Here is a 72089-nt window from a genome sequence, read left to right as displayed (position 1 = left end):
GCCATCTTACCTCCCCTGTGGAGTAGAGGGGCACTTGTATGAGTTCTAGAGACACTGTTGGTCACCCCATGATTACAAAGTTACTTGTGCAAATTCAACTAATTCTGGAGAAGCACTCATTTACTCAAGAGTTGTGAGACAGTGGCTATGGAAACTCTTGGTTTTGCTTTATACACAGTCCTTGCTTTGCGTTGTTCTGATATGCAAAACTTTCAGATACCACAGTTCAGGTAAAAATACCAGTTCCCCAACAATGTGACTCAAATTTCAGTTACTATGGTATATTAAAGCTCAGTAATTGCATGAAGTATAAACTTTGCAGATAGTTTTTCAGTCCACGATTTGCTATGTAAATAACAGATGCATATTACAATCAGTGACCAGTTGCATCATGCCTTTCAAAGTCTGTTTGTAATTGGTGTATGTAAATCTGTTATTCAGTTCACACTGTGACAGCAAAGCCTGTACTTGTGTTGTCTGCTTGTTATCCAGTGATAAAACCATATGACATTTTACAAGAATGAATAATTGAAAGAAATTGGTGAACCAAGAAATGAAAAATGGCAATCCTGGAAGTTAAATTTGAATCAAGCATAAACGAAGTTGTCGGAAAAAATAGCTTACTGTGAGAATGTCTACCTTGCCCTCAAGAGATTCTAGTTATGCAGTCAGAAGAACTTCATGAAGAAGAACTCAACAGATTTATAAATGAAGAAAATGGTTGTGATGAAAAGAATGTAGATGTTCCAGAGGAAGTGACACTGGCAAAAACTTCACATTAAAGGAATTCTCAGAGATATTTTACAAAATTGAAAGTACAAAGGACAAAATATTGGAAGTTTAGAAAGGAGACCGGGAGCTGACTGTGGCTCAGATCATGAACACCTTATTGCCAAATTCAGACTTAAATTGAAGAAAGTGGGGAAAACAACTAGACCATTCAGATATGACCTAAATCAAATCCCTTATGATTATACAGTGGAAGTGAGAAATAGATTTAAGGGACTAGATCTGATAGATAGAGTGCCTGATGAACTATGAATGGAGGTTCATGACATTGTACAGGAGACAGAGATCAAGACCATCCCCAAGGGAAAATAAATGCAAAAAAACAAAATAGCTGTCTGAGGAGGCCTTACAAATAGCTGTGAAAAGACGAGAAATGAAAAGCAAAGGAGAAAAGGAAAGATATACCCATTTGAATGCAGAGTTCCAAAGAATAGCAAGGAGAGATAAGAAAGCCTTCCTCAGCGATCAGTGCAAAGAAATAGAGGAAAACAATAGAATGGGAAAGACTAGAGATCTCTTCAAGAAAATTAGAGATACCAAGGGAACATTTCATGCAAATATGGGCTCAATAAAGGACAGAAATGGTATGGATCTAACAGAAGCAGAAGATATTAAGAAGAGGTGGCAAGAATACATGGAAGAACTGTACAAAAAAGATCTTCACCACCCGGATAACCACGATGGTGTGATCACTCACCTAGAGCCAGATATCTTGGAATGTGAAGTCAAGTGGGCCTTAGGAAGCATCACTATGAACAAAGCTAGTGGAGGTGATGGAATTCCAGTTGCTGCTGCTGCTGCTAAGTCACTTCAGTCGTGTCCAGCTCTGTGCGACCCCATAGATGTCAGCCCATCAGGCTCCACTGTCTCTGGGATTCTCCAGGCAAGAACACTGGAGCGGGTTGCCATTTCCTTCTCCAATGCATGAAAGTGAAAAGTGAAAGTGAAGTCACTCAGTCATGTCTGACTCTTCGTGACCCCACGGACTGCAGCCTACCAGGCTCCTCCGTCCATGGGATTTCCCAGGCAAGTGTACTGGAGTTGGGTGCCATTGCCTTCTCCAGAATTCTAGTTGAATACAGATTTCTCAGGAGGCAGGTCAGGTGTTCTGGGATTCCCATCTCTTTCAGAATTTTCCACAGTTTATTGTGATCCACACAGTCTATTGTGATCCACACAGTCAAAGGCTTTGGCATAGTCAATAAAGCAGAAAGAGATGTTTTTCTGGAATTCTCTTGCTTTTTTGATGATCCAGCAGATGTTGGCACTTTGATCTCTGGTTCCTCTGTCTTTCCTAAAACCAGCTTGAACATCTGAAAGTTCTGGCTTGGAGAATTTTGAGCATTACTTTACTAGCGTGTGAGATGAGTGCAATTGTGTGGTAGTTTGAGCTTTCTTTGGCATTGTCTTTCTTTGGGATTGTAATGAAAACTGACCTTTTCCAGTCCTGTGGCCACTGCTGAGTTTTCCAAATTGCTGGCATATTGAGTGCAGCACTTTCACAGCATCATCTTTTAGGATCTGAAGTAGCTTCCAGCTTCCTCACAATTGCACTTATGACAAATAGATGGGGAAACAGGGGAAACAGTGGCTGACTTTATTTTTGGGGGCTCCAAAATCACTGCAGATGGTGACTGCAGCCATGAAATTAAAAGATGCTTACTCCTTGGAAGAAAAGTTATGACCAACTTAGATAGCATATTCAAAATCAGAGATATTACTTTGTCAACAAAGGTCTGTCTAGCCAAGGCTCTGGTTTTTCCAGTAGTCACGTATGGATGTGAGAGTTGGACTATAAAAAAAGCTGAGCACCGAAGAACTGATGCTTTTGAACTGTGGTGTTGGAGAAGACTCTTGAGTGTCCCTTGGACTGCAAGGAGACCCAATCAGTCTATCCTAAAGGAGATCAGTCCTGGGTGTTTATTGGAAGGACTGATGCTGAAGCTGAAACTCCAATACTTTGGCCACCTGATGTGAAGAGCTGACTCATTTGAAAAGACCCTGATGCTGGGAAAGATTGAGGGCAGGAGGAGAGGCTGGCATCACCGACTCAATGGAGATGAGTTTGGGTAAACTCAGGGAGTTGGTGATGGACAGGGAGGCCTGGTGTGCTGTGGTTCATGGGTAGCAAAGAGTCAGACATGACTGAGCGACTGAAGTGAACTGAACACCTAGAAAAGAGTATGACCATTTGCCATGGCATAGAAAAACGTGCTAGCTTTGTATCCAAGGTTATACAACAAGAAGAAGGCAGCAAACACTGCTCAAACTACCTTGATGAAATTTATGCAAGGAAAACCACTTTAATTTTCAATGTGTCTAATGGTTTAAATTGCAGTGTACTAAATATTACTTTTGCCATTTTTGTTTTCCTATACATTTATAACCAACAGTTACAGAAATTTTAAAGAAATTGTGTCTTTGACAACAATTTTTAAAAGTCACAGAACACCTGTAATTTTTCCTGTTGTTTAAGATCACTTTGCCCAGTTTGCAAAATGAAAACTAACTATAATTTGTGCAGTAGAATATGTCCAGATATTTTGACAAGCTCATTCGTAATATGACAGTATTAACAAAATAAAACTTATATGAAGGCAAGTATTCACATTCTGATAGTGGTGGTGGTGGTGGTTTAGTTGCTAAATCGTGTCTGACTCTTGCGACCCCGTGGACTGTAGTCCATCAGGCTCCTCTGTGCACAGGAGTTTCCAGGCAAGAATACTGCAGTGGATTGCCATTTCCTTCTCCAGGGTATCTTCCTGACCCAGGAATTGAACCTGGATCTCCTGCCTTGCAGGCAGATTTTTTACTGACTGAGCTATGAGGGAAGCCCATACTGATAGTGGGACAGAATAATTAAATTTGAGGCTCTCTGGAAAAATAAAGTTCTTAAAAAATGATAATAGCGTATGAAGTATCTGGAGACTGTAGCTACATCATCTTAACTTTAAAAATTTTTATTTTATTTATATTTATTTATTTTTAATTGATATATAGTTGCTGTGCAATAATATATGTTACAGCTGTATAATATAGTGATTCACAATATATAAAGTTTATACTCCAATTATAGTTATTATAAAATATTGACCATATTCCCCATATTGTACAATATATCCTTGTAGCTTATTTTATACCTAATAATTTGTACCTCTTTCTCCCCTACCCATATTTTGCCCCTCCCCACTTCCCTTTTCCCAACAGTGATCACTAGCTTGTTCTCTATATCTGTGAGTCTGATTCCTTTTTGTTGATCACTAGCTTGTTCTCTATATCTGTGAGTCTGATTCTTTTTCATTGATCACTAGCTTGTTCTCTATATCTGTGAGTCTGATTCTTTTTCGTAATCTTTACTAGTTTGCTGTATTTTTTAGATTCCACATATAAGTGATATCATATAGTATTTGTCTTTCTCTGAATTTTTACTCTCCAGGTCTATTCAAGTTGCTACAAATGGTAAAATTCAATTCTTTTCATGGTTGAGTAGTATTTCATTGTGTGTGTGTGTGTATACCTTCCTTGTTTATCCATTCATCTGTTGATGGACACTTAGGTTGCTTCCATATCTTGGCGATTGCAAATAATGCTGCTATGAACATTGGAGTGCATGTATCTTTTAGAACTAATGGCTTTGTTTTCTTTGGATATATACCCAGAAGTGGAATTGCATTGTCTCGATTTTTAATGCCACTAAATCAGGCTATCCCCAGAATCTCTGTTTTTCGATTCAGTGTAGGGAAGCTTAAATTCCATCTCTTGATCCACTACTGTATAAAAGGGTCTCTTGAACACATTTCATTACCTTCGTATATGTCAAACCTTCCTATTGTGTGACTAAACATACTTGTAGGTATGCTGCAGGGCTTCCCTGGTGGCTCAGTGATAAAGAATCTGCTTGCTAATGCAGGAGATGCTGGTTACCTGGGTTTGATCCTTGGGTTGGGAAGATCCCCTAAGAAGGATGTGGCCCACCCACTCCAGGATTCTTGCCTGGCAAACTCCATGGACAGAGGAGCCTGGTGGGCTACAGTCAATGGGGTTGCAAAGAGTCAGACACTACTGAGCGACTGAACAAAAGCAACATAGGGTATTTCATACAGTATTCACACACATGCTGCAAGGACTGACAATATTTTTAGATAGCTTTGAATGGCATATGATGCTAATAAATTGAGTATTAAAATATATTTTATGAGTAATGCTTGAAGATCTTATGGTCAGAAGCATTCTCCCTATTGCAATAGTTCCCTCTACCTTGCAACAATCTTCTCTAATAAAATCTCTCTTTGCCAAATCTGTAAAAAAAAAATATGTGTTCTATGCAATATCACCATCTTCAGTCACTCAGTCATGTCCAACTCTTCTGTGAACCTGCGGACTGTAGTTTGCCAGGCTTCTCTGTCCATGGGATTCTCCAGGCAAGAATACTGGAGTAGGTTGCCATTTCCTTCTCCAGTTTTATGCATATTTATCACCTAATGCAATATTTCCAGCATCCCACAGGGCAACCTGCAGTCTTCTCACAGGATGGCATGAGGTCTTCCCCTTTGGCTCAATTGAGAGCCCAAGAAAGCAGAAACAATTCCCACTCTTCCCCAACCCCATCCCCTGCCAAGATTTGAGTTACCTCAGAGAACACTTTAGTTTCCTGTTTTATGTGTAATCACTCACTGTTCAATATATATTCATGGTTTGACCAAAGAGTATGATTTGATACTTTTAGGGATGGAGTTGTAGGGCTCTGAGGAGAGAGAAGACAGAGGGGCCCATAACAATGGCCCTTAGCCCTTGGTTATGATGAGACTACATAAGCTGGGTTGTTAAAATGGTTTATATATTGCTTAAAATAATCACAGTAACTTTATTCTGGGATACTGTGGACTTAGTGGTCATAGGGGAGCCAATGAGCCTACCCAGATGGCTCGTTGTGAACAAAGTGATGTGAAAGGGACTGCAGAGGATGGGAAACAGAGAGATGGTTCCAGAAATGAACACATTGGGGTACCCCTTGGGCAGTAAGAAGATTAGACCAATCAATCCTAAAGGAAATCAATCTTGAATACTCATTGAAAGGACTGATGCTGAAACTGAAGCTCCAATACTTTGGCCACTTGATGCAAAGAGCTGACTCATTGGAAAAGACCCTGATGCTGGGAAAGATTGAGGGCAGGAGGAGAAGGGGACCACAGAGGATGAGATGACTGGATGGTATCACTGACTCAATAGACATGAGTTTGATCAAACTCTGGGAGATAGTGAAAGACAAGGAAGCATGGCATACTGCAGTCCATGGGGTCACAAAGGGTCGGACATGACTGAGTGACTGAGCAACAACAACATAGGGTATTTCATACAGTACTCACCTTTCAATGGTGCTCCAAATTATGTTTCTTGTATATTGCTGGAAATTTGTAAACAGATAAAAGTGTACCAGATAAAATGTATCATTTGAATAGAACTACTATTTCAGTGGTACTCCTGCAACACAACTACTGTTTTCATTTTGTATCCTTCCACTATATTCTTTGAGTCTTCTTTAATTTTCATGTTGATTTATTTATTTGTAGAAAATGTGCTAAAATACATGAAACATAAAATTTACCTTCTTAACAAGGTTTAGTGCACAGATCAGTAGTGCTTAGTACATTCACATTGTTGGGCAGCCAATCTCCAGAACTCTTTACATCTTTCAAAACTGAAAGTCTGTATCTAGTAAACAACTTCCTATTCCCCACTGCTCACATCCCCTGGCAACCACCCTCCCAAGTATTTTTTTCCTCAGATGTAAAATAGGGACAATATTCCAAAAGGATTGTTATGAGAATTTAATGAGATAATGTATGCAAATTACTTGCTATGGTGCTTGATATACAGTTAAGTGTTCAACAAATATTGGATATTATTATTCTTTATGATTTTGTCTTATGATTTGTTTTGAAAACATCATGAATCAACTTGGGTGAAATTGGGTTTACATAAACACAAATACAGCCTATAAATAGAGAAAGATGAACAAAAAGGATGCAGGCAACAAGAGACCTTATGTGGAAGAGGAAAGAGATGGATACCCTTATCTTGGAGATAGGGGTTGGGGTGGGGGCTCTGATCTACCTTGGCTTAATTGGCAGCTATGTATGAGCCTCAGTTTCCTTTTGGCATCTGTTGGCTAACAGCTCATAACACCTGGGCTATTTTCTATTTGTTCTAATGCAGAAGTGACACATAGCAGCAGGCTTTTGTTTTGCTGTTTGTGTGAGGTATATTGGATTTCATTTGTTCATTAAGCAAATATTTATTGCACCCTTAGGATGAGATGTGCTGGGCCCTGGAAATACAGACTTGAGAAAGACCCACTCTTTCTCTTCAAGGCACTGTGAGTCAGGCAAGTAAATCACCTGTTACAGTACAGTGTATCAAGTGTCAACATGGGCAAAGGAGGGGTAATCGGTCTGAGATGGTGGAGGGAGGGCTTCCAGGAGGACTTACTTCAGCAGGACCCTGAAAGAGGAGTAAGAGGGAATGAGAAATGAAGAGGACCAGCCCAAAATATCAGGCAGAAAAGGGGGAGGGTGAGAAAAATGAATGAAAAGCATAAGGGGGGAGATCATGAATTTATGGATCATGATGAGAAATTTGGACATACTTCATGGGAAATAGATGGGGAAACAGTAGAAACAGTGTCAGACTTTATTTTGGGGGGCTCCAAAATCACTGCAGATGGCGATTGCAACCATGAAATTAAAAGACGCTTACTCCTTGGAAGGAAAGTTATGACCAGCCTAGATAGCCTATTCAAAAGCAGAGACATTACTTTGCCAACAAAGGTCAGTCTAGTCAAGGCTCTGGTTTTTCCATTGGTCATGTATGGATGTGAAAGTTGGACTGTGAAGAAAGCTGAGCACCGAAGAATTGATGCTTTTCAACTGTGGTGTTGGAGAGGACTCTTGAGAGTCCCTTGGACTGCAAGGAGATCCAATCAGTCCATTCTAAAGGAGATTGGTCCTGGGTGTTCTTTGGAAGGAATTATACTAAAGCTGAAACTCCAGTACTTTGGCCACCTCATGCGAAGAGTTGACTCACTGGAAAAGACCCTGATGCTGGGACAGATTTGGGTCAGGAGGAGAAGGGGACGACAGAAGATGGGATGGCTGGATGGCATGACCAACTCGATGGATGTGAGTTTCAGTGAACTCCAGGAGTTGGTGATGGACAGGGAGGCCTGGCGTGCTGCAATTCATGGGGTCGCAAAGAGTTGGTCACAACTGAGAGACTGAATTGAACTGAACTGAGGGGCCATGTGGGAATAACCTCAGAGCTACAGAGACCATTTAAGAGGCTTTTTCAAGAATTTGTGCACAAGATGGTACAGGCATGCGTGTTCAGTCGCTTTAGTCCTGTCTGACTCTTTCGGCCCTATGGACTGTAGCCCGCCAGGCTCGCTGTCCATGGGATTCTCCAGGCGAGAATACTGAAGTGGGTTGCCATGCCCTCCTCCAGGGGATCTTCCCAGGCACAAGATGGTGCTGGCTTGAAATAGAGTGTTGAGATGGAGGAAAAAAGACACAGCTGGTTGATTCTAAGGTAATAGAAATCAACAGACTTGGTGATGAACTTTGATGAGGCGGTGAAGGGACAGAGAGGAATCTAAGATTGCGCCCAGTTTTTGGCTTGGGCAACTTGGTGATTGGTGGTGGCATTAACTGAGAGAAGAGAGGAGAAGCAAGCTCTGGGTGAATGTAAAGAGTTCTCAGTTGGACATAATGAGTTCAAGGTACCCATGATCTGAGTGGAGATACTCAGTTGGTAGATAGAAAGATATACCATATAAATGCAAAACATTGTTTTTATTGCAAGTATTATATTAGTGCTGTTCATAATTTACAGTTAATGATTTCAACATATTAATTCATTTGCAAATCAATAATATCATACAAATATATAATAGGAAGCATATAATAGCTCATAAATAATAGAGAAAAGCACAGCTAAAAATACTATGGGAATATACATATTAGGCAGGCAACTCACAGGCCTGAATATAAATCCAAGGTACTTAATAGTGAGGTCTCTATGTATTGAAATAAATCTTTTAAGGAAAGGAGATAGCATCTCATTTTAAGTCAAGGTGTCATTTTCATTGTAATTCCAATTGAAATATTGCTAATGCATCATTTGACAATTTTTGATTAAAAAAAAAATAGTTCACTATATCACAGTTCATGATTACTAGAGCTTTCTTTGTGTACATACACTTTTTAAAAGCTTACAGCTACCATCCAAAAGCCGTGATGAAATAGCTAATTTTTCCTATGATGTTGTCATTGTATTATCACCAGAATAAACTTCAAATTGTTGATGAACTGACTGCACTTTAATTTCTACAGGGAACTGGTAAAAATGAAACATTCCTCTTTAAATATTGCATATTTATTTAATGATTTAAACAAAAGACATGTTTTCAAGCAAATCCTACAGTATGTATTTGTCACAATCAGTGAAAACAGAAATGAATAGGACCAAGCGTAATCGAATATCAATTGTCCTTTTATCCATTACTAATGTTTCCAGTCTGTTAAAGTCATATTTGCCTTTTTCTGGGCCATACTGGTTCATATTTCCCACAGACTCATCATGGAAGCATTAACCAATAGTGAACTACTTGCCACATCTTTGTCCTTCTTTAGTTACAGGGGAAAGGAACACTGTGTTATCTTGCTGAAATAGCAAGACAAATAATTCAAATTTGGCAAATGCAAGTTGTAGTTAAGTCAGACAGCCACTTCTCAGGCTTTTACTTCTTATTTATAGGGCTTTTCTTTCACTCATATTTCAGCTTAGTAGGAAGTGAAAGTCACTCAGTTGTGTCTGACTGTTCGCAATCCCATGGACTATACAGTCCACAGAATTCTCCAGGCCAGCATACTGGAGTGCGTAGCCAGCTGTAGTAGGACATGTCTGCATTATTTCCATTATGGTTTCTTTAAAGCCAAAAGCCACCACTAGAGGAAAATTTGGGGATGTTAAATGTTTGTTGAAATCATAGATGGCAGATTTTCTCCTCCTGAATACCTGTTAGCTATATTTCTTTAAATTTTTTCTCTTCATTTTCCCAGAAAACATAAAAAAACAAGTTGAACAAGTAAATTAGAACAAGCTCCTTGAAATGCACTATGATTGAAGGAAAGGGGTGGGAAATGGACAATTTTCTTGCACATGTTACTGGATAACACAGGATCATTGGTTGAAACTGATTTTCATTTCAGAACCAACCGACCATTGCATTCTTTGATTTTTCTACATCTCCTCACTGAAGTTGAACGATTCTATGAAGGTGAGCATTTGGATACCTGATTTGTTGTTTCAATAAGAGCCAGCAATAATTCTGGGGTTCATTCCATACAGAGCCTGGCAGGGTCAGAGTAAAGCTTCCACATCAAAACCATTGTTGTCCCTTTTATGTTTGGAGAAATTGACTCCTGTTAGGCCCCCAGATTCCAGAGGCTTAGTTGTGATTATTGTTCTGGTTTCATTTGAGAGCTGCTTAAGTCTGAGGTGCCCCAGGATCTTCATGTCTTGGGTTTAATAGGTATTGGTTATTAGAACAGATTCCAGCAACACAGTGCAAAAACAGAAGAAAATTGGGAACAGCAGAGCAGAATTTAAAGGTAACATCATCATGCCAGATCTTGAGGTTCAATGCAGAATGCTAAAGTGTATTTCCAAGAGACAGTAAGTCAGTGTAGTATAAAATATTTTCTTCTTCTTCAGGTGGCATGATAGATGTGTGGGGGGTGGGGGAGGGGATTGGCAATTTCAGGTATTTCTCCTTTCTTTACCTAGCCATTGCTGCGGATTCCATGCCCCTCTGGTACCTCCATCTCCATGAGTGGTGCTGCTCCCTCGCTTTTGTTTGTTTCCTGGCACCAACAGGATTAGCAGAGAGCTTCTGCTCCATGTTGGGTGACCCATAAAGAAGGTCAATGATGTGGAAATTCAGAGGGTGATGATTGCAGGGTAGAGCAAGGTTGATCTAGAAGAGCCAGGTGCTTGGAAGTCAATATGTAGGCAGTCTGAAGACAGACCCTCTGGCCTTGAATCTGGATTGCCACTTCCTGACTAGGACTCATAGAGCAAATTGTTGACCTCTTTACAACTCAGTTTCCTCATCTGTGAAATGGAGATGATAAGAATACCTATCTAATAGAATTGTCATGAAAATTTAAATGGGTTCATAATGATCAAGCATTTGCGCCAGGCACGTAGTAAGTTCTATCATGTGTGTGTTTATTAGCTGCTCAGTGGTGGCTGACTCTTTGCAGTCCCTTGATGGACTGTAGCCCACCAGACTCCTAGGCCCATGGGATTCTGTGGAAAGAATACTGGAGTGGGTTGCCATCCTCTTCTCCAGGGGATCTTCCCGATCCAGGGATTAAACCCAGGTATCTCACACTGAGGGCAAATACGTTACCATCTGAGCCACCAGGGAAACCCAAGTGCTATCCTAGTGTTAAATAAGAAAACTCTTTAAATACAACCGTGTTGAGTTCTCAGGATGAAATTCTTGACATATGATGTAGTTGGGCATAGAATGGATGCATTTTTATGCTGGTTTCAGTTCTCGTATAGGAAGGTATAATCATCTTAGGATGTTAGGGGAATGTGAGGGAGCCTATAGATACAGTAGCACAAAGGTGTAATCAGAAAAAAAGTCATAAAGAGGTAAACAAGTGAGGCTACCGTATGTTCCAGAATCCACATTGATCCTCACGGTAGCCACTAGCCCCATGTGGCTATAGCAATTTAAGAAAAATAAACTAAAATTTGGTCACATTTCAAGTGCTTGACAACCATATTGAATGGCACAGATCTAGAAATTTCAATCATAACAGAAAGTTCTACAGGACAGTACTGATTTAGATTTTTTATGATAGACTCATTTCATGTATTTCAATTTTTATTTCAACCAAGGCAACTTCTAAATGCATGATCTGTCAGACTTCCTATATAAAGAGGCTCACAAATTGAAAAACATTCTTATATAAGGCTTCGTGCCCTGGCTTGGGTTTCCATAACCGGCAGACCCATGAGACTCAAAGCTGAGGAGAAAACTGAGTCCTGCCAGCAGAGGAGGCACCCAATGTCAGCCCCTCATTCTGCACCGGCAGGGGGCATGCAGTGATTGCGCCTTTGGAAGGGTGAGTATTTCGGGGATGGTTAGAGGTGTCCCTGGGAAAGTAAATTTGGCCTGATCCCTCTGGGCCAGTGAACAAAGACCTTTTCTGTTGGGAGAAGAAGGCAGAAGTAGGGGTATGACTCAAGTTTCCTTTGATATTTGTATAGCTCTTGATTATTACAATGGAAGTAGATATAATAGAGAACTATAAATAGGAACCAAATATCAACTGGACAGTTTGTGAACTGAGTTGGTTTTGTTCTGTCAGCAGACACCATATTTACTAGCCTCTTTAGTGGATTTTCTTATAGACTCAGCTATGTCTTTCTGAACTAATTCTTTTATTGACTTCAGAAAGTTCAGACCTGGGAATTACCTGGATGTCCAGTGGCAAGGACTTGGCGCTTCCATTGCTGAGAGTCTAGGTTCAATCCCTGGTCGGGGAACTAAGATCCCACAAGTTACATGGTGTAGCCTGAAAAAGAAAAAGAAAAAGAAAGTTGAGAGCTAAAGAAACCCTCCAGGAAAAGTTATATATACTTACCTGGACTGGACTGATGCCATTCGACTCTTATAGTCATGATTTTGGTGCTCACACCTGGAAAAATCCAATCACCAGCTCCCTCTACCCTCTAATAAGCTGCATATTACATTAGTAAGACTGACGTCTGCCTAGAACTTGTATTAGTATGAAGGAAGTAGCACTAGGAAGGCCAAAACCAATCATCATTGAATGTGTTTGAGTTATACAATCTCTTTTATTTGCATAGAGTCTATGTATTGCCCAGTATTTTTACCTACATCATTTTACTTAATCCTTATCAGAGTCTTATGATTAAGATAATTATCTACATTTTTATAAATGAGGAAACTGAGGTTTTGCAAGAGAGAGAGTATGAGTATAATTCACTTGCTTAAGGTCACTGATGACGGCAGTAAACCTGAGACCAGTACTTTATCACTGCAATTGACACTCGGTCACCTGAGGACATCTGGCTTCATTTTTATTTTAATTAATCAGCTAAATTTTAAACATTGAAGAATAGTTGATTTGAAATGTGTTAGTTTCAGGTATACAGAAAAGTGATTCAGATTATATCTCTATCTATCTATCTATATTATTTTTCAGATTTTTTCCCTTATAGATTATTACACAATATTGAGTATAGTTTCCTGTGCTGAGTGCTAACCAAGAGTAGGTCCTTGTTGGTTACCTATTTTATATATAGTAGTGTGTATATGTGAATCCAGTGTCCACTTATATCCTTAGGAGGGTTAGCACAACTAACTTTCATAAGCCATTTACACCATAGTATAAATTGGAGAATCACCTTGATTTTCTCAGTGACTCAAAGTTTAGAAACAAAAAAATCTCAGTGTGGGATTTTAGAGGCCATTTCTGCCAATGCAGGCCCTCAAGGAATGGATGTGTTGCTGATGAGTTGAAGGGTGAGTCTGAAACTCAAGGGAAGGGTCCAAGTTCAATGCTGCTTGTGACTGGGGGCTTCGGGGAGTCAGGGCAGAAGAATGTTGCAGAGACACCCACAAAGAGAGAGGGAGAAGACAAGAAGGAAAGGAAAAAAGAGCATATCAAACATGTTTGCCTGCTTGGCAGTATTTGTCTGCTTCAGCTGATAGCTGCTGGAACATTTTGTGGTGCTTCATGGTTTTAAATATTGAGTGACCCGAGTTTTGGGTTGTGAGCAGAGTTTTACCAGGCAATGGGGCATGTTTATTTTTTCTCAAGATGTCCCTACATTTCTCTCATGTTTCATTTTTCTGCAGTTGCTCCAAAGTTACTCTGGGCTCTGTACCCAAGTTTTCTGTCACTTAAGAAAAGCTAAACTATGCTACACTGCTATGCCACTTAAAGGCAGAATGAAATTGCAGCCCCACACAGATGCTAAGTACTCAAATGGGCCTGAGTGAAATAATAAGGAACACTCTCTGGCATTTCCTCAGACATTACCAGATTCACTCCAGTCTAGAACATTAAGCAATCCATTTCAGCCGTGCCTTCCTCCTGAGACAAAGCATGTGTCTATAAAAGGCCCTGCTGCTGAGTGGGGGGAGGGCGACCTCACAGTGTGCAGAAACCAATAAAGCACTTTGAGTCTGGCAAAAACCCCAGCCCATCATGGCTCCACAGATGTTAGTTTTAGTAAAAACAAATTCAGATGCATTTGCCCAGGAAACTGCAATGGAGGGTCATGGTATTTCATGTTTATTTTGATGTACGTTGGTTGCTTAGTCCTTGTACCCCTCTGGGCCTGCCAGGTCTTCTCACAGTTGTGCCCCCCTCTTTCTCCATGTTGTCACCCCCTGCCTGGGCTTCCTCTCCTGGCCAGCTTCAGCTCACCCTTCTACCCCTCTCTTGCTCTCTCTCTGCTTCTTCTACCTGAAGAGCTTAGGCTCACAGAAGCTTTCCCAGGAAAAGGCAGTGAATATTTTTCTTACAGAGGCAAAACCAGTCTACAGTAGGAGCAGGATGGTGGTGCTAAAGGGATACAGGGAATCTGGGTCTAGTCCCAGATTGGCAGGGAGACTTGGGACAAGCCACTTCCCTTAGGGGCTCAGATTGCCTTGTCTGTAAAACAAAGAAGTTTTTAATTTGTGAAAACTCAGGAATATTGTTTAGAATCAAGAAATGAGGCTGGGGGTTGGAGGCATAAATCATCTCTGAAAATTAAATACTGCAATTAAAAAAATTATATAACTATTTGCTATTGTCCAGAAAATCTTTTTGTGAACCTTGAAATAAAATAGTGCAATTCAAAAAAGTATAAAACTATTTGCTCATTGAAAAAAAAATGAAATCAGCACACACACATACACACAGGAAAAGCTCAGAATTAGTGAAAATCTCCTCGATCAGAATGAGATTATTCTTAAGAGATCTATCAGATAAACCATCCTTCTGAAGACCATTACAACCGAGAGGGTTTCAGGATCCCATAGTCACAGGTAAAACTTGACTTCCCTAAATATTGATCCCACTCTATGCAATAATCAGAAGCAAAGATAGAAGTGTCATATTATCTCATGTCTAATCTACCTGGTGAAGCAGAAAAAGACTTGAGATCTGAAATTAGAACATCAGGGTGCTAGTCCTGATTTTATTGGCCATATGAGTCGAACTGGTTGCTCTCCGTTTATTTTCTCCTTCTCCAACACACACACACACACACACACACACACACACACACACACACACACCCCTCCCTTTTTTCCTTTGCACTGGCTGTGCCCCTGGAGACTGACCCCTATGGATCACATCACGCATTGTCCATCATCCCTGGCTTTCAGTTAGGTTTGATTACTGAGAGGCACGAGCAGGAGATAGAAGATGAAAGGAGATAAAGGTATATTTATTCTCTTCCCTCCCTCACCATCAAGGTGTGATTTGAGCAGTTCCTATACCTATAAAGTGAAGTGAAAGTCACTCAGTTATGTCTGACTATTTGCCACTCCATGGACTATACAGTCCATGGAATTCTCCAGGTCAAAATATTGGAGTGGGTAGCCTTTCCCTTCTCCAGAGGATCTTCCCAACCCAGGGATCAAACCCAGGCCTCCCACATTGCAGGCAGATTCTTCACCAGCTGAACCATAAGGGAAGCCCCCTATACCTATGGCCACAGCTCATATCAGGAGGAGCAGGCGTCTTCTGAGTCAGTAGCCCTTATCTGATTCTGGCAATACAACCGCCTCCGCTTGCCCTAGCTGGTCCAGGGTAAGTGAGTTCCTAGCAATTCCCCACCATGCCCTGTCAGTTCCCATCAACCTGCCTACATCAGTGTAAACAGCCTCTTCATTCAACTCTGTTCGGTTCCCCTGTTGAGTGCACCATCTGGTTCCTGCCAGGACCTGCCTGATAGAGAGTCTCACTGGTAAACAGAACTCTTGAGTGTTTAATGCAGAGCACTTTAATGCAGGGAGCTGGTTACTCAGGTAAAGGAATCACTGAGAAGACAAACAAGCCACCTGGCAACTCCAAGATGAACAACAGCAGGAACACACAAAAGCAGAGGGGAAGGGACCAAGCTATGACACAGGCAGGCACTGAGGGATGGGAGGCAGCCAGCCAAAGCTGGCATCAGGACAAATCTGACCAACAAGGAAAAAGACACTGTCTGTGCAGGAGAAACCACCAGAGGCAGTGTAGGGGACTAGGTTCTTCCTCCCTCTGCCATGTCTCCCACCCTTCCTTCCATCAGCTGCACCTGATGCAAGGAGCCTCCTCCACAGTGTGCCCTGAGGTGGTCGAGCTCCCTGCCCTGCAAGGCAGAATAAGAAAGGCAAGGAAAATAGACCAAGAACAGATAGGTCCAGAATGTGCACAATGGCTGTGACATCTTGGATCAGTTACTAAGCCACTTTGAGCTTTTGCATCCTTATATATAAAGGGTTGAAAGTGTTAGTTGCTCAGTCATGTCCGACTCTTTGAGTCCCCATGGACTGTAGCCTGCCAGGCTCCTCTGTCCATGGAATTCTCCAGGCAAAAATACTGGAGTGAGTAACCATTTCCTTCTCCAGGTGAGCTTCCCAACCCAGGGATTGAACCCAGGTCTCCCACATTGCAGGCAGATTCTTTACCATCTGAGCCACCAAGGAGATGGTTAATGCTTTACCTGCCTCCTGGGGATGCTCTGAACTGAACCTAAAAGTGTCTGTTGGAGTGTTTGGGAAGCTGTAAGGTGTTATATAAACTAAGGGATCTGTCTGAGTGCTCTGGGGTTTATAGGCCTGTCAGTTTTTAATGCTGTCGCTTTTGTTCTCAGGCGACTGTTTTTAGTATAATACCTCACTCAACCAAAGAAATAACTTTGCCAGATTGATTCTCTTCAGCTACCTAGGAGCCTGTTTTGCAAAGAAAGGCAGTTAAAGCCCAGACTCGGAAGTGCAGTCATTTGTGTGTGATATAGGTCTATATTGGTTTCCCAAACAAGGGGTCTGAAGGGGGACCCGGCTCCTGTCTTTCGCAGTCTGGCTGCGTCCTTGAGCACATGCGCCAAGCCCAGTGTGGCACACGGAGAAAGTGTGCCCACTTAGCAGTCCCCACACAAGGCAGTGTTTAGGGAGGCAGAGCAGAGAGCCAGATGGAAAACAGACACATCTCTGCATGGGATTAACTTTCATGTCCCCTGGGCTCTCATGAAGCCAAAACCAAGCTGGGGAGTCAGCTGCCTGCAAAGAACCGCTGCCCCACCAGCACGATGTGTTTGTTCAGCCCCTAATTTCTGAGGATGGTGGAGACTGTCTTCAGTACTTGCCTAATCCTTCCTCCTTCAGCCATTCATTTCTCCTCTGGTCCTCTTCCATGGCCATTTCTTTTCTTCCTCATTTCTTTTACTGTCCAACTTCAAGAGGGACCTGAGGCCAGCCTTTTAAATCACGATACAGCATCGCCTCCACAGTGGTCCTGGAATCTAGCTGCATTTGGGACCATCTGGGAATCTTTTGAAAATCCCAGTGACTTGGCCATACCCAGGCCAATATCAGAAGCCCTGAGGGTAGGACCTAGATATTGTTACTTTTAAGAGTTCCTCAGGTGATGTGAAAGTGCAGTCAAGGTTGAGAACCACTGTGTTAGAAGAATTTAACCTCATCACGTTGGGAAATTAAAACCATGCTCCTCCTGCCTGGAGGAAAGTCAATAGGAAAGCCATACCCTAGGGCAAGAGTCTTCCTAAATCATAGGTGGGCTGCCTGAGAGGGGGGTTATATGGCAATGAATGGTGAGGTTCTTCCAGGGCAGGAGGCAATCCTAGGCCACTGTGCTCCTGGAGCAATGACACCATCCATTCCAGTGCCAAAGCTGTGTTCACCTTACAGTTGACCAAGTCTTGGAATGGGGCAAGGAGAAGGGATCCAACTCTCTCTGTGTAGAGGCTTTGAGTCATGGGGGTTCACTGGACTTTAGACATTATCTAAAATGAGAAGAAGAGGATATATGGGCCTAAGAGGCTAAGTGACTTTTACAAGGTGCCACAATGGATTTCAGCCAGAGCTCCATTCCATTCTTCTCCCATCCTCACACTTCCCCTGGAATTCTGAGCTTCTTTAGTGAAATTTTGGAAGGCTTTTAAAAATGATGTTTTTTTGTACTAGGAGCCAGACAAATATGGGGAGACAGTTATAATGATTAGGAAATATTTGTATCTTTTGCCCATGGGGCCTCACATGCTGATTTGTTTACTTGGCAAATAAACTAGTGATGTCACTACACACGGATGAGGAAAAGTTTAAACATTCATCTATGCAAACAAGGGAAAGAAAACTTGTATTTGTGAGAAACAAGTAGGAGTACATTCATTTTAATAAGGCTCCCCATTAAACTGTAGCATGTTCCTTTGGATTCTTTTTTACCACTTGGGGAAGAAAGAGAACTTTCACTCACTTGGTTGAAAATGATTATGGAAATGTTTTCATCAAGATTATATATTTAAGAGTAAAGTAAGTCTAAAAGAGAAAAAACAAATATGTATATTCATATATATATGTGGAATCTAGAAAAATGGAATAGATGATTTTATTTGCAAAACAGAAGTAGAGACACGGACATAGAGAACAAATGGATGGGTAAGGAGGTTGAAAAGGAGGGGTGGAATGAATTGGAAGATTGGGATTGATACATATAAACTATTGATACTATGTATAAAATAGACAACTAATGACAACATACAGTATAGCACAGGGAACTCTACTCAGTCCTCTGTGATGACCTAAACTGGAAGAAAATCAAACAAAGAAGCAATATATGTATATATGTAGCTGATTCACTTTGCTGTACAGTAGAAACTAACATGGGCTTCCCTGGTGGCTCAGACAGTAAAGAATCCACCTGCAATGCAGAAGACCTGGGTTCAGTCCCTGGGTTGGGAAGATTCTCTAGAGGAAGGAATGGCAACCCACTCCAGTATTCTTGCCTGGAGAATTCCATGGATGGAGGAGCCTACAGACGACAGTCTATGGAGTTGCAGAGTTGGACACAACTAAGAGACTAAGCACAGCACACAGAAACTAACACAGCATTGCAAAACAACTATACTTCAATAAAAATTGAATTAAAACAAATAAAATGAGAAAAAGATTATATATATATATTTATATTTATAGTGTTTTAGTCTGTTTCTGACAAGTAACAAGAGATGATATCATAAAGATGTCTTAAAACTTCCACATTTTAAGAAGGTTTCAGGAAATTCCCTGGCAGTCCAGTGGTTAAGACTCCATTGAACCCAGGGCCTGGGTTCAATCTTTTGTCAGGGAACTAAGATCCTGCAAGCCAGCCAGCATTGCCAAAAAAGTTTCAGTTTGAGGAAAAGACTCATTTTATTTGTGAGAGAGAAACGAGCAGATAAAGGCATACAGATATTGGCAATTTGGACACTGATCTAGAATTTTCAAACTTGATTTCTCCACAGCACTGTGCCCTTTAGCCCCAGTGACTAGTGGCTCCTGTGGACCTGGGGCTAGGATTTGGGTGCAGCAAGGGGGAGCTAGGACACAAATGTTAGGAGATGTCACTCTTAAGGCTGTGCCTGCACTTGTGCAATCCTGAGATGATGATGATGAGTTTTGCTTTCAAAGAGTGAAATTGATACCTTAGGAGGGTGACTTTAGTAACCAGGAAATAATGCCAGTGTTACATAGATAGCTTCTTGAAGGAAAGTGTTGGTGCCCCCAAAAGGTGCAGGAGTAAAAAGGGACAGGAGAATGAAAAGAGAACCTAGGAATTCAAGTAAGAAAAAGATGTCATCTATATGCCACAAAAAAGAAAACTAGAGGCCAATATCACTGATGAATATAGATGCAAAAATCTTTAACAAAAACAGAATCCAACAACATATTAAAAAGATCATACATCATGACCAAGTGAGCTTTATCCCAGGGATGCAACGATTCTTTAATATCTGCAAATCAATCAATGTGATACACCACATTTACAAATTGATAGATAAAAACCATATGATTATCTCAATAGATGCAGAGAAAGCCTTTGACAAAATTCAGCATCCATTTATGATAATAACCCTCCAGAAAGCAGGAATAGAAGGAACATACCTCAATATAATAAAAGCTATATATGACAAACCCACAGCAAACATTATCCTCAGTGGTGAAAAATTGAAAGCATTTACCATAAAATCAGGAACAAGGCAAGGGTGCTCACTCTCACCACTACCATTCAACATAGTTTTGGAAGTTTTAGCCACAGCAGTTAGAGAAGTAAAAGAAATAAAAGGAATCCAGATTGGAAAAGAAGAAGTAAAACTCTCAGATGACGTGATCCTCTACATAGAAAACCCTAAAGACTCCACCAGAAAATTACTAGAGCTAATCATTGCAAGGAGATCCAACCGGTCCATTCTGAAGGAGATCAGCCCTGGGATTTCTTTGGAAGAAATGATGCTAAAGCTGAAACTCCAGTACTTTGGCTACCTCATGCGAAGAGTTGTCTCATTGGAAAAGACTTCGATGCTGGGAGGGATTGGGGGCAGGAGGAGAAGGGGACGACAGAGGATGAGATGGCTGGATGGCATCACTGACTCGATGGACGTGAGTCTGAGTGAACTCTGGGAGTTGGTGATGGACAGGGAGGCCTGGCGTGCTGCAGTTCATGGGGTCACAAAGAGTCAGACACGACTGAGTGACTGAACTGAACTGAACTGAATCATTGAATATAGTAAAGTTGCAGGATACAAAATTAACACACAGAAATCCCTTGCATTCCTATACACTAACAATGAGAAACAGAAAGAGAAATTAAGGAAACAATTCCATTCACCATTGCAATGAAAAGAATAGAATACTTAGAAATAAATCTACCTAAAGAAACAATCATGGCATCTAGTCCCACCACTCCACGGGAAATAGATGGAGAAACAGTGGAAACAGTGTCAGACTTTATTTTCTGGGGCTCCAAAATCACTGCAGATGGTGACTGCAGCCATGAAATTAAAAGACGCTTACTCCTTGGAAGAAAAGTTATGACCAACTTAGACAGCATATTCAAAAGCAGAGACATTACTTTCCCGACTAAGGTCCATCTAGTCAAGGCTATGGTTTTTCCAGTGGTCATGTATGGATGTGAGAGTTGCACTGTGAAGAAGGCTGAGGGCCGAAGAACTGATGCTTTTGAACTGTGGTGTTGGAGAAGACTTTTTTTTTTCCCCTCAGAAAAACTTCTTTTTTTTTTAATTATTTATTTATTTATTTATTTATTTTTTTAAATCTTAAAATCTTTAATTCTTACAGAGTCCCTTGGACTGCAAGGAGATCCAACCAGTCCATTCTGAAGGAGATCAGTCCTGGGATTTCTTTGGAGGGAATGATGCTAAAGCTGAAACTCCAGTACTTTGGCCACCTCATGCGAAGAGTTGACTCATTGGAAAAGACTTTGATGCTGGGAGGGCTTGGGGGCAGGAGGAGAAGGGGACGACAGAGGATGAGATGGCTGGATGGCATCACTGACTCGATGGACGCGAGTCTGAGTGAACTCTGGGAGTTGGTGATGGACAGGGAGGCCTGGCGTGCTGCAATTCATGGGGTCGCAAAGAGTCAGACACAACTGAGCGACTGAACTGAACTGAACTGAACTGAACTGAAAGAAACAAAAAACCTAGATATAGGAAACTATAAAACACTGATAAAAAAATAAAAAATGACACAAATAGATGGAGAAATATACCATGTTCATGGATCAGAAGAATCAATATTATACTACCCAAAGCAATCTGTAGATTCTGTGCAATTCCTCTCAAGCTACCAAAGATATTTTTCAGAGAATTAGAACAAATAATTTCACAACTTGTATGGAAATACAAAAAACCTCGAATAGCCAAAGTAATCTTGAGAAGGAAGAATGGAACTGGAAGAATCAACCTGCCTGACTTTAGGCTATACTACAAAGCTACAGTCATCAAGAGAGTATGGTACTGGCACAAAGACAGAAATATAGATCAATGGAACAAAATTGAAAGTCCAGAGATAAATTCACCTATGGACACCTTATCTTTGACAAAGGAGGCAAGAATATACAATGGAGAAAAGACAATCTCTTTAACAAATGGTGCTGGGAAAACTGGTCAACCACTTGTAAAAGAATAAAACAAACACTTTCCAACACCATACACAAAAATAAACTCAAAATGGATTAAAGATCTAAATGTAAGACCAGAAATTATAAAATTCCTAGAGGAAAACATAGGCAAATCACTCTCTGACATAAATCACAGCAGGATCCTCTATGATCCATCTCCCAGAGTAATGGAAATAAAAGCAAAAATAACCAAATGGGACCTAATTAAACTTAAAAGCTTTTGCACAATGAAGGAAACTATAAGCAAGGTGAAAAGACAGCCTTCAGAATGGGAGAAAATAGTAGCAAATGAAGCACCCGACAAAGAATTAATCTCAAAAATATACAAACAGCTCATGCAGGTCAATTCCAGAAAAATAAATTACCCAATCAAAAAATGGGCCAAAGAACTAAGCAAACATCTCTCCAAAGAAGACATACAGATGGCTAACAAACACATGAAAAGACGCTCAACATCACTCATTACCAGAGAAATGCAAATCAAAACCACGATGAGGTACCATCTCACACTAGTCAGAATGGCTGCGATCCAAAAGTCTACAAAACAATAAATGCTGGAAAGGGTGTGGAGAAAAGGGAATCCTCTTACACTGTTGGTGGAAATGCACACTAGTACAGCCACTATGGAGAACAGTGTGGAGATTCCTTAAAAAAGTGGAAGTAGAACTGCCATATGACCCAGCAATCCCACTGCTGGGCATACACACCGAGGAAACCAGAATTGAAAGAGACAACGTGTACCCCAATGTTCGTTGCAGCACTGTTTATAATAGCCAGGACACAGAAGCAACCTAGATGTCCATCGGCAGATGAATGGATAAGAAAGCTGTGGTATATATACATAGTGGAATATTACGCAGCCATTAAAAAGAATGCATTTGAATCAGTTCTAATGAGGTGGATGAAACTGGAGCCCATTATACAGAGTGAAGTAAGTCAGAAATAAAAACACCATTACAGTATACTAACACATATAAATGGAATTTAGAAAGATGGTAACAATGACCCTATATGTGAGACAGCAAAAGAGACACAGATGTAAAGAACAGTCTTTTGGACTCTGTGGGAGAAGGCAAGGGTAGGATGATTTGTGAGAATAGATCTGAAACATATATATTATCATATGTGAAACAGATATCCAGTCCAGGTTTGATGCATGAGACAGGGTGCTCAGGGCTGGTGCACTGGGAGGACCCTGAGGGATGGGATGGGGAGGGAGGGGGGAGGGGGGTTCAGGATGGGGAACACATGTACACCCATGGCTGATTCATGTGAATGTATGGCAAAAACCACTACAATATTGTAAAGTAATTAGCAAAAACCACTACAATATTGTAAAGTAATTTGTAATTACTAATTAATTATGAATTAATTAAAATAAATTAATTGATTAAAAAAAGAAAAAGGTGTCATCTATAGAGAATAGTGGAGAAGGAAATGGCAATTCACTCCAGTATTCTTGCCAGGAAAACCCCATGGACAGAGGAGCTTGGCAGGTTACAGTCCATTGTGTTGCAAAGAGTAGGACAGAACTGAAGTGACTTAGCATGCATGCCTGCATAGAGAACAGACTGGTGGTTGCCCAAGGGGAAGGGGTTGGGGGATGGATGGAGTGGGAGGTGGGGGTTAGCAGATGTAGCCTATTACCTATAGAATGGAGAAAAAACAAGGTTCTACTGTATAGCACAAGGGACTATATTTAATAGCTTATGATAAACCATAATGGAAAAGAATATTTAAAAAATAATGCATATATCACTTTACTGTACAACAGAAATTAACACAACATTGTAAATCAACTATACTGCAATTAAAAATATTAAAACTGGAAAAAAAGAGGAGAAAAGGGTGTTATCTATTAACAACTATGCTCTCACACAGTATTGCCATGAGCCTCTAGAGAGTAGGGTTTCTCTAGCTGGAGGGTATGTCAGAACAGTCTAGATCCCCTTCCCAGAGTTTCTGAGGCAGGAAGTCTGAAGGGACTCTGAGAATTTGCATCTCTAACAAGCTGATGCATCTCTAACAAGGTGATGCTGCTGATTCAGACCGCACACTTTGAGAACTGCTGCTCTTTAGCCATGTCTCTCAAACTGAGAGTCCTGACTGTCTGAGAATCTAAGAGTGTCTTGAAAAGGGACCCTGGAGTTGTTTTAATCAATATGGTAAGGTGACAGACTCAGAGACAACTGCCTATGAAAGAAGAGATTTTTACTCACGGTTTCCAAGTGGAAAGAACATGGTACATCATGTCTGGCCAAACAGGAAATACTAGGACACAGAAGGAGTGAAGGGAGACCATGTGGCAAAGCCTTTTTATGGTTTTCACAAGAAAGGACGGATGAGCTTTGGGATTGGCTATTTTAAATAATTTTAGTGGGCTCTGGGTTATAGGGGTGGTCCTCACTTTTCTGGTACCTGTCCTTGGGGAGATTTAGGGCAGGGAGAATATTGACATGGTGTGTGAGAGTTTGAGAAAGCAGTTGGTTGGGGGTAGGCATTTGCATATGAAGGGTGTACTTGAAGGTAAATTGTTTATTATCTTCAGGAATTAGTCAGCCCCAGAAGTGGCAGTCTGTCAAGGATTAGCAAGGCCCCAAGATGTCAAAGGACTTCCCAGGTGGCACAGTGGTAGAGAATCTGCATGCCAATGCAGGAGACACAGGAGATGCAGTTTTGATTCCAAGGGCAGGAAGATCACTTGTAGAAGGAAATGGCAACCCACATCAGTATTCTTGCTTGGAAAATTTCATGGACAAAGGAGTCTGGTGTGCTACAGTTCGTGAAGTCACAAAAAGTTACATATGACTGAGCACACAAGATGTCCAAGCATCATAAAATACAGACAATAAAAATATAATTTATACAAAGAAGAATTTTTTATTTTGTCTTTATTGTAATAATGCTCTTCTTTGAGGGGGTAGTGGGAACTTGTTGTAAAACCAAATCTTTTTCAGGTGATAATTCCCTTTCTAAAGATAGTTTCATAAAATGAGACTTGAGCTTATGAAATCATTGTCTCTGAAACAGGGGACAAAGGACCCTTGGAAATCCAAAAATATATTCTTAAGGGTTAAAGATAACTTTTTCTTAACCATTTGAAGGGCTCCTTACTTAACTGTGAGCAACATGGTGAAATGGCATCTCGCTTTCCTCTACCCCAATACCCTCTTCAGCTGATGAACAGCAATTGTTACTTTTAAAAACTGCTTTCTATTTCATTTTTTCTGGAAAAATAGAAAAATACGTATCTTTTTATAAAACCATGCCATACTTTAAAATGGATTAAAATAGAAACTGGCATGGAATGAAGAAAACCAAGCTCTAAGTATAAAATTAAATATTTCAAACCAATTTGGTGTGCTTTCTTAAGAAAAGTTATAATAGGCTGAATATATCATCAAGGCACTTGAAATTACACTTATTGATACTATCCAAATCATAAGAACTTAACCCACCAAAAGTAGCAAGCAGCATGTGTCATTTCAAACATTTAAATAGTTTTGTAAAAGCTAATCTCTTAAAGACAACAGATAGGGGATCAACAACATAAAACAGTCATCAACTTATTCTCCCTACCAAGTCATTCCTCTCTCTTTTTATTTACTCACAAAACTTTTTATATACACGCAAGTGTGTGTGTGCATGTGTGTGCGCATGCGTGAGTGCATGCACACGGTCATACTTGCACAATGATTTGACTAAGGTACTCTGAAATATTACTTTCAGGAATGCTTACGTAGGTGACTCAACTGATTTAAGTATCAAGTAATTTCTTCTGTGTGACCAGGGTAGAGATATCTTTCATTGTGTCTCTGTACCAAGACAAATAGGAGAGAAATTCACTTTTCTCAGGGCAGAATCCAGTGTACTATGTGGTTAAAAGCAGCGTCATTTTTGTCAGTCTGCTACACACTGTTACTGCTCAATGAGCAGGCAGCTATTTATAAAGTGCCATTCTGCCCTAGCTGCATAGCACTGGAAGAGTTTTCTGGGAAAAAAAAAAAAAAAATTACAGTTCCTTCCCAACTTTTTTCGGGTCATTGAAGCTGAGGTTTCAGTGATACTTGAAATCATTTCTGGGATGAAAAGTATAGAGAATTCCCCCAACAGAACTATCATAAAGTCTGGAAATGACTTCTGGCTGGGCTAGAGTTTTCACGAGGGATATAAAAAGCCTTTAGGGTGTGCTTAGTCGGCTGTAAGGGAAGCCATGCGCACCCCAGCAAAACAGAGCAGTACACAATGAAACATTTCATGGCCCACAAACTATCCAGTACTAATTTGGATAACTGGGGCACTGAGTTTATTTTTCCTTATTTTATTTATTTTTCTTTTGCTAAAACTCAACGACCTGCTGAGGCACTTCTACCCTACCTTTAGCATTCTTTCTCAAGGTTTTCTCACATATCTTTCTCCTGAAACCCTTTTTTTCTCTGACCCTTTGCCCACATGACTGCCATTTCTTTCTTCTTCTCTTCTCCTATTATCAATCAGTAATTAGACAGATATTTAACTCTGTTGACTAAGTATTTCTTAATACTTGCTAGTTTACATGAGTAAGAAATAAAGAAACAGGACATACAGTTCCTGGCCTAAAGGAATCTATAAATTAAAATCTTCTACTACTAGGAATAGACTCTCCTCTTTCAATACCCATGAAGCCTGCCTTTCTGAAGACTAGAGTTATTAGCAAAAGCATCAGCCAGTAGCTTGCCTGGGGCAACCCTGCAAGGTAGAAAAGCTGCAAAGGTTGCCTCTGGTGACAGAAAGTTGAGAAGGATACAGAGGGTCACAAAAGCCAGAGGGCTGCATTCCCAGGAGGTAGTTGTGCCATCAGGAGCAGAAACACAGAAAGTCATTTGGAAATGAAGGAAATATTTTCCCTTGCTCAAACGAAGGTGGAATAGAAAACCAGAGAGAATTTTCAGATTAGAGTCAGCTACTGTCTAAGTAGGATCAGGGTAAAGTAGAGGAAAGGAACTTAAATTTATTGAAATCATACAATGAATCAGGCATTTATTAGGTGCTTTACAAACATAAAGGACTTTCCTGGTGGCTCAGATGGTAAAGAATCTGCCTGCAATGCGGGAGACCTGGGTTCAGTCCCTGAGTGGGGAAGATCCCTTGGAGAAGGGAATGGCTACCCGCTCTAGTATTCTTGCCTGGAGAATCCCATGGACAAAGGAGCCTGTTGGGACTACAATCCATGAGGTCACAAAGAGTTGGACAAGACTGAGCGAGTAACACTTTCACTTTACATGCATGATCTCATTTACTCCTTTTAACAATCCTGTGGGCTAGCTATTACTAGTGCTATTCTGATTTGAAGAAATCGCCCAAGGTCATATCGTTAGAAAATGGTGGATTCAGGATTTGCATCAAGGTATTTCTGAGCACGGAGTCTGAGTGCTTTCCATCATGTCTTGCTGATGACCTAGTTTGAGACTGATCGGGATGTGCTGCAGGTATTTATGTCTGTCTTTCAAGCCAGACACTGTACACTTACATCAACTTGCATATCATCTTTCAGGGAAGTTTTGTGTGCACATGAATGTTTTATTGCTATTATTGTTATGATTCTAGAGGGCTCTGTAATTAGATGTGAAGCTGTACAAGTCTTCTTGTGCATATGAGGAGAATCTTGAATTTTGTATTTCAGGATCATGCATGGATAACATGGGCATGATTTCACTGAGTAGGCAGAGCTATCTTTGGAATCAGATGTAGTGATTTACAAAAAAATGGCATACACATGTTACCACCCAATCAAGCTGGGCCTATGGCAGATACCCCAGAAGGAGACCAACACTTTCTTTCAAGCTCAGAAGAAGTCTTAGTCCTTCTTCAGGCTGAGCACTTGTTGATTGGAGTGGTCTTTAGGTGAATGAATGAAACTGAAATCCATTTGCTGTCTGTGATCTAAAAATAACTTTTCTGGAAAAAAAAAATCACGTGGACATGATTCAAATGTACGCTCCTACTGTCTTTTAGAATGGGCTTCCCAGATGGCTCAGAGGTAAAGAATCCTCCTGCCAACACAGCAGATACTCGTTACGTGGGTTGGATCCTTGGGTCAGGAAGCTCCCCTGGGGGAAGGAAATGGCAATCCACTCCAGTATTCTTGCCTGGAAAATCCCATGGACAGAGGAGCCTGGCAGGCTACAGTCCATGGGGTTGCAAAGAGTTGGACATGACTGAGCACATACAGCATACACACTGTTTTTTAGAACTATGTCAAGCCTGTCTGGTTGATGAAACCTTCCTTTACAACCTCAACTATTCTAGACCTCCTACAGTGTATACGGTTTGAAACTTAGATTGGCATTTTACCAGAAATTGTTTTCTTATAGATATATGATTGATTGTAAACCCTTCACCACATCACCTCATAGCTCTCTGTTATGCTCTCATGTAGTGATGTGCTTTGTTTTTTTTAATTTAATTTTATTTATTTATTTATTTTAAAAACATTTTTTATTTTTACTTTATTTTACTTTACAATACTGTATTGGCTTTGCCATACATTGACATGAATCCACCACGGGTGTACATGCGTTCCCAAACATGAACCCCCCTCCCACCTCTCTCCCCATAACATCCCTCTGGGTCATCCCCGTGCACCAGCCCCAAGCATGCTGTATCCTGCATCGGAGATAGACTGGTGATTCGATTCTTACATGATAGTATACATGTTTCAATGCCATTCTCCCAAATCATCCCACCCTCTCCCTCCCCCTCTGAGTCCAAAAGTCCGCTATACACATCTGTGTCTTTTTTGCTGTCTTGCATACAGGGTCATCATTGCCATCTTTCTAAATTCCATATATATGTGTTAGTATACTGTATTGGTGTTTTTCTTTCTGGCTTACTTCACTCTGTATAATCGGCTCCAGTTTTGGAAGATGCTCAAAACCATGCATGATGATGTTAAGATAATGCTGGTAGTGAGAATTTGGAAGTAGAAGTCATGGAACGACTAAGATGATGTCAATGGCCCAGCATCAGTTTAGTTCACCATTTACTGGAGAACAACTCAGTGTCTACTCTTATTGCTCATGGGTGAGATCATTGCTTTGCACAGGAAAGGCAAAGTGTTTTTACAGAATGTATAGCTTTATTCTAAGCAAACAACAGTTTTATCCAGAGGAAGAAAGAGGGAGATGGGCATAGACTCTTTCTATTGGTTGCTCTGTGTTGGAGAATAATGTCAACCATGTGTGACAGGACCTCTCCCAGACAGCTAGGCTCATAGGGATCATCCACTGATTTCTCGGGTGGAAAGAGATTTGTGAAGCTCCTCCTTCTTGATGGCTTGTTTCAAGCTGTCCTTTGTTCTATCGAGTGTAACCAGAAGCCTGAACTAGAGGTCTTAACTGTTGAACCCTCTGTCCAGGGGGTGGTATCTTATTCTGTTGATCTTCCACGAGTCCTCCTAATTATGCTGTATTGTCTGGGCTCTCTGTCTTGACATATGGATCCTACATAGTAGTATAGAGAGTTTTCCTTTGGTTACTTCCTTAGTTCTTAGCCTGTAATTAGCAGTTTTAGTTCTGCCAGTATCTTGGGCAATAAAATGAGGCATAATTATCACATACACAGCATATATATCACATATCATATATGTGTATCTGTGTGTATTTATTCAAAGAACATTCTACTGTATAGTCTTTATACACAGCAATCTTTACTCAAACAATATCCCCACAGCAATTCTATACCAGCTGTATGGTCATTTCAAAGTTCTATGAGGGAGAAGTGCCTCTAATAAGTATGAATAATTGTGGTTCTCTGAAACCTTGTGCACCTCATGTAACATCTTTATTGCATTATTGAAATAAATATCTAAGCACAGGCAAAGTACAGAGAACAATATAACCAACAAACAAGTATGTAGAACACATAATTGAATTTTGCCATTTGCTTCAGATTTTTTTTAAATAAAAGAACAAAATTATAGCAGAGTTGAAAGCATCTATGTATTCTTTCTCCAGTGCCGTTTACTTTTTTCAGTCAGTTCACTTCAGTTCAATTGCTCAGTCATGTCCTACTCTTTGCAACCCCATGAACTGCAGCACGCCAGGCTTCCATGTCCATGACTAACTCCCAGAGCTTACCCAAACTCATGTCCATTGAGTCAGTGATGCCATCTAACCATCTCGTCCTCTGTCGTCCCTTTCTCCTCTCACCCTCAATCTTTCCCAGCATCAGGGTCTTTTCAAATGAGTCAGCTCCTCACATCAGGTCGCCAAAGTATTGGAGTTTCAGCTTCAACATCAGTCCTTCCAGTGAACACCCAGGACTGATCTCCTTTAGGATGGACTGGTTGGATCTCCTTGCAGTCCAAGGGACTCTCAAGAGTCTTCTCCAACACCACAGTTCAAAAGCATCAGTTCTTTGGCACTCAGCTTTCTTTACAGTCCAACTCTCACATCTATACATGACTACTAGAAAAGCCATAGCTTTGACGAGACAGACCTTTGTTGACAAAGTAATGTCTCTGCTTTTTAATATGCTGTCTAGGTTGGTCATAACTTTCCTTCCAAGGAGTAAGCGTCTTTTAATTTCATGGCTGCAGTCACCATCTGCAGTGATTTTGGAGCCTAGAAAAATAAAGTCAGCCACTGTTTCCACATCTATTTGCCATGAAGTGATGGGACCAGATGCCGTGATGTTAGTTTTCTGAATGTTGAGCTTTAAGCCAACTTTTTCACTGTCCTCTTTCACTTTCATCAAGAGGCTCTTTAGTTCTTCTTCACTTTCTGCCATAAGGGTGGTGTCATCTGCATATCTGAGGTTATTGATATTTCTCCCAGCAATCTTGATTCCAGCTTGTGCTTCATCTAGCCCAGGGTTTCTCGTGATGTACTCTGCATAGAAGTTAAATAAGCAGGATGACAATATACAGCCTTGACATACTCCTTTCCCTATTTGGAATCAGTCTGTTATTTTATGTCCAGTTCTAAATGTTGCTTCCTGATCTGCATACAGATTTCTCAGGAGGCAGGTCAGGTTACTTTTTTAATGGCATTCAATTAAATGCCATCTTAGCTGGATTCAATTTTGTATCCTACTATCTTTCCAGTCTGTGTTCTTATAACTCCATCACATATATATTCATGGTATATTTCATGTATATTCATATGTGAAAAGTGAAAGTTTTAGTTGCTCAGTTGTGTCCAACTCTTTGCTACCCCATGGACTGTAGCCTGCCAGGCTCCTCTGTCCATTGGATTTCCCAGGCAAGAATACTGGAGTGAGTAGCCAGTCCTTCTCCAGGGGATCTTCCCGACCCAGTGATTGAACCCAGGTTTCCTGCATTGCAGACAGATTCTTTACCGTCTGAGCCACCAGGGAAGCCCATATTCATATGTATGTTTAGATAAATGATATCATACTATTCACATAATTGTGCAATTTACTCTTTTATTTCAACATATCTCAGTATATTTTTGGTGAAGAATCAGTTCTTTTATGGGGCTTCCAAGGTGGTGCTAGTAGTAAAGAACCTGTCTGACAATTCAGGAGACATGAGAGACGTGGATTCGATCCCTGGGTTGAGAATATCCCCTGGATGAGGGCATGGCAATTCATTCCAGCATTCTTACCTGGAGAATCCCATGGACAGAGGAGCCTGGCAGGCTACTGTCCATAGGGTTGCAGAATTGGACACTACTGAAGCGACTTAGCATGCATGCTTGCATAGTTCATTTATAATGGCTATGTAGTACTTCATTATATGACTATATCCAAACTTGATAAACATTGACTTGTTACTAGCTTTTCCTATTATAACAATCCTACTACACACAACACATGTCTACTGGAACATAAGTGAAAGATGTTCTGGGATATATACTTAAAGTGGAATGCTAGGTATGTATATTTTCAACTTTGATATTAGTGCCAAATGCACTTGCTCCAATTTGTACTCTCATTAACAGTGTTTGAGTGTTCTCAGCTCACTGGAGATCCATCAACACTTGATATTTTCTGACTATTTATTTTTATTGCTCTGATGGTGTGAAATAGAAGCTAATATTTGTTTTCAGCTGCATGTTCCTCATTACTTAAAAGATTGAATCTCTTTTTATGTGTTTATTAAACATATAGTAAACTTTGTGTTCTCTTCCATGAACTGCCTTTTTAATATCACTTCCTCCCATTTGTCTATTTCTAATTGATGTATTGATCTTCATGTATTCTGGATACCCATCATTTGATAGTTACACACATTGCAAATATAATCTCTCAAGCAGTTGTTTAAGTTTTAGTGTCATTTATAGCATGATTTTTATATAGAAGCTTTACATTTTAATATAGTCTTGTTCATCAATATTTCCCTTTGTGATTTGTGCTTTTTGTAATCTATGCTAAGGACATGAAACTATTCTTTTACATTTTTCTTCCATAGTTTTAAAGTTTTGATTTCTGCATTCAGGCACATGGCAAATAAATGGGGAAACAGTGCAGACTTTATTTTGCGGGGCTCTAAAATCACTGCAGATGGTGACTGCAGCCATGAAATTAAAAGACGCTTACTCCTTGGAAGGAAAGTTATGACCAACCTAGACAGCATATTAAAAAGCAGAGACATTACTTTGTCAACAAAGGTCCATCTCATCAAAGTTATGGCTTTTCTAGTAGTCATGTGTGGATGTGAGATTTGGACTATAAAGAAGGCTGAGTGCCAAAGAATTGATGATTTTGAACTGTGATGTTAGAAAAGACTCTTGAGAGTCCCTTGGACTGCAAGGAGACCCAACCAGTCCATCCTAAAGGAGATCAGTCCTGGGTGTTCATTGGAAGAACTGATGTTGAAGCTGAAACTCCAATACTTTGGCGACCTGATGTGAGGAGCTGACTCATTTGAAAAGACCCTGATGCTGGGAAAGATTGAGGGCGAGAGGAGAAAGGGATGACAGAGGATGAGATGGTTAGATGGCATCACTGATTCAATGGACATGAGTTTGGGTAAACTCTGGGAGTGAGTGATGGACGAGGAGACCTGGTGTGCTTCAGTACATGGTGCTGCAAAGAGTTGGACGCAACTGAGTGACTGAACTGAACTGACCTAAACTGAACGGACATAAAAGGAGAAATTGACAGTAACACAATAATAGTAGGGGACCTTAACACCCTAGTGACACCAATGGACAGATCATCAAAATAGAAAATTAATTTTGAAACACGTCTTAAATGATACATTATATGAGAGGGATCTTATTGATATATCCTTATACATTATATGGATCTTATTGATATCTTTAGGACGTTCCATCCAAATGCAGAAAAATACACCTTCTTCTCAAGTGCACATGGAACATTCTCCAGGATAGACCACATTTTGGGTCACAAATCAAATCTCAATAAATTTAAGAAAATTGAAATTGTATCAAGCATCTTCTCCGACCACAACGCTATGAAACTAAGATATCAATTACAAGGAAAAAACTGTAAGAAGCACAAACACATGGAGATTAAACAATACATTTCTAAATAACCAACAGGTTACTGAAGACATCAAAAGGGAAATCAAAAAATTTCTAAAAACAAATGGCAATGAAAACATGACAATTCAAAACCTATGGGATGCATCAAAAGCAGTTCTAAGAGGGAAGTTTATAGCAATACAATCCTACCTTAAGAAATAAGAAAATCATCAAATAGGGAACCTAAGTTTACACCTAAAACAACTGGAAAAAGATGAACAAAAAAACTCCAAAATTAGTAGAAGGAAATCAATCATAAAGATCCTAGCAGAAATTAATGCAAAAGAAATGAAAGAAACAATAGTAAAGATTAATAAAACTAAAAGCTGGTTCTTTGAGAAGATAAACAAAATTGACAAACCTTTGGCCAGACTCTTCAAGAAAAAAAGAGAAGAATCAAACCAACAAAATTAAAAATGAGAAAGGAGAGGTTACAAAAGACAATGCAGAAATACAAAGGAGTATAAGAGACTATTGTGAACAACTATATGGCAATAAAGTGGGTAACCTGGAAGAAACGGGCAGATTCTTAGAGAAGGTCAATCTTCCAAGACTGAACCCGAAAGAAAAATAAATTATGAACAATTCAATTACAAACATTGAAATTGAAGCTGTGATCAAAAATCTCCCCCAAAACAAAACCCTAGGACTGTATGGCTTCACAGGAGAATTCTATTCAACATTTAGAGAAGAGCTAATGCCTATCCTTCTAAAACTCTTTCAACAAATTGCAGAGGAAGGAACACTTCTAAACTCATTTTGTGAGGCCACCATCACCCTGATACCAAAACCAGACAAAGACAACACAAAAAAAGAAAACTACAGGCCAATATCATTGATTAACATGGATGCAAAAATCCTCAACAAAATTTCAGCAAATAGAATTCAGCAACACATCAAAAAGCTCATACACCATGATCAAGTTGGGTTTATTCCAGGAATGCAAAGATTCTTCAGTATATGCAAATTGATCAATGTGATACACCATATGAACAAATTGAAAGATAAAACATATGATAATCTCAATAAATGCAGAAAAAACCTTTGACAAAATTCAGCACCCAAAAAATGAGCATAGAAGAACCCTACCTCAACATAGTAAAGGCCATATATGATAAGCCTACAGCAAACATTATTCTCAATGGTAAAAAACTGAAAGTATCCCCCCATAAGATCAGGAAAAAGAGGAGTGTCCACTTTCCCCACTATTATTTAACACAGCTTTGGAAGTCCTAGCTACAGTAATCAGAGAAGAAATAAAAGGAATAACAAAAGAAATAAAAGGAATCCAGATTGGAAAAGAAGAAGTAAAGCTCTCACTGTTTGCAGATGACATGATACTGTACATAGAAAACCCTAATGATAATATCAGAAAATTACTAGAGCTAATCAGTGAATTTAGCAAAGTTGCAAGATACAAAATCAATACACAGAAATTGCTTGCATGTCTATATACTAACAACGAAAAATCAGAAAGTGAAATTAAGGAGTCAATCCCATTCACCATTGCAACAAAAAGAATTAAATATCTAGGAATAAACTTACCTAAGGAGACAATAGAATTCTACACAGAAAATTATAAGACACTAATGAAATAAATCAAAGATGACATAAACAGATGGAGAGATATTCCATGTTCCTGGGTAGGAAGAATCAATATTGTGAAAATGACTATACTACCAAAAGCAATCTACAGATTCAGTGCAATCCCTATCAAATTACCAATGACATTTTTCTCAGAACTAGAACAAAAAATTTCACAATTCATATGGAAACACAAAAGACCTTGAATAGCCAAAGCAGTCTTGAGAAAGGAGAATGGAACTGGAGGAATCAACTTTCCTGGCTTCAGACTATACTACAAAGCTATATTCATCAAGACAGTATGGTAGTGGCACAAAAATAGAAATATAGACCAATGGAACAAGACAGAAAGCCCAGAAATAATAGGTACCCGTGCACCTATGGGTACCTTATTTTTGACAAAGGAAGCAAGAATATACAATGGGGCAAAGACAGCCTCTTCAATAAATGGTGCTGGGGAAACTCATCAGCTACATGTAAAACAATGAAATTAGAACACTTCCTAACACCATACACAAAGATAAACTCAAAATGGATTAAAGACCTAAATGTAAGACCAGAAACTATAAAACTCTTAGAGGACAACATAGGCAGAACACTCAATGACATAAATCAAAGCAAGATCCTCTATGACCCACCTCTGAGAGTAACAGAAATAAAAACAAAACTAAACAAGTGGGACCTGATTAAACTTAAAAGCTTTTGCACAGCAAAGGAAACTATAAGCAAGGTGAAAAGACAACCCCCAGAATGGGAGAAAATAATAGCAAATGAAACAACTGACAAAGGATTAATTTCTAAAATATGCAAGCAGCTCATACAACTCAATACCAGAAAAACAAACAACCCAATCAGAAAGTGGGAAAAAGACCTAAACAGACATTTCTCCAAAGAAGACATACAGAAGGCTAACAAACACATGAAAAGATGCTCAACATCACTCATTACCAGAGAAATGCAAATCAAAACCACAGTGAGGTACCATTTCACGCCAGTCAGAATGGCCATCATCAAAAAGTCTACAAACAATAAATGCTGGAGAGGGTGTGGAGGAAAGGGAATGCTTTTGTACTGTTGGTGGGAATCTAAATTGAAGACAGTATGGAGATTCCTTAAAATACTAGGAATAAAACCACCATATGTCCCAGCAATCCGACTCCTAGACATATACCCCGAGGAAACCAAAATTGAAAAAACACACGTATCCCATTGTTCATTTCAGCTCTATTTATGATAGCTAGAACATGGAAGCAACCTAGATGTCCATCAAGAGATGAATGGATAAAGAATTTTTTGGTACATATACACAATGAAATATTACTCAGCTATAAAAAGGAACACATTTGAGTCAGTTCTGATGAGGCGGATGAACCTAGAACCTATTACAGAGAGAAGTGAGTCAGAAAGAGAATGTTAAATATCATATTCTAACACATATGTACAGAATCTAGAAAAATGATTCTGAAGAATTTATTTACAGGGCAGAAATGGAGAAACAGACATGGAGAATAGACTTATGGACATGGGGAGAGGGGAGGAGAGGGTGAGATGTATGGAAAAAGCAACATGGAAACTTGTATTACCATATGTACAATAGATAGCCAACGAGAATTTGCTGTATGGCTAAGGAAACTCAAACAGTGTCTCTGTATCAACCTATAGGGGTGGGATGGGGAGGGAGATGGGAGGGAAGTTCAAAACGGAGGAGATATATATATACCTACGGCTGATTCATGTTGAAGTTTGAATGAAAACAAAAAATTCTGTAAAGCAATTACCTTTCAATAAAAACAATAAATAAAAAATTTAAAAAGGAATAAAAAATAAAATGTTAATTCTTGCAGGTCTGGTCTGTTTGGGAGTTCTCCATTCTATTCCAATGATCTATTTATCTGTTCTCATACTAACATTACTCTTAGTCACTATGTGCTGTGCTGTGTTTAGTCGCTCAGTTGTATCTGATTCTTTGCGACCCCAGGGACTGTAACCTGTCAGCCTCCTCTGTCCATGGGGATTCTCCAGGCAAGAATACTGGAGTGGGTTGCCATGCTCTCCTCCAGAGGATCTTCTCAATCCAGGGATCAAACCCAGGTCTCCTGCACTGCAGGCAGATTCATTACTGTCTGGACCACCAGGAAAGCCTAAGAATACTGGTCTGCATAGTCTATCCCTTCTCCAGGAGATCTTCTAAACCCAGGAATTGAATCGGGGTCTCCTGCATTGCAGGCAGATTCTTTTCCACTATAATTTTATAATTCTTTATATCTAGCAGAGCAAATGTCATTTCCCTGTGTTTTTTCCCAGAAATTTCTTGAGTTTCTGTTAGAGTTTTACTCTTTTATATGAAATTCAGAATCAGTTTGTTAAATTCCATAAAATATTCTGGTAAATTTTAATTGAAATTCCATCTGCTTAGAGACTAAGTTGGTGATGATTGACAATCTTAAAATATTGAATCTTCCCATTAATCTCCATTAATCTAAGTCTTTGTTTTTCAACATTTTGCAAAAGCATTTGATATATTTCCCCATGAAAGTCTGTACATCATTTGTTATGGTTATTTCTAGTTAGTGGATAGTTTTTTTTTTTTGTGGCTGTAAATGAGATTTTTGGGAAGTTTGGGATTGACATATACACACTGCTATATTTAAAATGGAATACCAAACAAGGGCCTACTGTATAGCCAGGGAACACTGCCCAATACTGTGTAATAACTTAAGTGGGAAAAAGAGTTTGAAAAATAATGTGTATTCATGCTCAGTTGTGTCCAGCTCTTTGGGGCCCCATGGACTGTAGCCTGCCAGGCTCCTCTGTCCATGGGATTTCCCAGGCAAGAATACTGGAGTGGGTTGCCATTTCCCAGCAAAAGCATAGATACATGTATGTTTATAACTGAATCATTTTGCTGTACACCTGAAACTAACACAACATTGTTAATCAACTATGCTGCAATATAAACTCAAAAAATATGTTAAAACTTAAAAAAATGAGATTTTTTTCTATTATCTAATTTGTTATTACTGATATATAGGAATTTCATTATTATTTTTATGTTGACCTTATGACCAGCAATTTTTGACTGTGTTGTATACATAATCATGCTGTTTGCAAATAACAACAAAATTTGCTCCTTTATTTCCAATATAGTTTTATTGCATCATCTAGAAATATCAAGTATAATATGAATATTAGAGATAATAGGTCACATCCTTCTCTAATTCTCACTAATAGGTAAGAGTACAAAGTTAAGTCATGAAGAATGACTCCATATCTTTAGTTGATGACTCTCTAAATCTCCATATCTTTAGTTAGAGTAAGGGAATTTCCTTCTTTATCTAGTTGTCTGAAGGTTATCCGCCTCTTAGGACACACTGTGTTGCAGGTAGTACAGTACCCTGGCCCATTCTTCTCAATTAAGGACCAACTCATTGCCCAATTCACACTGTCTTCATTCCAAACTTTTGCAGATTTGACATAGACAATTATTTTTGCTGATTTCCATAATGTTCTCAAGTCTCTCTGTTTAACAACTTTATTGAGGTATGACCTCCACACATAAAATCCACCTGCCATAGGTATATGACTTTATGATTTATAGTAAATTTATTCAGTGGAAGAAACATTTTTATAATCCAATCTTAGAACAATTCCATTATCTCCCAAAGTTCCAGCCTATGGATATACAAATGCAAACTACCTGGAATTAGGCTTAGTCAGGGTCATCAAGATTTTTAGTGTTTTCAGTTTTAGCTCTAACATTAAAATTTTTGATCTATTTTGAGTTAATTCTTGTTTATTGTAGGGGCAAGGATTTAAGTTCTTTTTAAAATTGAAATATGGATATCTAATAGTAATATTTGTTGAAAGACTATCCTTTCCTATTGGGGAGCTTTGGCATCTTAGATGAAAATCAACTTATTATAAATGTTTGGGTCTATTTCTAGACCCTCTATTTTTTTTAAATCAATTTATATGTCTATCCTTAAGCCAATACCACATAGTAACATATAGTAAGGCTTGAGAGCTGGTAGGTAGTCTTTCAACTTGATTCTTCCATTTCAAAATTGTTTTGGCTGTTCCAGATTATTTGCATTTGCATACACACTTTATCACCAGCTTGTCAATTTCTACCAAACTAAAAAACCTGCTGGAATTTTGTTGAGTTGGTAGATCCATTTGAGGGTAATTTCTGTCTTGACAACATTGAATTTTTCAATCAAAGGATATGGTACCACTCTCCATTTCAGTTCAGTTCAGTTCAGTTCATTTCAGTTGCTCAGTCGTGTCCGACTCTTTGCGACCCCATGAATTGCAGCATGCCAGGCCTCCCTGTCCATCACCAACTCCCAGAGTTCACTCAGACTCGCGTCCATCAAGTCGGTGATGCCATCCAGCCATCTCATCCTCGGTCGTCCCCTTCTCCTCCTGCCCCCAATCCCTCCCAGCATCAGAGCCTTTTCCAATGAGTCAACTCTTTGCATGAGGTGGCCAAAGTACTGGAGTTTCAGCTTTAGCATCATTCCTTCCAAAGAACACCCAGGACTGATCTCCTTTAGAATGGACTGGTTGGATCTCCTTGCAGTCCAAGGGACTCTCAAGAGTTCTCCAACACCACAGTTCAAAAGCATCAATTCTTCGGCACTCAGCCTTCTTCACAGTCCAACTCTCACATCCATACATGACTACTGGAAAAACCATAGCCTTGACTAGACGGACCTTTGTTGGCAAACTAATGTCTCTGCTTTTGAATTTGCTATCTAGGTCGTTTAGGCCTTCTTTAAATTTTTCCTTTTATTGAGATATTATTGACATATAACATATTTAAATTTAAGGTATACAATGTGATGATTTCCTATAAATATATATTACACAGGGCTGTCCTGGTGGCTCAGACCATAAAGAATCTGCCTTTAATACAGGAGACCCAATTTCAATCCCTGGGTCTGGAAGCTCCCCTGAAGAAGGGAAATGGCTACCCACTCCAGTATTCTTGCCTGGAGAATTCCATGGACAGAGGAGCCTGGTGGGCTACAGTCCAAGGGATCAGACACAGCTGAGGGACTAACACTTTCACTTCATGTATTACACAATGATTACCACAATAGTTAACTCCTCTATCTCCTCACACAATTGCCTCTGTGTGTGTGTTTGTGTGTGTGTGTGTGTGTGGGGGGGTGATAATATTTAAGATCTACTCTCAATAACCTTCAAGTATAAAATATACGAATTTAAATTAGTGTCCCAATGCTGTGCATTAAATCCCCAGAACTTATTCATCTTATAGCTGGGAGTTTGTATCCTTTGATCAGCATCTCCCTAGTTTCCCCACCCCCTAGTCCCTGGCAACCAACATTTACCTCTCTATTTCTATGAGTTCAGCATTTTTAGATTCTGTGTATTAGTGAGAACATACAGTATTTGTTTTTCTCTGTCTGACTTATTTCACTTAGCATAATGCCCTCAAGCTTCATCTGTTATTGCTAAAGGCAGGATTTCCTTCTTTTAATGTCTGAATAATATTACATTGTGTATATACCATATTTCTTTATCTATTTGTTTGTTGTCAGACACCTAAATTGTTTCCATGTTTTGCCTATTGTGAATGATGTTCCAATGAAGATGGACGTTCAGATATCTATTTATGATAGTGATTTCATTTTCTCCATATATATACCCAGAAGTAAGATTGCTGGATATAAGGTAGCTCTATTTTTATTGTTTGAGGAAAAACCACATTCTTTTCTGTAGTGGCTGTAACAATTTACATTCCAACCAATAGTGTACAAGGGCTCCTTTTTCTTCATGTGCTTGCCAATATTTGTTTTCTCTTGTCTTTTGATAATAGTCATTCTAGCAGATGTCAGGTGATACCTCATTGCGATTTTGATTTACATTTCTGTAATAATTAGAGATGTCAAACATCTTTTCATGTACCTGTTTAGGCCTTTTAAAATTAATATCAGCAGTTTTATAATTTTTAGTGTAAAGATTTTGTGGAATGCTTATGTCCTTCACCCCAAGATTCATATGCTGAAATCTTAATCCCCAAGGTGCCTTTGGGAGGTGATGAAGTCTTGAGGGTGAGCTCTCATGAATGAGATTTGTGTCTTTATAAAAGAGCAAAGAGATCACTTGCCCCTTCTTTCACGTGAGGACACAGCCCAAAAGATGGCCCTCTGTGAATCAGGAAGTGGGCCCTCACCAGACGCTAAATCTGCCAGTGTCTTGATCTTGGACTTCCCAACCTCCAAAAAATATTTCTGGTGTTTATAAGCCACCCAATATATAGTGCTTTGTTAGAGCAGCCAAAACAAAGATATACCTTTTTTTTGTTATATTTAGTTATTTTTAATACTATTGCAAGTGGAACTAGTTTTAAAATTTATCTGTGAATAATTCTTTGCTATAATACAAAAATGCAATGATTTAATGGGCTTCCTGGGTGGTTCTGTGGTAAAGAATCTGCCTGCAATGCAGGAGATGCCAGTTACACGGGTTTGATCCTTGGGTCAGGAAGATTCTCTGGAGAAGAGAATGGCTACCTACTCCAATATTCTTGCCTAGAGAATTCCATGGAAAGAGGAGCCTGGTGGCCTACAGTCCATGAGGTCACAAAGAGTTGGACACAACTGAATGACTGAGTATGCACACATACAATGATATAATGCTGTATCCTGTGACTCTGCTAAAGTTTCTTACTAGTTCTAGTAGTTTTTTTGGTTCCTTAGGATTCTCTACATACATGATTATTTCATCTGTGAATAAGAATAATTTTCCTTTCTCTTTTCTTCCCTATATGTTTTTATTATCTATACTCAGGCTTAATTGCATTGGCTAGAATCTCCAGTGTAATGTAGAGTAGAAGTAGGGACATATTTATATTTGCCTTATATTTGATTTTGAGGTGAAAGCATTAAATCTTTCACCATTAGTATGATTTTAGTGTTAAGTGTTTCATTGATGTCTTTTATCAGGATGAGGACATTTCCTTTTATTTCTAGTTTATTGGGTTCTTTGTAATCATGATAGGTTTTAAATTCTATCAAATATTTTTTCTCATTCCTTGAGACGATAACATTTTTGTTCCTCCATCTATTAAGATGGTGTCTTATATTAACTGTTTTTCAGGCTTTGTGTCAACCTTGCATTCCATAAACCCCACTCAGTCAAGGCATATAATGCTTTTAATATGTTGCTACATTCAATTTCTTAATATATTCCTATATATCTTATGTATTCCTAAATATAGATTTGTGAGAAATATTTGGCATAAATATTTGCAGTTTTTTTTTCTTGTGGTATATATTACTGGCAATAAGCGGTTCATGATCTGAGCCACAGTCAGCTCCTGGTCTTGTTTTTGTTGACTGTATAGAGCTTTTCCATCTTTGGCTGCAAAGAATATAATCAATCTGATTTTGGTGTTGACCATCTGGTGATGTCCATGTGTAGAGTCTTCTCTTGTGTTGTTGGAAGAAGGTGTTTGCTATGACCAGTGCATTTTCTTGGCAAAACTCTATTATTCTTTGCCCTGCTTCATTCCGCATTCCAAGGCCAAATTTGCCTGTTACTCCAGGTGTTTCTTGACTTGCTACTTTTGCATTCCAGTCCCCTACAATGAAAAAGGACATCTTTTTTTGGTGTTAGTTCTAAAAGGTCTTGTAGGTCTTCATAGAACCATTCAACTTCATCTTCTTCAGCATTATTTGTTGGGGCATAGACTTGGATTACCGTGATATTGAATGGTTTGCCTTGGAAAAGAACAGAGATCATTCTGTCATTTTTGAGATTGCATCCAAGTACTGCATTTCACACTCTTTTGTTGACCACGATGGCTACTTCATTTCTTCTAAGGGATTCCTGCCTGCAGTAGTAGATATAATGGTCATCTGAGTTAAATTCACCCATTCCAGTCCATTTTAGTTTGCTGATTCCTAGAATGTCGACATTCACTCTTTCCATCTCTTGTTTGACCACTTCCAATTTGCCTTGATTCATGGACCTATCATTCCAGGTTCCTATGCAAGGCTATGGTTTTTCCAGTGGTCATGTATGGATGTGAGTGTTGGACTGTGAAGAAAGCTGAGTGCCGAAGAATTGATGCTTTTGAACTGTGGTGTTGGAGAAGACTCTTGAGCGTTCCTTGGACTGCAAGGAGATCCAACCAGTCCATTCTAAAGGAGATCAGTCCTGGGTGTTCATTGGAAGGAATGATGCTAAAGCTGAAACTCCAGTACTTTGGCCACCTCATGTGAAGAGTTGACTCATTGGACAAGACTCTGATGCTGGGAGGGATTGGGGGCAGGAGGAGAAGGGGATGACAGAGGATGAGATGGCTGGATGGCATCACTGACTTGATGGACATGAGTTTGAGTGAACTCCGGGAATTGTTGATGGACAGGGAGGCCTGGTGTGCTGTGATTCATGGGATCGCAGAGTCAGACATGACTGAGTGATTGAACTGAACTGAAGTGAGTGTAGCGATAATTTTTGTCTTCAAGGACCCAATTCTTGGTTTCAATGATTTTCTGTATTGTTTTTCAGTTTTCTCTTTTTACTGATTTCTGCTCTTTCCTTTATTATCATCTACTTACTTTGGATTTGAGTTCTAGGGGTCATTTCTGTTTCTGTGTAGCTTAGTGGCTAGTCACTGATTTGGCCAAATGTTATGCTGAAACATCTCAAGCCTGTGAGATTCCTACCTTCTGCTAATTGATTTGTGTGTGGGTTAGGTTATGCACTCAAATTTGCTACTAATTTTCAATTCTTCCTTGGCTTTTACCCTTTGCTCCATTCTTTTGGGTTTCCTCTGTTCATGTGTGTAGTTCTTCAGATAGCCATATATGCGGCAATCTTATCTCAGCCCTTTATGGCTCTTTTACCTAGATCTCCCTGTTAAATTTTTGGCTTATTTGTTACTCACTCCAACCAGGATTTCAACCTCATGCCAAAAATGCTGCAAATTCTCATTTGTTTTCTATCAAATTTGTTGGTGGTAGCTTATTTTTTAAATTAATATATTTATTTTAATTGGAGGCTAATTACTTTACAATATTGTAGTGTTTTTGCCATACATTGACATGAATTAGCCATGGGTGTACATGTGTTCCCCATCCTGAAACCCCCTCCCACCTACCTCCCCATCCCATCCCTCAGGGTCATCCCAGTGCACCAGCCCTGAGCACCCAGTCTCATGCATCGAGCCTGGACTGGTGATCTGTTTCTCATATGATAATATACATGTTTCAGTGCTATTCTCACAAATTATCCCACCCTCGCCTTCTTCCACAGAGTCCAAAAGACTGCTCTTTACATCTGTGGTAGCTTATTGAACCATGATTAAACTCATCCCAAATTGAGTCTTTACCCTCTAGCAGCAGAACCATTGGTTTTCATGGCCAGCTGCATGCTGGCAAAATTAAGCTCTTACCAATGAAGCTGGGAGCAGTGTATGTAAGCAGACCCAGGAATGAAAACCACAGACATCTGCTGTTCATTTTTAAAATTTTATTTATTTATTTTAATTGGAGGATAATTACAATATTGTCATTGTTTTTGCCATCATCAACATGAATTGGCCATAGGTATACATGTGTCCCTCCATCCTGAACCCCACTTCCACCAGCCTCCCCATCCTGACTTCTGCAATTCTTACTTAAAGCTCAAGCAATTTCTGAAGAATAAACGCTTCTCAAGTTGTTTTCTGCCTTTGGACGATTCCAAAGCTCCAAAATGCTTGTTTCCGACACATCTGCTCAGTTTTATGCTTGTTCTTTGTTGAAAGGATTCACCAAATGTCTTGATACCTTCACACCATAACCTGAAGTGTCTGCCTTGTTTTCTTCTTAGTGACATTCTTAAGGTTGCTTATAGTCTTTCCTATGCTTTCTGGTGCCAGAAATATCAGAAAAATCTGGATCTCACCTCTTGGTTTAACTGGACTTCTGGTGCTCTTAGCCCAGCAATTCATTGTCTTGAACAGACCTTCCATCTGACTATCCTCATCCTCATCATGGAGCCTGGAAGCTCAGTTCTAACAGAATGAAATTTTCCCTGCATAGAATGAGTTTTCACACAAATCTTCTGTATGATAATAAGATAATTTACATATCCAATTAGTTAAAAAATTTATTTTATTTGAAGTAATCTAAAATTTAAAACAACCTAAAATTTGGAACAATTGCATTAAGACTGGAAATCTGGCAATCCTAGATATAAATAGGAGACAGATTGTTTACTTGGATTATAAAGAGAACATAAAATTTGGGGTTGAGTAATTTACAAGAAGCTTTAAACAATGAGTGCTAATCAGCACAGGTCTATAAAGTTGTTTATACAAATCTCAATTCACAAGGCAAAAAGGTCTCCACTGTGTCTGCCAAGGGTGTGCCATGAATCCCAAGCAGTCCAGGCAGATAATATTTACTATTACCCTTAAGCAAGTTAGAAAAGAAATGAGACCAGAAAAGTTATTTCGAAGGTGGTTACTGTAGAATAGGAGAGGGCTTTGAAACCAATTGTAAGTTGTTGTATCATGCTGGGTTTTACCAGTGAACAATTATCTTAATTTGAGAGAGGCAATATTGTATGCTATCAATGCATTTTACAGCATATTCTTTAGAATCAAACACATTTAAATATAGTAGGGAACAAAAAAATTTCCCTGCCTAGATTTTCCTGCTAACATCATCTTTAGACAACTGATATTTTTGTGCAGGGCATCTTGTAACCCCACTCACAGAGATCTATATTTACCTGCAATTCACAACTAAGGGGAACTTTAGGTCTGACAAAGTTTAAAATTCCAAGGATCACAACAGGCCAAGAATTCCCTTTTTCAAGGGGTGGTGGGATAGCGTCCTGGCAGTAACAAGACTATAGGTAATCACCTCTCAGTTCCCACAGTCTTGTGGATCCCACCAGGATGCTACTGAAATCAGAAGCAAGGTTTGTCTGGGCTAGCTTGGGGTTGTAGACCAGGTCAGAGGTAGTTAAAGTCTATCAGCATAGATGAGTGATATAGAAATGGAGAGTTGGGGAAGTTTCCAAGACTGGGGAGAAGAGCTATTTTAAAATGTTTCTTGAAGGCAGTAGCTGAGGACAAAAGACAAACTCAGATCAGAAAATGTGTTTTTTTAATAACTGGTACTATAAAATTTTAGTATCTAATTACAGAAATCAGAATAAAAGTGACTCAGCACTCCTTAAAAGAAGGGACTTTGATTCATAGGAATAACATAGATTCTAGGGTCAGATAAGGGTTCAAATCCTGATTCTATCACTTACTAGCTATGTAACCTTGGGAAAGTTATCTGACTTTCCTGAGCCTCCATTTTCTTGGGGATAGAATGGAGGCAACAATATCTATGCTACAGGGTCGCTATGGGAAGTAAGTATAAGTTCACAGTCTCTATCTGGCACTTGATAGGTAGTTGGTGATTATGTGATGCATCTTTGTTTCCTCCACAGCATAGCACCTAACTCAGCAAGCTATACAGAAATACGTAACAGCAAATGTTTCTTGAACTGAAAAATTGATATTTGTTCTGTATTTCTTCTTCAGGCTGTTTTATTCACTGCTGTAATATGTAGCCTCATGATGATCATCCAGGTGATGTAAATTGGTGGACAATTTGTGGGCTGTTATATTTTCAGAACCTATCTATGATCTGGAAAAGATTCATGAATTCAAATTAAGTGAAAGGTCATTGTCTTTACCATCTCACTGATGAATATTCTAGCAGTCAATTCTATCAGGAAATGGTATAAATTTCCTCCCTGATATTTACCTTACTGTGTGCTATATCGTACAGGCAAATGTATAGCTCTCCAAGTTAGATTTCCAATTTGTTCTTGAGAAAAACAGCGAATTACAAAGTGACTCAGTCAGTTTTCCCATTAAAGAAGTTATTTTCTGGTTACCTTGTCAATGGAACATTTGCTTAATCAAAATAAGTAAATAAATAAAAGCCTCCCTATGACCTAAAAAGTATCGTAGGCTTAATCTTGCACTAATTACAGCTGGATTTTCTGAAGTCATTTCAAAAATACATGTAAACTCTCACAGTGTGCAAAGAATTGTGGTGGGGGCTACAGGGAAAAAAACATACATAAGAGGCATTCTCTACTTTCAAAGGGCCTTGTATCAGAGAGAGGTATAAAAACAACTGTCACATGAGACAAAATATTATTAGGTGGCTTAAGAGAGGCACAGTGTACTTTAGGAACATGAAAGACGGGGTGATTGATTTAGGAACTATGAAAACTCCAGGAGGAAATGGGACCTAACTTCAATTCCTGAAACAATCTGAGACCTTCCTAAGCTTTGTCGGCTACAGAAACTAGTGCATTTTATGTAAATCTTACATCCATCTTGGATGGAATTACTTGTAATTTTGTGACTTTGCAAACAAGCCTGATCCCCAGCTTTGACATATAACTTCAACAAACACCCACTTTCTTTCTTAAGCTTCGCCTATCCCTCCCTTCCATAAGCTGGCACCTTTCAGGAGACCAATCCTAAATGTCCCAGCCTCTCGGCTCCTGATTCAAGTCAAAATCTATTATATGGAGTTTGTATTTTCTAAGGGTATCAAGTTACAAATTGGATCTCTATTCTTCACAACCTATTTTGCCTCATAAAATATCAAATTTATTGATAAAACAAATTTTGAAAAGAAAACACAAATATATGTGACTTTGAAATATAAATATTTATAAGTTATGTAAAATGAAACACTTATAAAAGCTCTATTTTAAATGCTCTTTTGGAGGATTTTTCTGGGAAGTAAGTTAAATCTTCTTAAAATAAATATGTAATGAAGTTTGGATTGAAGACCCCTTCTTTTTTATTTCTTGGTAAATCTCCTTCTAGTAAGCCTAGACATTCATAATTGGGGTCATCTGTCTCAAATTTTTTTTCTTGCTGATTTGTTGTGGATAAATGCTTCTAAAAATCTCTGAAAGGCAAATGCTAGTGGGAGGCAGTTTCCATGGTGACTTCAGAGTTTGTATTGTTGTTTTTAGACATCAGAATGTCGGAGTTGCTTTTGCTTGTTACTGTGCACATCTGACTCATGGTAAGAAACGGTACAAGGTGAGGAGAGTGTGGCCAGTCCAATAGTCTGGGCCTCCTGTGTTATAGATTTAGAATCTTTGTGTCTCTCAAGTCTATGTGTCTAACTGTTTCCTCTGATGCTGAATCTGATCTGGGGTAGATACTTAGAAACCCAGATGACTGCAACAGAGAGATACACAGATAGCATACACAGAGGAGTTGGGGGAAGGGTTTCCACAACAAGTGAATGAAAGTTGATGAAAGTATTTTAATAAAGCAGAACATACAGTACTTTTTCCTTGACAAACTCATTCTTTCTCTACGCAAAACTCTCCTAATGTTTAAAGTAAAAAGGAGAAAGAGAAGTGACTTCTTTCAAAGTCAAATTTAAATTCATTTTCCTTTACCATCATAATGGACAAATTTATAAAATATTAATATTAATAGGATGAGAGTCTGTGCATTATACATCTGTAGTAACTTCATTTACATTAAGACAGGCAATATACCCTTACGGAATTTAGAACTCTATTTTTCTTTTGCTGCAAAAGTCATCTTAACAATTTATGTAGTAAAAAATTCAACCTTGCCCAAAGAGAAGTCTGCCCTTTGTCCTATTGCTCCTAGAAAGCAATGTCTAATCCCAAGAAGGTCTTGCCTTGATAAAATTGTCTTTGTTATTCTGGGGGCTTGCCACTTCTGATAGTCTAATAATGTGATTTAGGATAGGGCCTTTGAGTCATGTAGAATCAGCTAGACCTATCAAGGGGCTGGAGACTGAGGTCAGCCAGGTAAGTAGAAAATAAGATATCTGTGACTGAGCGCCAATAAAAACCTTGAACATGAAGGCTCAGATGAGTTTCCCTGTTGGCAATATTCTACGTGTATTGCCACACATTGTTATCAGGAAAGTGAGCACTGTCTTTGAGTGCACTGGGAGAGGACAGTCAGAATCTCTGCATGTAGAACTTTACTGAACTCTGCCCCTTTTATGTCTCTTCCTTGGCTGATTTTAATCTGCATCCTTTCACTATAATAAACTGTGAGTTTATTATAATAAGGAGCTTTCAGTGAATTCTGTGAGTCCTATTAGCTAATTATGAAAGGCTTGCAGGGTGGCGGTCCCCTGAACTTACAAATGGTATCAGGAGTGAGGGTGGACTGGGGGACTGTTCCCTATGTTGGCACAGTTCAGTTCAGTCCAGTCGCTTAGTCATGTTCGACGCTTTGTGACCCCATGAACTGCAGCATGCCAGGCCTCCCTGTCCATCACCAACTCCAGGAGTTTACCCAAACTCATGTACATTGAGTCAGTGATGCTATCCAACCATCTCATCCTCTGTCATCCCCTTCTCCTGCCCTCAATCTTTCCCAATATCAGGGTCTTCTCAAATGAGTCAGCTCTTTGCATCAGGTGGCCAAAGTATTGGGTTTCAGCTTCAACATCAGTCCTTCCAATGAACACCCAGGACTGATCTCCTTTACGGTGGACTGGTTGAATCTCCTTGCAGTCCAAGGGACTCTCAAGAGTCTTCTCCAACACCACATTTCAAAAGCATCAATTCTTTAGTGCTCAGCTTTCATTACAGACCAAATCTCACATCCATACATGACTACTGGAAAAATCATAGCCTTGACTAGACAGACCTTTGTTGACAAAGTAATGTCTCTGCTTTTTAATATGCTGTCTAGGTTGGTTATAAGTTTCCTTCCAAGGAGTAAGCATCTTTTAATTTCATGGCTGCAGTCACCATCTGCAGTGATTTTGGAGCCCCCCCAAATAAAGTCAGCCACTGTTTCCACTGTTTCCTCATCTATTTGGCATGAAGTGATGGGACCGGATGCCATGATCTTAGTTTTTGAAATGTTGAACTTTAAGTCAACTTTTTCACTCTCTTCATTCACCTTCATCAAGAGGCTCTTTAATTCCTCTTCACTTTCTGCCATAAGGGTGGTGTCATCTGCATATCTGAGGTTATTGATATTTCTCCAGGCAATCTTGAATCCACCTTGTGTTTACTCCAACCCAGCTTTTCTCACAATGTACTCTGCAAATAAGTGACATAAGCAGAATGACAATATACAGCCTTGACATATCCCTTTTCCTATTTCGAATCAGTCTGTTGTTCCATATCCACCTATAACTGTTGCTTCCTGACCTGCATACAGGTTTCTCAAGAGGCAGGTCAGGTGGTCTGGTATTCCCATATCTTTCAGAATTTTCCACGGTTTATTGATATCCACGCAGTCAAAGTATTTGGCATAGTCAGTAAAGCAGAAAGAGATGTTTTTCTGGAAGTATTTTGCTTTTTTGATGATCCAGCAGATGTTGGCAATTAGATTTTTGGTTCCTTTGCCTTTTCTAAAACCAGTTTGAACATCTGGAAGTTCATGGTTCACGTATTGCTGAAGCCTGGCTAGGAGGATTTTGAGCATTACTTTACTAGCATGTGAGATGAGCGCAATTGTGTGGTAGTTTGAGCATTCTTTGGCATTGCCTTTCTTTGGGACTGGAATGACAACTGACCTTTTCCAGTCTTGTGGCCACTGCTGAGTTTTTCAAATTTGCTGACATATTGAGTGAAGCACTTTTACAGCATCATCTTTTAGGATTTGAAACAGCTCTACTGGAATTCCATCATCTCCACTAGCTTTGTTTGTAGTGATGCTTCCTAAGGCCCACTTGACTTCACATTCCAGGATGTCTGGCTCTAGGTGAGTGATCACACCATCGTGGTTATTGGATCATGAAGATCTTTTCTGTACAATTCTTCTGTGTATTCTTGCCACCTCTCCTTAATATCTCCTGCTTCTGTTAGGTCCATACCATTTCTGTCCTTTATTGAGCCCATCTTTGCATGAAATGTTCCCTTGGTATTTCTAATTTCCTTGAAGAGATCTCTAGTCTTTCCCATTCTGTTGTTTTCCTCTATTTCTTTGCATTGACCAATGAGGAAGCCTTCCTTATCTCTCCTTGCTATTCTTTGGAACTCTGCATTCAAACCGGTATATCTTTCCTTTTCTCCTTTTCTTTTCACTTCTCTTCTTTTCACAGCTATTTGTAAGGCCTCCTCAGACAGCCATTTTGCTTTTTTGTATTTCTTTTTCTTGGGGATGGTCTTGCTCCCTGTCTCCTGTACAGTCTCCTGTACATTGTCATGAACCTCCATCCATAGTTCATCAGGCACTCTGTCCATCAGATCTAGTCCCTTAAATCTATTTCTCACTTCCACTGTATAATCATTCTGACAGAATGTGGTCCACTGAAGAAGGAAATGGCAAACCACTTCAGTATTCTTGCCTTGAGAACCCCATGAACAGTTTAAAAAAGCAAAAAGATAGGACACTGAAAGATGAACTCCTCAGGTTGGTACATTCCCAATATGCTACTGGAGATCAATGGAGAAATAACTCCAGAAAGAATGAAGAGATGGAGCCAGAGAAGAAACAACACCCAGTTGTGGATGTGACTGGTGATAGAAGCAAGGTCTGATGATGTAAAGAGCAATATTGCATAGGAACCTGGAATGTTAAGTCCATGAATCAAGGCAAATTGGAAGTGGTCAAACAGGAGATGGCAAGAGTGAATGTCGACATTCTAGGAATCAGCAAACTAAAATGGACTGGAATGGATGAATTTAACTCAGGTGACCAGTATATCTACTACTGTGGGCAGGAATCCCTTAGTAGAAATAGAGTAGCCATCGTAGTCATCAAAAGAGTCCAAAATGCAGTACTTGGATGCAGTCTCAAAAATGACAGAATGATCTCTGTTGATTTCTGAGGCAAATCATTCAATATCATGGTAATCCAAGTCTATGCCCTGACCAGTAATGCTGAAGAAGCTGAAGTTAAATGGTTTTATGAAGACCTACAAGACCTTTTATAACTAACACCCAAAAAAGATGTTCTTTTTATTATAGGGGACTGGAATGCAAAAGTAGGAAGTCAAGAAACACCTGGAGTAATAGGCAAATTTGGCCTTGGAGTATAGAATGAAGCAGGGCAAAGGCTAATAGAGTTTTGCCAAGAGAACACACTGGTCATAGCAAATACCCTCTTCTAACAACACAAGAGAAGACTCTACACATGGATATCACCAGATGACCAACACCGAAATCAGATTGATTATATTCTTTGCAGCCAAAGATGGAGAAGCTCTATACAGTTAGCAAAAACAAGACCGGGAGCTGACTGTGGCTCAGATCATGAACTCCTTATTGCCAAAGCCAGACTTAAATTGAAGAAAGTAGGGAAGACCACTAGACCACACCGGTATACCCCAAATCAAATCCCTTATGATTATACAGTGGAAGTGAGAAATAGATTTAAGGGACTAAATCTGATAGACAGTGCCTGATGAACTATGGACGGAGGTTCCTGACATCTTGGAACAACTGTAGTCAAATTAGGACATTAAAACGTGGAGAAGTTTGTGAAGTTCCCTACTGTTACAAGCTGGGGTCCCCAAGAAACACATCTTGAGACTCTGAGATCTGTGTGCAGACGATTTATTAGGGATTGTTCTAGGAAAATCTACTGTGACAGAGCAAGGGAAGCAGAGTTCGACAGAGGGAAATGTCACGGCATGAGGTCTCAGCTGCTCCCTGCAGAAGCGTTGGAGCTGGGATTGCCTTTTGGATTCAGAATGAACTGAGGCAAATAGACTGGGTCTTTATATGAACTGTTGTCACCTCTTTCACTCTCAACCAATTATTAGGTATATATTACACCCAGGAAGGGTGTGTGACTTTTAAGGAGGTAGCAAGCATTAGCTGAAGGAAGGGCCTGGGGAGAGATTCAGTTGTGAGTCAGCAGCAGCCAGCTCTCCTAGTAGCTAGAAAAATGAGTGCCTCGGGCATAAAGAGAAGATCTAGATGTGGCACCAGATTATCACCTCCGTTTTTAAGTTTCTCCAGGTTCTATTGAGTGGCTGTCAGGGTCAGGGACAACTTAATTGACTCATTTTATGAGATGATCACAAAACATGGTATAGGTGACTGTGTTCTTCAGAAAACTTCATGTACCATTAGATGTCCCTACACAATAAAATACTTGAGGAGAGATTGTTGCAATTCAAAGAGATGATGGAAGTCTGGGGAAGCAAAGACAGAGAAATGTGAAAAAGTAAAGAATGTAAAAAATGAAGTGCAATCAGAAATGAGTAGAAGACATCACCGATATTATCATGTGTTTGTGGAGAAAACAGTCTGGAATTTTACAACAGTTCAATGACAGCAGATGCTGTCAGTGCCTTGCCCATGTTCCCTATGTCTATCCTGAAGAGTTCCCTACATATAGTTTCCTGTGTCTCTAGCGAGGGTGTTTCTCTCACCACTTTGACCAGAACTTGAGACAGTCCGAAAGTAACACAGTGCTAAAGTCACAAGGGTGCCCCACAACTGATGTGGGTGGAAGTTACTGGGTACGTACCCCAGCTTCCTTGATCTTCAAAGGTCTATTTTGGAAACCTGTGCTAAACTGCCCTGTTCAATATGGTAGCCACCAGCCACATGTGGCTCTTCAGTATTTTAAATATTTTGTTATCTTTATTTTTGGCTGTACTTGTTCTTTGTTGCTGAGCACGGGCTTTTTCTAGTTGTGGAGAGTGGGGGCTACTCTCCAGTTGTGGTGCTTGGGCTTCTCATTGTGGTGGCTTCCCTTGTTGTGGTTCCCAGGCTCTAGTATGCAGGCTCAGTTGTTGTGGCGCATGGGTTTAGCTGCCTTATGTCATGTGGGATCTTCCCAGACCAGGGATCGAAACCATGTCCCCTGCATTGCAAGGTGGATTCTTAATCACTGGACCACCAGGGAAGCTGCAACTCTTGAGCATTTTAAACTTCAACTAGTCTGATTTGAGATGTGCTATAAGTATAAAACACATGCCAGATATCAAAGTCTTAGTATGATAAAAGACTGCTAAATATCTCATTGATATTTTTGTATTGATCACATATCGAAATGATAATAGATATATTGTGATAAATGAATTGTATTATTATCATTCATTTTACATGCTCCTTTTTAGTTTTTTTTTTTAATGTGGCTATTAGAACACTTTAAATTGTATATGTGACTGGCATTTTTTTTTCTATTTACAGCACTTTTCTAAATAGTCTTTCTGAAAGTCCCCAGAGGATTGAAGCTCAGTTGTCCATAGGTATAATCAGCTCATTAGCTAATCCTTTCTGGGTTTCTCTTTTTGCTTTCTTACTTCCTCATTTTCTCCTCATGTTTCCTGGGCTCACCTCCCAAATAAACTATGGGTGTCCAAACTCTTATTTCAGGGTCTGCTTTGAGTGGAAGCACGGGGAAGGGTTGAGGGGCAAACTAGGGACATTAAGTGAGCTACTCTTTTATGACCTTAACCTGGAAGGTTCTTGGTGCTGTTAGAGTTATTGTTCCCACCCTCCTCCCATAGAAAACTTCTGTTGACCCTTGAATGCATCTAAGATAAAGTTCATCCTTTACCATGGCATATGAGATCCCTCACCATCTGTCCAAGATATACATCTCCTTGAAACTCAGACTCATTACACTGCATGTTTGTCATATTTCTTTACTCATATGTATTTTTTCCCTCAAGCCTGAAATTTGATTTCACTTTCTTTTCTCTCTCTCTCTCTGGCAAAGTCTTATCCATATATCAGCTCAAATGTCAATAATTATGTTAGCTATCCCCTAGAGTATCAAATCTCTTGAAATCTTACTTCTTGGTAATCGCACAATTCCCTCATTCATATGTTAAAGTATTATAAGCCATATTATAATAACCAGTTTTTGTCTATCTCCTACGTTCTACTTACTATGTGCTTCTAAGAGCACTATACTTCTCCAGTAGCAAGCATGAGTGAGTGAGTGCTCAGTCACTCAGTCGTGTCTGACTCTTTGTGACCCCATGGACATAGCCCATGAAGCTCCTCTGTCCATGGGATTTCCCAGGCAAGAATACTGGAGTGGGTAGCCATTTCCTATTTCAGGGCGTCTTCCCTACCCAGGAATCCAAGCCTCATCTCCTACATTGCAGGCAAATTCTTTACCACTGAGCCACTGGAAAAGCCCTGGTAGCAAGCATAAAAGCTGCCTAATGAAATGTGGATTGAAGAGTCTTAGGGGCCTTAAGAGTTCTCCAAGATTTCCATATAAGAAATCATGACTGGAAGGGATGATGGGATGTCAGGGGAGAAGTGAATAGAAGGAGAGTATTTACTATGAGATAAACTCATGGCAGTAAGTAAAATTTCATAGCTAATCTAAAAAAATCCACATGGATTTTGCATTTTACTCTATAATTTATCTCTGTGTTTTAGTGTTAAAATATTTTAAATTGACACTAGGGAAACAAAACATACAAATTCTTTCCTATTTGTCTCAGAGAATATGCAAGATGCTTTGGAGTTGAATTTATTATTTAAAAAAAAAATAAGCTGTACTGAGTTGAATCAAGCAAAAATTACTTGAAAGATTCAGTATTGAGTAAATCCCCGCAGTGTCAAAACCACAGTTTATTGAAAGCACAAATGCACATTTGTCTTTCCTTTTCTTTTTCTCTTCTCTTCTTTCCAAGCTTCTGTGCCATGCCTTCCTCAGTGTGTGTTATCAGTGCCTTCGTCAAGGATTAATTGACAGTATATGCATGGGCTTATTTCTGGGCTTTGGGTTCTGTTCTATTGGTCTATATGTCTTTCTTTATGGCAGTTCCACACTGTTTTGATAACTATATCTTTGAAACATAATTTGAAATCAGGAACTGTGATGCCCTTAGCTTTGTTCTTTCTCAGGATTCCTGTGACTATTTGGGAACCTTTGTGGATCCAGTCTGCATTAGTAGCACAGAACCCACCTTCCAATAAAAGAGACCTAAGAGTTGCAGGTTCTACCTCTGTGTGAGGAAGATCCCTTGGATATTCCCACTCCAATATTCTTGTCTGGAGAATCCCATGGACAGAGGAACCTGGTGAGTTACAGTCTGTGGGGTCACAAAGAGTTGGACATGACTGAGCAACTGAGCACAGCATGCGTATGGATCCACACAGATATGAAGCTGGCAGCAATAGTTGTACAGATGCAGGAACTAGCTGCTGGCACAGACAGAGGTTCAAGTCAGTGACCGGAGTCAGAACTGGATCCAAACTCGCAAACAGCTGTGCAGCCTGGGCTGTTGATATGCACTGTTGATATGTGACTGCAGAGGCTCCCCATAGGTATATGTCCAGTGGTGGGGGCTAGTGATGCAAGACGGAGCTGGTGGGATGCAGGTACACAACTGCAGGGCACACAGCAATGCAAGCCAATGAGAGGAGTCAGGGCTGGATCCAGGCCCACAAGCATCTATAGGGATCACATGTACATGCAGCTGCAGAGCCTGGGGCTGGCTGCCACTGTGGATCCCTGACTCTGGTGGGGAGGTAGGGGTAGAGGGAGTGGGAAGGAACCCAGGCAATTGGCATCTGCAACCATGATAACTGGTAGGACAAAAGCCTCAGCAGTGAAATCTACAGGGGGTCTGTGGTGGCTTTACTTTTTTTTTTTTTCATCTCTGCTCTAACATTCAGCACTTTCTACTCCATCTTCTTCCTTATCACTGCTTTTAGCACTGTGTTGGTCAGTTCCTTTCACATGGTGTGAGCACTGTAAATATTTGTTGAATGTGGTTGCTTCATGAAAGTGTCCATTTTAGGATGTGTGTGCTAATGTGGTATCGGAGAGAAGTGAGATTTTTTACTTTATTATGGCATGGCTTATAAGTACAGAAAATTTAAAAAAAACCCAAATGTCAAGATCCTTTTATAAAGTGGGATACTGGCCTTTCCCCTCACTTTTTTCTTACAGCTGCCTAACAAAAGTTGTTTCCAAATTAAACCAGCAATAGATTCTTCAGCATTATCACTTAGTGGTAATTTTCTGAGACTTTGGATTTTCAACCTCATGTTATAAAATGCAGTGCTTTTGTGTTGAATCCAAGATACCAATTACTTTGGCTGCTTTGAAAGGCATCACAGCAGTAGCTCCTCAGTTAGTTCAGTGCACTGAAGTGTGTATAACATCACTAGGCAGAAATAGTCTCTTGTTCCTTACCTCCAGGCAAATCTGAAAATGTATGTGAGAAACTGGATAAACAGCATCGGCACAAGGGAACGGGTCTTCTCAATTTCATCTTAAAACCTGGATTACCCTAATATTCAATCTGGGATCTGGTAACTTCTCAGCTCCTTCATTACCACTCCCCAGATCTAAGGTACTACCATTTCTTACTTGAAATCCTGACTTATCTTCCCCTCTTAGTCACAGTTTATTCTCCACACAGGAGCCACCTGATCTGATACTGTCATTCTGCTCAAAACCCACCAGTGGTTTTTCATCTCACTCAAAGTAAAATCCAAGTTCCCATTACACAATGTAGTTCCCTGATAACTCTTTGATTGTATCTCCTACCACCCCAACTCTTCATTTCGGATGTGTTGATATTTTTTTGCTGTTTCTTGAACTCATCATACACTCTCCTATCTGGAGGCTCTTGCAGTTTCCTCTGCCAGGAAAACTCTTCCCTCAAATACCCAATTGTTTCATTCTCCATTGCCTTTTGATGTCTGTTCAGAGCTCACTTTATCTTATAAGATTCTTTTTTCTAATGACAAAATAATATTATCTATATCCTTATCACATTTTACTTTGCTTCTGCATTACAGCATTTGTCATCACCTGGCTCTCTATAGTTATATTTATACTAAATTGTTGTTTATTTTCATATTGTCCTTCTTCCCTGACTAGAATATCAGCTCCATAAGGTCAGGGACTTTATCTGATTTGTTCTCTCCTGAATCTTTTAGGACCACACCTGATGTATAGGAAGGTCTTGGCAAACTCTTGTTAAATGATTGACTCCAGGTCAATCATTGGTCACTGTGATTGACCATAAATACTCCTGCTCAACCGAATTAGCATCAGGTCCCCATAATCATGCACTGGACTCCATTTTTCTTTGTATTATTACCTAGTGATGTCCAATATAGTCCTTTCATTCCTCTCCAGGAGTAGGTAAGCTTCTCAAGGGCAAGACCTAGGTCCTGAGTCACTGGATGATGTTTAAAGGGTTAAGACCAGAGGGGAAGGATGATCTTGTATATGTTACTCAGTGATTAAAAAGGCAGAGTAAGGAGTTCCCTGGTGGTCCAGTGGTTAGGACTCCATGCTTTCACTTCTGTGGCCTGGGTTCGATCTCTGGTCAGGGAACTAAGATCCACAAGTCACATGGTGCATCCAAAAGAAGTAAGGGGGCAGAGTAGTAATGGATCTCTACAGTCCTTTTCAATCCTACATAATTCTCATTTCTGTGCAATATGATGGCAACTAAGAGAGATGTTGGTAACCTGTATTGTTTAAAAAAAAAAAAAAACTGCTGGTTTCTAAGGCCAGAGAATCCCAGCGGCAAATTCCTTCTTCTGTGATGTACTGGCAAGTCCATTTTGACAGTTACTTCTCCACAAAGAAGAGTAGGTAATGGAGAGTGGTAAATTTTTTTTTTTTTTTTTTTTTAAAGCTTGATCAAAACACTTGGGGGGATGTGAAAGGTAATCAATCAAGTGTTCTTTAATCTACTAACAACAGTTAAGATCTTTTGAACTTTTAAACTGATCTGACCAAATCTTCATGAGAGTTGGTATTATTAGGTATCATACAAAGGAAAATCGAGATTTTTAAAAAAAGTTATATATTTCTTTCCCAAGATGTTTTAATAGCTGCAAATCTGTATCAGTATATGTGATAAAGCTCTTTCTTCCATTTTTCACCAGAATAGGCCAATGACAACAAGGTGTGGATATTCAGGAGCTTCACTCAACTTAAGGTTTTGTGTATCATCATCGAAAAAGCAAGAGAGTTCCCAAAAAACATCTACTTCTGCTTTATTGACTATGCCAAAGCCTTTGACTATGTGGATCACAACAAACTGGAAAACTGTCAAAGAGATGAGAATACCAGACCACCTGACCTTCCTCCTGAGAAATCTGTATACAGGTCAAGAAGCAACAGTTACAACTGATATCACTACACACCTATTAGAATGGCCAAAATCTGGAACACTATGACAGCAAATTCTAGCAAGGATGTGAAACGATGAAAACTCTCATACATTGCTGCTGGGAATGCAAAATGATGCAGCCACTTTAGAAGACAGCTTGGTGGTTTATTACAAAACTAAACTTATTCTTGTTTAGTGATCCAGCATTCATGCTTCTTGGTATTTACCCAAAGGAGACGAAAACTTATGCCCACACAAAAACCTGCACGTGGATGTTTACATCAGCTTTGCTCATAATTGACAAAACTTGGAAGCAACTAAGATGTCTTTCAGTATGTCCAGACAATGGAATATTTTATTCAACACTGAAAATAAATGAGCTATAAAGCTATGAAAAGATAGAGAGGAAACTTAAATGTATTTTACTAAGTGAAAAAAGGCAATCTGATAAGGCTCCATAATGTATGATTCCAACCATATGACTTTCTGGAAGAGGCAAAACTCTGGAGACACTAGAAAGATCAATGGTTTCCATGGGTGGAGATAAGAGGGAGTGATGCATAAGCAGAACACAGGATTTTTAAGGCAGTGAAAATACTATGTATATTATAATGATGGGTATATATCATTATACAACTGCCCAAACTCTTCAAATGTACAATACCAAGAGTGGATGTTAAGGTAAACTATGGATTTGGATAACTATGATGTGGCTGTGTAGGATCTTTCTTCATTTAAAAAAATATATCATTCTGTTAGTGATGTTTATAATGGCAGAGGCTATGCATGTATAGAGCAGGGGATACAGAAAAAATTCCTATACCTCCCTCTGAATTTTTTTCTCAATCTAAACCTGTTCTAAAACAATGCAGTCTAAAAAAAAGGAAACCCAATGTAGGGATAAAGGAAGAGTTCCACAGTTCCTCTCAAATACACATCCACATACCAGAACTAGTGTTGATATCACACTGGTGAAAAGTTTAGCAGGAAACGTTCCAGATCTCTACAAGTAAAGAAAAAATTTAAATACCAATGGTCTCAACAATGCAAAAAAAGTGAAATATAATAAAAAATCCTAAAGTACATAGCATGTAGTAAAGATAAATGCCATTTCAAGAAGGTCATATTTATATATTCTGAGAAGGTTTATATATATATGTGTGTATTTACATACAAAATCTTACACAAACACACACACACGTATATATACATATATACAAGCATGCATACAAGTATGTGTTTGCTATATCACCATGCATTTAATGAGTTTCTCTCTATTGGTGGTGGTGGTGGTGGTGGTTAGTCGCTAAGTCATGTCTGACTCTTATGACCCCATGGATTATAGCTCTCCAGGCTCCTCTGTCCATGGGATTTCCCTATTAATCATGGTCAGAAAGCTTGGCTGGTTCAACATTCAAATATTAATGTAAGCCATTACATCAACTGGCTAAAGAAGAAAAATTATATGATCATATCAACAAGTGGATAAAGATATTTGAAAAATCTATATTCATATTTGTTTAAAAACTCAGCAAACTATTTCAGGTAGAAGTTTGGGTCATTGATTTCAGATCTTCCATTTTTCAAAGCAGGTATTTACAGCTATAAATTTCCCTGTTAATGCTATTTTCCTGTCCATAAGTTTCACTTTTTTGTTTTCATTTTCACTCATCTCAATGTATTTTCTAATTTTCCTTGTGATCAATTCTTTGACTTGTTAGTTATTAAGGAGTGTTTTTATTTCCACATATTTGTGAAATTTCTCATTTTTTGTTTTTGATTTCTAATTTCAGTCCATTATTGTCAGAGAATGTATTTTACATGATTTCAATCCTTTTATTATCACATTTTATGCCTAATACATGGTCTATCTTGAACAATGTTCCATATGCACTTGAGAAGATTATGTACTCTACTGCTGTTGGATAGCATGTTCTGAATGTCTGTTGGGTCTAGTTGGTGTCTAGTGTTGTTAAGTCTTCTGTTTTATTGGTAGTCTTCTGTGTAGTTGCTCTATTCATCTTTGAAAGCTGGGTATTGGAGTTTCTAACTCTTATAGTTGATTTACCTATTTTTCCTTTCAACTTTATGAGTTTTTTGGAGCTCTGTTTTTAGGTGCATATATGTTTATAATTATATCTTCCTGATGGATTGACCCTTTTGTCACTATATTTTGTCCTTCTTTTTCTCTAGTAACAATTTTGTCTTAAATTCTTTTTTGTCTGATGTTAACATAACCACATAAGAGACTGTCTCGGACTTGCCTCTGAGTGTCTGGGAGTCTCCGGCAAAGGCATGGGTTGATGGTGGCCTGCTGCAGGGTTGGGGGCATGGACTGTAGCAGTACATGCATGGGATCTTTTGAGGGAGGTCACTATTATCTTCATTACCTCCACCATAGTTTGGCCCCAGGTAAATAGTAGGGAGGGAACAGAGCTCCACCAATCAACAGAAAATTGAATTAAAGATTTACTGAGCATGGCCCCACCAATCAGAATAAGATCCAGTACCCCTTCAGTCAATCTATCCCATCTATCTATTCCAATCTATCCCAATCTTCCCATGGAAGCTTCCATAAGCCTCTTACCTGGTCTCATTGTAGGCAGACACTTTACCCTCCAAGCCACCAGGGAAGTCCCCCATCAGAGGGCAGACAGACTGAAAACCACAATCACAAAAAACTAACCAATCTGATCACATGGACCACAACCTTATCTAACTCAAAAAAACTGTGAACCATGCTGTGTAGGGCCACCCAAGACAGATGGGTCATGGTGGAGAATTCTGACAAAATGTGGTCCACTGAAGAGGGAAATGGCAAACCATTTTAGTATTCCTGCCTTGAGAACCCCATAAACAGTTTAAAAAAGCAAAAAGATAGGACACTGAAAGATGAACTTCCCAGGTTGGTACATGCCCAATATGCTACTGGAGATCAGTGGAGAAATGACTCCAGAAAGAATGAAGAGATGGAGCCAGAGAAGAAACAACACCCAGTTGTGGATGTGACTGGTGATGGTAGCAAGGTCCGACGCTGTAAAGAGCAATATTGATTGCATAGGAACATGGAATGTTAGGTCCATGAATCAAGGCAAATTGCAAGTGGTCAAACAGGAGATGGCAAGAATGAGCATCGACATTCTAGGAAGCAGCGAACTAAGATGGACTGGAATGGGTGAAATTAACTCAGATGACCATTATATCTACTACTGTGGGCAAGCATCCCTTAGAAGAAATGGAGTAGCCATCATAGTCAACAAAAGAGTCTGAAATGCAGTGCTTGGATGCAATCTCAAAAACGACAGAATGATCTCTGTTCATTTCCAAGGCAAATCATTCAATATCATGATAATCCAAGTCTATGCCCCAACCAGTAATGCTGAATAAGTTGAAGTTGAACGGTTCTATGAAGACCTACAAGACCTTCCAGAATTAACACTCAAAAAAGATGTCTTTTTCATTATAGGAGACTGGAATGCAAAGTAGGAAGTCAAGACACACCTGGAGTAACAGGAAAATTTGGCCTTGGAGTATAGGGAGCAGGGAAAAGGCTAATAGAGTTTTGCCAAGAAAATGCACTGGTCATAGCAAACACCCTCTTCCAACAGCACAAGAGAAGACTCTACACATGGACATCACCTGTTGATCGATACCAAAATCAGATTGATTATATTCCTTGCAGTCAAAGATGGAGAAGCTCTATACAGTTAGCAAAAACAAGACCAGGAGCTGACTGTGACTCAGATCATGAACTCCTTATTGCCAAATTCAGACTTAAATTGAAGAAAGTAGGGAAAACCACTAGACCATTCAGGGATGACCTAAATCAAATTTCTAACGATTATACAGTGGAAGTGAGAAATAGATTTAAGGGACTAGATTTGATAGACAGAGTGCCTGATGAACTATGGACGGGGGTTTGTGACATTGTACAGGAGACAGAGATCAAGACCATCCCTAAGAAAAAGAAGTGAAAAAACACAAAATGGCTGTCTGAGGAGGCCTTACAAATAGTTGTGAAAAGACGAGAAGCAAAAAAGAAAAGGGAAAAGGAAAGATATACCCATTTGAATGCAGAGTTCCAAAGAATAGCAAGGAGAGATAAGAAAGCCTTCCTCAGTGATCAGGGCAAAGGAATGGAAGAAAACAATAGAATGAGAAAGACTAGAGATCTCTTCAAGAAAATTAGAAATACCAAGGGAACATTTCATACAAAGATGGGCTCAATAAAGGACAGAAATATTATGGAGCTAACAGAAGCAGAAGATATTAAGAAGAGGTGGCAAGAATACAGAGAAGAACTGTACAAAAAGGATCTTTATGACCTAGATAACCACAATAATGTGATCACTCACCTAGAGCCAGACATCCTGGAATGTGAAGTCAAGTGGGCCTTAGAAAGCATCACTACGAACAAAGCTAGTGGAGGTGATGGAATTCCAGTTGAGCTATTTCAAATCCTAAGAGATGATGCTGTGAAAGTGCTGCACTCAATATGCCAACAAATTTGGAAAACTCAGCAGTGGCCACAGGACTGGAAAGTGTCAGTTTTCATCCGATTCCCAAAGAAAGGCAACACCAAAGAATGCTCAAACTACCACACAATTGCACTCATCTCACACGCTAGTAAAGTAATGCTCAAAATCCTCCTAGCCAGGCTTCAGCAATACGTGAACCGTGAACTTCCAGATGTTCAAGCTGGTTTTAAAAGAAAAGGCAAAGGAACCAGAGATCAAATTGTCAACAACTGCCAGATCATCAAAAAAGCAAGAGAGTTCCAGAAAAACATCTATTTCTGCTTTATTGACTATGCCAAAGCATTTGACTGTGGGGATCACAATAAACTAGAAAATTCTGAAAGATATGGGAATACCAGACCACCTGACCTGCCTCCTGAGAAATCTGTATGCAGGTCAGGAAGCAACAGTTAGAACTGGACATGGAACAACAGACTGGTTCCAAATAGGAAAAGGAGAATGTTAAGGCCGTATCTAGTCACCCTGCTTATTTAACTTATATGCAGAGTACATCATGAGAAACGCTGTGCTGGATGAAGCACAAGCTGGAATTAAGACTGTCAGGAGAAATATCAGTAACCTAAGATATGCAGATGACACCACCCTTATGGCAGAACTGAAGAAGAACTAAAGAACTTCTTGGTGAAAGTGAACGAGGAGAGAGAAAAAGTTGGCTTAAAGCTCAATATTTCAAAAACTAAGATCATGACATCCGGTCCCATCACTTCATGGCAAATAGATGAGGAAACAGTGGAAACAGTGGCTGACTTTATTTTGGGGGGCTCCAAAATTACTGCAGATGGTGACTGCAGCCATGAAATGAAAAGATGCTTACTCCCCGGAAGAAAAGCTATGACCAACCTAGACAAAATGTTAAAAAGCAGAGACATTACTTTGCCAGCAAAGGTTCATCTAATCAAGGCTATGGTTTTTTCCAGTAGTCATGTATGGATGTGAGAGTTGGACTATAAAGAAAGCTGAGTGTCGAAGAATTGATGCTTTTGAACTGTGGAGTTGGAGAAGACTCTTGAGAGTCCCTTGGACTGCAAGGATATCCAACCAGTCCATCCTAAAGGAGATCAGTCCTGGGTGTTTATTGGGAGGACTGATGTTGAAACTGAAAATCCAATACTTCAGCCCCCTGATGTGAAGAGATGACTCATTTGAAAAGACCCTGATGCTGGGAAAGATTGAAGGCAAGAGAAGAATTGAATGACAGAGGATGAGATAGTTGGATGGCATCACCGACTCAATGAACATGAGTCTGAGTAACCTCCAGGAGTTGGTGATGGACAGGTAGGCCTAGCGTGCTGCAGTCCATGGGGGTAGCAGAGTGTCGGACACAACTGTGCAAATTAATTGAACTAACTGAAGATAGCAACTTGAGCTGCCTTTTGCTCAACATTTGCATGGAATATCCAGTTCCATCATTTTACTTCTAACCTATTTGTGTCTTTGAATTACAAATGTGTCTCCTGTTTGCAAAATAGATTTTAACCATTTTTTAAAATCAATTATCCAATTTCTGCCTTTTAATTGGAGCACTTATTCTATTTACACCTAATGCAATACTTGAGAAAATAGGGTTATATTTGTCATTTTGCTATTCATTTTCTACATGTCTTTTTGTTGTTCTTCTTCCTTGATTCCTCTATTACTACTTGTTTTGTATTAGATATTGTGTAGCACTTTAATTTATTTATCATTTATTTTTCTATATGTTTGAGCAATTTTTACTTGTTACACTGGATATTATCAATATTATGCTAAATAATTATAGGTTAGATCAACATCAAGTTAATTTCAATAGTATATAAAAACTTTGCTCCTATACACAAAATTTTCCCCTTTATTTTTCATTGTCATGAATTGCATTTTTATATCTTGTGTGCCCTCCTACTTTGATTTCTATGTATTGCATTATGAGCTGTGTTTTTAAATCATGTGAGGAAACAGAAACAAATAACATTTCTGTAGTCTTTCATATTTACCTATGTAGTTACCTTTACAGTATTATTTATTTCTTCATGTAAATTCTAGGTTTTGTTTAATGTCTTGCTTTTAATCCTAAAGAACTCCCATAGCATTTCTTATAGTGCAAGTTTAATAGCAACAAACTCATTCATTTTTGAAAGACAGTTTTTCTAGAAATAGAAATTTTGGTTTACAATTGCTTTTAGCAGTTTGAATGTGTCATCTCACTGCTTTCTGATATACATGGTTTCTGATTTAAAATCAGCTGCTGATCTTATTGAGGCCCATTCTTACATAAGTTGTTTCCCCCTTTTGTTCCTTTAAGATCCTCTTTTTTTTCTCTAGCTTTCAACAGTTTGATCATGATTTTTGGGGTATAGGTATTTTTCAATTTATCCTACTTGGAATTCATTCGCTTCTTGGATATGCAGATATTTCTTTTAAAAATTTTAAAATTTGGGGCCATTTTTAATTCAAATATGCATCTATTAGTTCCTCTCTCTTTTCCTCCTGGAACTCCCATTATGCATATGCTGGTATGCTTGATAATGCCCCACAAGTTTCTGAGGCTCTGTGCATTTTTCTTCATTCTCTTTTCTCTTTGTTCCTCACACTGGATAATCTCAATTGACCTGTCTTTGAGTTCTCTGATTCTTTCTTCTGCCTACTCAAATTTATTGTTGGGCCCTCTAGTCAATTTTTCATTTCAGTTGTAATTTTAAATTTCAGAGTCTCTATCCTGTTACTTTTTGTTATTTATATCCATTATTGATATTTTTTATTTGGTGAGACATGGTTTTCATATTTTCCTTTGATTCTTTAAGCATGGTTTCCTTTAGCTCTTTAAACATATTTAAAACAGCTGCTTTAAAATGTGTCTAGTAACTCTAATGTCTAAATGTTCTCAATGACAGTTTTTATTGATTACTTATTTTCTTGTTTACAGGTCATACTTTCTTCTTTTTTGTGTGTCACTTAATAATTTTTTGAAAACTGGACATTTCAAATGTCTAGTATTATATTACTTGTTTAACTTAGTGGTTAATGATTGGACAGCATATTCCTTAGATGCGTGAAACTAATAAGCCTTCCAAACTTTGCCTATGGGTTTTGTGTGTGTGTGTGTGTGTGTGTGTGTGTGTGCTGGGCATGCTTTGAACACTTCACTAGGTACTTTAGAGCTCTGCCTTAGCCTTCAATTCCTGCTTGTGCAGACCCTCAAGTTCAGTCAGAGGTAAAAGATTATAACCGTCTTAGATCTTTCATGAGTATTTTAAAAGCCCTATGCATGGCTGTGACTTTCTAGATTCTCAAAAATGTATTGAAATTTTTCAAAGCCTCTCTGGATATCTAATTCCTCAGCTTTTTATTTTAAGTTCCCTGGCTAGTATTTAGTTTGCTTCTACTATTATCCTTTATTTCAAACAGATGTGATGTTAAGACATTTGAGATATTTCCCTCCATCATCCAAGGACAAATGTGTAGTGCTGCGAGAATTTGAGTGAGCCTGAGAAAAGACAAACCTTTCAAATGATGTCTTCCAGGAAACTACTTGATAATGACTCCTATTTGGGAGTAAAGTTTTAAAAGATTTCAGCCCTCCTTTTCTTTTCTCAGTACTAAGAATGCAGATGGTTATTTTTTTAAGATGGCTGTGGAGATGTGGTGAAGTGGATGGGACTAGGGTAAGTTTAAATGCCACAAATCTTGCTCTTCTTATCTTTCCAGACTAAATACTTCCCCATCGTGCTATAAGCCTTTAGCTAGTTTCCAGAGTACTGAAGAAGTTAATTTTGACAATTTTTGTCAATTTTCTCATTGCTTTTATGAAGCAGCAAAATTTCAGAATTCTTTATTTCAACATTTTCACTAATGCCCTCCTTTGTTATTTTTTGAGAATTCATCTTGTAATGGAAAATCATCTATTTTTTAAAAAGCAAAATTTCAGAGTTCCTTATTTGAGTATTTTCACTGATGCCTCCCCCGGTTATATTTTGACATTTCATCTTGTAATGAAAAATCACCCATTTAAAAATAATCTTTTATTTGTTCATTGTGTTAACCCAACTGTGGCTAGAATGACTTTATTAATGAAAATCTTCACTTTTGAAGCCAAATTTAACACACCATACTATTATTCATTTAGACATTCTCACTGAAAAAGAAATAAAATTAAGAAAACAAATGTTAAAATCTGAATCAACATTTCCAGAATCATAAATGTATACAGTATTTTAAAGATGGTAAATTATATAGAAGCAAGCAAAAAGCAATTTCTGCCTAGTAGAGTTTAGATTCTATATAATACTGAGATTGCAATACATAAGCTATTTAAAGCCAAAATTAAGACTGACTCATCAATGAACCAAATTCTATTTCATCTTATTTTGAAGATACTATAAGTATGGAATAAAGTGTCAGCTGTCTTAGTTTGGACTTCTTTATTACCTTTAAAAAGTTAACCTGAAACATACTAGTTCTATGATTTGAATTGAGTTTTAGGCTATTTCTAAGTCTTAAAGTCTTCCTAAAGAAAATGATTAAAACTTTTGTGAAAAGTTTGCCTACAATAGGTCAATAATGAAACTACTTAAAATGCAACTGAAATTTGAGTCATTTTCAATGCAAAATATCTGTGACTTTCTCACATAATGTTTATATAATGATATAATCATTAACAGATCTGAGGTGGGATGTTGATTTGATTTCAAAGTCTTTTATAAATTTTCTCTCAGAATATGGATATGTGTGTGTTTAAAAAAAGCCAGCTTGTCTTATTTGATATTTGAGCATGGCTTATATTTCCAATTAACAGTAAAGGAAGAGCTGGTGGGAAATTGATCAGATTAGTGATATGTGGGTGGGATTCTGACAGCATCCAAATATTCACATGGAAAATACATGCAAACCCTGGAGCAAAAAATGTTTCTTTCATGGAGGACTTGGCCACATGTCATAGCTGGAACCTGTGTAGAGACAAAATATGCTAGATGTGCTGCATTTCAATTCTCTGTACTTTCAGCACCCTCCAAGATATTCTCTCTGTGCAAAATGGTTATACAGATTCTGTTGCCAACATTTAGATTTCAGATGAAAATAGAAACTGGGGACAATCCCTAAGTCCTTCATCCTTAGATTTCAGAGACGGACAGTGCCTTAAGATATTATTAGTTTGGGGTCTAGAATTTTTATTCTCATTTGTTCTGTAAATAGGTATTTTACTTCATGGAGGAAACAGAGGGAGTGTTCTGATTATTATGATTAAAAAAAAAAAAAGCCAAAATGTACAGAGTCCCCTTGCATGCAAAACAGTCATCAAGTCATCATACAGGGAGTTAACATTCACAGCCGTAGTCCTCCAGACACTTCAAGTATGAAGTAGACAGCATTGCCATGGTTACACATAAAGGAGAGCTGCACAAAGCAAGCCCATTACACAGTGTTATGCACTTACTGTGGGTTGTGCAGGAAGCAATTAGAAAGCTGTGTGTTTAGAGGATGTGGAAATATGAAAACCTGCCATCATGAAATGCTGATGACTCTCTAACTCAGTATATAAGCACTGATGTGGTCTCATTCTTTAATGGTTCAAGGTATAATTAAGTTGAGCTCTGACTATGCAGAAACTCAGAATAATTCGTTTATTCAAGTGTTGAATATTTGTCAGGAATGGTTCAGAGAAATCAGAGAAATCATTGGGCTTTAGGAAAATAGAGCTACAAAGCATTTCCCAGTGAAGACCTTGTTTAGACTTTCTCTACAAGCTATCAAGGAAATCAGTCCTGAATATTCGTTGGAAGGACTGATGCTGAAGCTGAAACTCCAATACTTTGGCCACCTGATGCGAAGAACTGACTCATTTGAAAAGACCCTGATGCTAGAAAAGATTGAAAGTGGGAGGAGAAGAGGACAGCAGAGGATGAGATGGTTGGATGGCATCACTGACTCAATGGACATGAGTTTGAGTAAGCTCTGGGAGTTGGTGATGGACAGGGAAGCCTGGTGTGCTGCAGTGCATGGGGTCACAAAGAGTCACACACAATTGAGCGACTGAACTGACAAGTTATCAAGAAGCAGGATTTTGCAAGTGAAATTTATAACTGAAGAACAGTGAAATTTATTCATTAATACATACTAGTATGCTCTTCCTCCACACTTCCAACACCGGGCCTTAAAGAATTAATGACATTTATAAATCGATATATGGATTAGAAAAGTCTTTTTAATGAGGGGAACAGCATGAGTAGCAAAATAACTTGAAGGTCTCAGTTATTTGATAAAAAGATGCATTATTTTCTGTATAAATTGAATTGAGTGATAAATGCAAATATAAAATTGCTACATTCCCCCAGTAGACTTCTTCTCTAGAAATGTAGTCCAACATTTTAATCAAATAAAACATTGTATATAAAAAATTCTGAAAAATCTTAAGTGCATTATTTAGTGCATTTTCTGGTCTTATCTTTCTTACCTACTCCATCAAATGAATGAGAAGAAAACTGATGTGTTGGCTATTTGGCTATGTCTTCCTGAAACTGAAATACTTTCTAAAGTTTTATTTTTCTTTCTCTTCCTTTCCTTTCCTTCCTTCCTTTATTTACTTTCCTTCTTTCTTCCTCCAAAAGATATTTAATTAGTGTCTTATTTTTGGTAGGTTCTCTCTGCTAGGGATATAACAGTAAACAAAATGGACAAAAATTCCTGCTCTCAGTTATCTCAAATCATAATGGGGAGGGGGAGAGAAATACTTCCTTTGATGATGATACATGCTGTGAAGATAAGCAGGGAAGAGAATAAAAAGTATGTATGTAAGGTGGGGCAGGGGAGTTGTAATTATAAAGAGATGACCCCTACTAAAAAGGTAATATTTAGACAAAAACTTGGAGGAGTGATCCATTTAGATATCTGGAAGAAGATTGTTCTAGGCAGAGGGAACAGATAGTGCAAAGGCCCTGAGGCAAGTTTCTGCCAAGATGTTCAAGGAATAGCTAAACAGCCAATGTAGCATCAGCAGAAGTTACAAAAGGAAAGAGTTGAAGTTAAAGAGATGTGTGTATGTGTGTACAGATGGTGTAGGGCCTTGTAGGCTTTTACACTGAGTGAAATGGGAAGCCATTGCTCATTTTGTTTTTGACATAAGAGTATTTGATGATGCAAGAACACGCAGAAGAACTGTACAAAAAGGATCTTCATGACCCGGATAATCACGATGGTGTGATCACTCATCTAGAACCAGACATCCTGGAATGGGAAGTCAAGTGGGCCTTAGAAAGCATCACTGTGAACAAACCTAGTGGAGGTGATGGAATTCCAGTAGAGCTATTTCAAATCCTGAAAGATGATGCTGTGAAAGTGCTGCACTCCATATGCCAGCAAATTTGGAAAACTCAGCAGTGGCCACAGGACTGGAAAAGGTCAGTTTTCATTCCAATCCCAAAGAAAGGCAATGCCAAAGAATGCTCAAACTACCACACAATTGCACTCATCTCACATGCTAGTAAAGTAATGCTCAAAATTCTCCAAGCCAGGCTTCAGCAATACATGAACCGTGAACTCCCTGATGTTCAAGCTGGTTTTAGAAAAGGCAGAGGAACCAGAGATCAAATTGCCAACATCCTCTGGATCATGGAAAAAGCAAGAGAGTTCCAGAAAAACATCTCTTTCTGCTTTATTGACTATGCCAAAGCCTTTGACTGTGTGGATCACAATAAACTGTGGAAAATTCTGAAAGAGATTGGAATATCAGAGCACCTGACCTGCCTCTTGAGAAATCTGTATGCAGGCCAGGAAGCAACTGTTAGAACTGGACATGGAACAACAGACTGGTTCCAAATAGGAAAAGGAGTACGTCAAGGCTGTATATTGTCACCCTGCTTGTTTAACTTATATGCAGAGCACATCATGAGAAATGCTGGACTGGAAGAAACACAAGCTGGAATCAAGATTGCCGGAAGAAATATCAATAATCTCAGATATGCAGATGCCACCACCCTTATGGCAGAAAGTGAAGAGGAACTAAAAAGCCTCTTGATGAAAGTGAAAGAGGAGAGTGAAAAAGTTGGCTTAAAGCTCAACATTCAGAAAACGAAGATCATGGCATCTGGTCCCATCACTCCATGGGAAATAGATGGAGAAACAGTAGAAACAGTGTCAGACTTTATTTTTTTTGGGCTCCAAAATCACTGCAGATGGTAATTGCACCCATGAAATTAAAAGACGCTTATTCCTTGGAAGAAAAGTTATGACTCGCCTAGATAGCATATTCAAAAGCAAAGACATTACCTTGCTGACTAAGGTCCGTCTAGTCAAGGCTATGGTTTTTCCAGTGGTCATGTATGGATGTGAGAGTTGGACTGTGAAGAAGGATGAGTGCCG

Source organism: Budorcas taxicolor, chromosome X (assembly GCF_023091745.1).
Source record: "Budorcas taxicolor isolate Tak-1 chromosome X, Takin1.1, whole genome shotgun sequence".
NCBI lineage: Eukaryota > Metazoa > Chordata > Mammalia > Artiodactyla > Bovidae > Budorcas > Budorcas taxicolor.
The sequence above is the reverse complement of the archived record's forward strand: the minus strand, read 5'-3'. Positions refer to the sequence as shown.